The sequence below is a fragment of the Hordeum vulgare genome, chromosome 7H (assembly GCF_904849725.1).
Source record: "Hordeum vulgare subsp. vulgare chromosome 7H, MorexV3_pseudomolecules_assembly, whole genome shotgun sequence".
Lineage (NCBI taxonomy): Eukaryota > Viridiplantae > Streptophyta > Magnoliopsida > Poales > Poaceae > Hordeum > Hordeum vulgare.
In genome coordinates, this window is record NC_058524.1 from 572,609,724 (window position 1) to 572,681,812 (window position 72,089).

At 44.7% G+C, this 72,089-nt stretch overlaps 2 protein-coding genes across 3 annotated transcripts; both read right to left on the reverse strand.

The window, feature by feature from the left end:
- Positions 1 to 27,586: 27,586 nt before the first annotated feature.
- On the reverse strand, positions 27,587 to 28,406 carry LOC123410095. The gene is made up of 2 exons (XM_045102983.1): positions 28,079 to 28,406; positions 27,587 to 27,993 (listed from the first exon to the last, which is right to left on the reverse strand). The coding sequence occupies exons 1-2, from the start codon at positions 28,330 to 28,332 to the stop codon at positions 27,858 to 27,860; spliced, it is 390 nt and encodes a 129-aa protein (XP_044958918.1). The 5' UTR covers positions 28,333 to 28,406; the 3' UTR covers positions 27,587 to 27,857.
- A 21,300-nt stretch (positions 28,407 to 49,706) lies between these two features.
- LOC123412549 (inositol polyphosphate multikinase IPK2-like) lies at positions 49,707 to 57,299 on the reverse strand. Of its 2 annotated transcripts, XM_045105499.1 has the most exons (3): positions 57,235 to 57,299; positions 50,604 to 51,725; positions 49,707 to 49,967 (listed from the first exon to the last, which is right to left on the reverse strand). In XM_045105499.1, the coding sequence occupies exon 2, from the start codon at positions 51,506 to 51,508 to the stop codon at positions 50,645 to 50,647; it is 864 nt and encodes a 287-aa protein (XP_044961434.1). In that variant the 5' UTR covers positions 51,509 to 51,725; positions 57,235 to 57,299; the 3' UTR covers positions 49,707 to 49,967; positions 50,604 to 50,644. The 2 variants fall into 2 exon arrangements, with proteins under 2 accessions (XP_044961434.1, XP_044961435.1); XM_045105500.1 differs by lacking the exon at positions 57,235 to 57,299 and having other exon boundaries at positions 50,604 to 51,830.
- Between the last annotated feature and the right edge of the window lie 14,790 nt (positions 57,300 to 72,089).

The following is a 72,089-nucleotide window of genomic DNA, read 5'->3' on the forward strand; positions in this document are numbered from 1 at the left end:
AATCTAGAGCTCCCGCAGGACGATCCTGCGGGGATACTTCCCTCCCAGAGGGGGAAATCGTCGCCTTCGTCATCTCCAACACTCCTCTCGTCGGAGGGGAGGCATCTTCATCAACATCTTCATCTGCACCATCTCCTCTCCAATCCCTAGTTCATATCTTGTAACCAATCTCCGTCTCGCGACTCTGATTGGTACTTGTAAGGTTGCTTGTAGTGTTGATTACTATTTGTAGTTGATGCTAGTTGGATTACTTGGTGGAAGAGTTTATGTTCAGATCCTTGTTGCTAGTCATTACACCTCTGATCATGATTATGATTATGCTTTGTGAGTAGTTACTTTTGTTCCTGAGGACATGGGATAAGTCATGCTAATAATAGTCATGTGAGTTTGGTATTCGTTCGGTATTTTGATATGTTGTATGTTGTCTTTTCCTCTAGTGGTGTTATGTGTACGTCGAATACATAACACTTCACCATATTTGGGCCTAGAGGAAGGCATTGGGGAGTAGTAAGTAGATGATGGGTTGCTGGAGTGACAGAAGCTTAAACCCCAGTCTATGCGTTGCTTCGTAAGGGGCTGATTTGGATCCACTAGTTTAATGCTATGGTTAGACGTTGTCTTAATTCTTCTTTCGTAGTTGCGGATGCTTGAGAGAGGGGTTAATCATAAGTGGGATGCTTGTCCAAGTAAGGGCAGTACCCAAGCGCCGGTCCACCCACATATCAAACTATCAAAGTAACGAACGCGAATCATATGAACATGATGAAAATAGCATGACAGAAATTCCCGTGTGTCCTCGGGAGCGTCTTCCCTCTTATAAGACTTTGTTCAGGCTTGTCCCTTGCTACAAAAGGGATTGGGCCACTTGCTGCACCGTTGCTACTACTTGTTACTTGTTACTTTTCGCTTGCTACAATTCACCTCACTACACCATCACTTGTTACCGCTACTTTCAGTGCTTGCAGTTATTACCTTGCTGAAAACCGTTTATCAGAGCCTTCTCCACCTCGTTGGGTTCGACACTCTTACTTATCGAAAGGACTACGATTGATCCCCTATACATGTGGGTCATCAAGACTCTTTTTTGGCGCCGTTGCCGGGGAGGAAGCGCCTTTAGTAAGTGGAATTTGGTAAGGAAACATTTATATACTGTGCTGAAATTCATTGTCACTTGTCACTATGGAAAATGTTCCTTTGAGGAGTTTGTTCGGTGTATCTTCACCACGAATGGAAGCACGAGGAGTTGCTCCTCAACCTGATGTACCTGCTGAAAATATCTTTTATGAAATCCCTTCGGCTATGCTTGAGAAACTGCTGGCTAATCCTTTTACACGAGATGATTCTTCACATCCAGACTTGCATCTAATCTATGTAGATGAAGTTTGTGGTTTATTTAAGCTTGCATGTTTGCCCGAGGATGAGGTAAAGAAGAAAATCTTTCCTTTATCTTTGAAGGATAAGGCGTTGACATGGTATAGGCTATGTGATGATACTGGATCATGGGACTACAATCGGTTGAAATTGGAATTTCATCAAAAGTTCTATCCTATGCATTTAGTACATCGTGATCGGAATTATATTTATAACTTTTGGCCTCGTGACAGGGGAAGCATAGCTCAAGCTTGGGGGAGGCTTAAATCAATGCTATATTCATGCCCCAATCATGAGCTCTCGAGAGAAATTTGTTGGAATTATGCCCTAGAGGCAATAATAAATGTATAGTTATTATTATAATTCCTGTATCAAGATAATAGTTTATTATCCATGCTATAATTTTATTGAATGAAGACTCATTTACATGTGTGGATACATAGACAAAACACCGTCCCTAGCATGCCTCTAGTTGGCTAGCCAGTTGATCAATGATAGTCAGTGTCTTCTGATTATGAACAAGGTGTTGTTGCTTGATAACTGGATCACGTCATTGGGAGAATCACGTGATGGACTAGACCCAAACTAATAGACGTAGCATGTTGATCGTGTCATTTTGTTGCTACTGTTTTCTGCGTGTCAAGTATTTATTCCTATGACCATGAGATCATATAACTCACTAACACCGGAGGAATGCTTTGTGTGTATCAAACGTCGCAACGTAACTGGGTGACTATAAAGATGCTCTACAGGTATGTCCGAAGGTGTTAGTTGAGTTAGTATGGATCAAGACTGGGATTTGTCACTCCGTGTGACGGAGAGGTATCTCGGGGCCCACTCGGTAATACAACATCACACACAAGCCTTGCAAGCAATGTAACTTAGTGTAAGTTGCGGGATCTTGTATTACGGAACGAGTAAAGAGACTTGCCGGTAAACGAGATTGAAATAGGTATCCGGATACTGACGATCGAATCTCGGGCAAGTAACATACCGAAGGACAAAGGGAATGACATACGGGATTATACGAATCCTTGGCACTGAGGTTCAAACGATAAGATCTTCGTAGAATATGTAGGATCCAATATGGGCATCCAGGTCCCGCTATTGGATATTGACCGAGGAGTCTCTCGGGTCATGTCTACATAGTTCTCGAACCCGCAGGGTCTGCACACTTAAGGTTCGAAGCTGTTTTATGCGTATTTGAGTTATATGGTTGGTTACCGAATGTTGTTCGGAGTCCCGGATGAGATCACGGACGTCACGAGGGTTTCCGGAATGGTCCGGAAACGAAGATTGATATATAGGATGACCTCATTTGATTACCGGAAGGTTTTCGGAGTTACCGGGAATGTACCGGGAATGACGAATGGGTTCCGGGAGTTCACCGGGGGGGCAACCCACCCCGGGGAAGCCCATAGGCTTTGGGGAGACACACCAGCCCTTAGTGGGCTGGTGGGACAGCCCCAAAGGGGCCTATGCGCCAAGAGAAGGAAATCAAAAAAAAAGGGAGGAAGTGGGAAAGGAGGGGGACTCCTCCCACCAAACCAAGTCCAACTCGGTTTGGGGGGGGAGTCCTCCCCCCCTTGGCTCGGCCGACCCCTTGGGAGTCCCTTGGACCCCAAGGCAAGGTCCCCCTCCCTCCTCCTATATATATGGGGCTTTTAGGGCAGATTTGAGACGACTTTCTCACGGCTGCCCGACCACATACCTCCATAGTTTTTCCTCTAGATCGCGTTTCTGCGGAGCTCGGGCGGAGCCCTGCTAAGACGAGATCATCACCAACCTCCGGAGCGCCGTCACGCTGCCGGAGAACTCTTCTACCTCTCTGTCTCTCTTGCTGGATCAAGAAGGCCGAGATCATCGTCGAGCTGTACGTGTGCTGAACGCGGAGGTGCCGTCCGTTCGGTACTAGATCGTGGGACTGATCGCGGGATTGTTCGCGGGGCGGATTGAGGGACGTGAGGACGTTCCACTACATCAACCGCGTTCTCTAACGCTTCTGCTGTACGATCTGCAGGTGTACGTAGATCACTCATCCCCTCTCGTAGATGGACATCACCATGATAGGTCTTCGTGCGCGTAGGAAATTTTTTGTTTCCCATGCGACGTTCCCCAACAGTGGAATCATGAGCTTGGTTCATGCGTAGATGTCTTCTCGAGTAGAACACAAAAGTTTTTGTGGGCGGTGATGTGCATTTTGCTGCCCTCCTTAGTATTTTCTTGATTCCGCGGTATTGTTGGATTGAAGCGGCTTGGACCGACATTACTCGTACGCTTACGAGAGACTGGTTTCATCGTTACGAGTAACCCCCTTTGCTCAAAGATGACTGGCAAGTGACGGTTTCTTCAACTTTAGTTGAATCGGATTTGACCGAGGAGGTCCTTGGATGAGGTTAAATAGCAACTCATATATCTCCGTTGTGGTGTTTGCGTAAGTAAGATGCGATCCTACTAGATACCCTTGGTCACCACGTAAAACATGCAACAACAAAATTAGAGGACGTCTAACTTGTTTTTGCAGGGTATGGTTGTGATGTGATATGGCCAATGATGTGATTTGATATATTGGATGTATGAGATGATCATGTTGTAATAGAAATATCGACTTGCATGTCGATGGTACGACAACCGGCAGGAGCCATAGGGTTGTCTTTATACTAACGTTTGTGCTTGCAGATGCGTTTACTATTTTGCTAGGATGTAGCTTTAGTAGTAATAGCATAAGTAGCACGACAACCCCGATGGCAACACGTTGATGGATGATCATGGTGTGGCGCCGGTGACAAGAAGATCGTGCCGGTGCTTTGGTGATGGAGATCAAGAAGCACGTGATGATGGCCATATCATGTCACTTATGAATTGCATGTGATGTTAATCCTTTTATGCACCTTATTTTGCTTAGAACGACGGTAGCATTATGAGGTGATCTCTCACTAAAATTTCAAGACGAAATTGTGTTCTCCCCGACTGTGCACCGTTGCTACAGTTCGTCGTTTCGAGACACCACGTGATGATCGGGTGTGATAGACTCAACGTTCACATACAACGGGTGCAAAACAGTTGCGCACGCGGAACACTCGGGTTAAGCTTGACGAGCCTAGCATGTGCAGACATGGCCTCGGAACACATGAGACCGAAAGGTCGATCATGAATCATATAGTTGATATGATTAGCATAGGGATGCTTACCACTGAAACTACTCTCGACTCACGTGATGATCGGACTTGGGATAGTGTAAGTGGATCATGAACCACTCAAATGACTAGAGAGATGTACTTTTTGAGTGGGAGTTTAGCATATAATTTGATTAAGTTGAACTCTAATTATCTTGAACATAGTCTAAGTCCACTTTGAATATATTTGTGTTGTAGATCATGGCTCACGCAAGTGTCATCCTGAATTTTAATACGTTCCTAGAGAAAGCTAAGTTGAAAGATGATGGAAGCAACTTTGTAGACTGGGCTCGTAATCTTAAGCTAATCTTACAAGCTGGGAAGAAGGATTATGTCCTTAATGCTGCGCTAGGAGATGAACCACCCGCTACGGCTGATCAGGATGTTAAGAACGCTTGGTTAGCACGTAAGGAGGACTACTCAATAGTTCAATGTGCAGTCTTGTATGGCTTAGAACCGGGACTTCAACGTCGCTTTGAGCGTCATGGAGCATTTGAGATGTTCCAGGAGTTGAAGTTCATCTTTCAGAAGAACGCCCGGATCGAGAGGTATGAGACCTCCGATAAATTCTATGCTTGCAAGATGGAGGAAAACTCGTCTGTCAGTGAACATGTGCTCAAAATGTCTGGGTACTCAAACCGTCTAGCTGAACTGGGGATTGAACTTCCGCAAGAAGCTATCACTGACAGAATCCTTCAATCACTGCCGCCAAGCTATAAAGGCTTTGTGTTGAACTACAACATGCAAGGGATGAACAAGTCTCCCGGCGAGTTGTTTGCGCTGCTGAAAGTCGCAGAGTCTGAACTCCGTAAAGAGCATCAAGTGTTGATGGTGAGCAAGACCACTAGTTTCAAGAGAAACGGCAAAGGCAAGAAGGGAAATTCAAAGAAGAGCGGCAAGCCTGTTGCCAATTCGCCGAAGAAACCCAAAGCTGGACCTAAGCCTGAAACAGAGTGCTTCTATTGCAAGGGTATGGGTCACTGGAAGCGCAATTGCCCCAAGTATCTGGCAGATAAGAAGGCGGGCAAAGAAAAATCAGGTATATTTGATATACATGTTATTGATGTGTACTTAACCGGCTCTCGTAGTAGTGCCTGGGTATTTGATACCGGTTCTGTTGCTCACATTTGCAACTCGAAGCAGGAACTGCGGAATAGACGAAGGCTGGCGAAAGACGAAGTGACGATGCGCGTAGGAAACGGTTCCAAGGTTGATGCAATCGCCGTCGGCACAGTGTCACTTCAGCTACCATCGGGATTAGTGATGAACTTAAATCATTGTTATTTAGTGCCTGCGTTGAGCATGAACATTATATCTGGATCTTGTTTATTGCGAGACGGCTACTCTTTTAAGTCTGAGAATAATGGTTGTTCTATTTGTATGAGTAACATCTTTTATGGTCATGCACCGAATGTGAAAGGATTGTTCATATTGAATCTTGATAGTGATACGCATATACATAACATTGAGACCAAAAGAGTTAGAGTAAACAATGATAGCGCCATATTTTTGTGGCACTGCCGCTTGGGTCATATTGGTGTAAAGCGCATGAAGAAACTCCATGCTGATGGACTTTTGGAGTCACTTGACTTTGATTCACTTGACACGTGCGAACCATGCCTCATGGGCAAGATGACTAAGACTCCGTTCTCCGGAACGATGGAGCGTGCAAGTGACTTATTGGAAATCATACATACCGATGTGTGTGGTCCAATGAGCGTGGAGGCACGCAGCGGATATCGTTATTTCCTCACCTTCACTGACGATTTAAGTAGATATGGTAATGTCTACTTGATGAAGCACAAGTCTGAAACATTTGAAAAGTTCAAGCAATTTCAGAGTGAAATGGAAAATCATCGTAACAAGAAGATCAAGTTCCTACGGTCTGATCGTGGGGGTGAATATCTGAGTTTCGAGTTTGGTGCTCACTTAAGACAATGTGGAATTGTTTCACAGTTAACACCGCCTGGAACACCACAGCGTAATGGTGTGTTCGAACGTCGTAATCGTACTTTGTTAGAGATGGTGCGATCTATGATGTCTCTTACTGATTTGCCGTTATCATTTTGGGGTTATGCATTAGAAACAGCTGCATTCACTTTAAATAGGGCACCATCAAAATCCGTTGAGACGACACCATACGAACTGTGGTATGGCAAAAGGCCAAAGTTGTCGTTTCTTAAAGTTTGGGGATGTGATGCTTATGTCAAAAAGCTTTAGCCTGAAAAGCTGGAACCCAAAGCGGAAAAATGCGTCTTCATAGGTTACCCAAAAGAGACAGTTGGGTACACCTTCTATCTCAAATCCGAGGGCAAAGTGTTTGTTGCTAAGAACGGAACTTTTCTCGAGAAGGAGTTTCTCTCGAGAGAATTGAGTGGGAGGAAGATAGAACTTGACGAGGTTGTCGAACCTCTCATCCCTCTGGATGGTGGCGTAGGGCAAGGGGAAACCTCTGTCATTGCGACGCCGGTTGAGGAGGAAGTTAATGATGATGATCATGAAACTCCAGTTCAAGTTTTTGTTGAACCACGCAGGTCGACGAGATCACGCACTGCTCCAGAGTGGTACGGTAATCCCGTCTTATCAATCATGTTGTTAGACAACAATGAACCTGCAAATTATGAAGAAACAATGGTGGGCCCAGATTCCAACAAATGGCTAGAAGCCATGAAATCCGAGATAGGATCCATGTATGAGAACAAAGTGTGGACTTTGGAGATACTACCTGAGGGCCGCAAGGCTATTCAGAACAAATGGATCTTTAAGAAGAAGACGGACGCTGACGGTAATGTGACCGTTTATAAAGCTCGACTTGTGGCAAAGGGTTTTTCACAAGTTCCAGGAGTTGACTACGATGAGACCTTCTCACACGTAGCGATGCTTAAGTCCGTCAGAATCATGTTAGCAATAGCTGCATTTTTCGATTATGAAATCTGGCAGATGGATGTCAAAACGGCGTTCCTTAACGGTTTCCTTAAGGAAGAGTTGTATATGATGCAACCCGAAGGTTTTGTCGATCCTAAAAATGCTGACAAGGTGTGCAAGCTCCAGCAATCCATTTATGGACTGGTGCAAGCATCTCGGAGTTGGAACAAACGCTTTGATGAGGTGATCAAAGCATTTGGGTTTATACAAGTGGTTGGAGAATCTTGTATTTACAAGAAAGTGAGTGGGAGCTCTGTGGCGTTTCTAATATTATATGTGGATGACATATTACTGATTGGAAACAATGTAGAGCTTTTGGAGAGCATAAAAGGTTACTTGAATAAAAGTTTCTCTATGAAGGACCTAGGAGAAGCTGCTTACATTCTAGGCATTAAGATCTATAGGGATAGATCAAAACGCCTGATAGGACTTTCACAAAGCACATACCTTGATAAAGTTTTGAAGAGGTTCAAAATGGAACAGTCCAAGAAAGGGTTCTTGCCAGTGTTACAAGGTACGAGATTGAGTAAGACTCAGTGCCCAGCAACTAATGAAGATAGAGAGCATATGCGCTCCGTCCCCTATGCTTCAGCCATAGGTTCTGTCATGTATGCGATGCTGTGCACTAGACCGGATGTTAGCCTGGCCATAAGTATGGCAGGCAGGTTCCAGAGTAATCCAGGAGTGGATCACTGGACAGCGGTCAAGAATATCCTGAAGTACCTGAAAAGGACTAAGGAGATGTTTCTCGTGTATGGAGGTGACGAAGAGCTCGCCGTAAAAGGTTACGTTGATGCAAGCTTTGACACAGATCCGGACGACTCTAAGTCGCAAACCGGATACGTATTTATTCTTAATGGGGGTGCAGTAAGCTGGTGCAGTTCCAAGCAAAGCGTCGTAGCAGATTCTACATGTGAAGCAGAGTACATGGCTGCCTCGGAGGCGGCTAAGGAGGGTGTCTGGATGAAGCAGTTCATGACGGATCTTGGAGTGGTGCCAAGTGCACTGGATCCAATAACCTTGTTCTGTGACAACACTGGTGCCATTGCCCTGGCAAAGGAACCAAGGTTTCACAAGAAGACCAGACACATCAAACGACGCTTCAACCTCATCTGCGACTACGTCGAGGAGGAGGACGTAAATATATGCAAAGTGCACACGGATCTGAATGTAGCAGACCCGCTGACTAAACCTCTTCCACGGTCAAAACATGATCGACACCAGAACTGTATGGGTGTTAGATTTATTACAATGTAATTCAAATAGTGATGTGAGGGCTAGATTATTGACTCTAGTGCAAGTGGGAGACTGTTGGAATTATGCCCTAGAGGCAATAATAAATGTATAGTTATTATTATAATTCCTGTATCAAGATAATAGTTTATTATCCATGCTATAATTGTATTGAATGAAGACTCATTTACATGTGTGGATACATAGACAAAACACCGTCCCTAGCATGCCTCTAGTTGGCTAGCCAGTTGATCAATGATAGTCAGTGTCTTCTGATTATGAACAAGGTGTTGTTGCTTGATAACTGGATCACGTCATTGGGAGAATCACGTGATGGACTAGACCCAAACTAATAGACGTAGCATGTTGATCGTGTCATTTTGTTGCTACTGTTTTCTGCGTGTCAAGTATTTATTCCTATGACCATGAGATCATATAACTCACTGACACCGGAGGAATGCTTTGTGTGTATCAAACGTCGCAATGTAACTGGGTGACTATAAAGATGCTCTACAGGTATCTCCGAAGGTGTTAGTTGAGTTAGTATGGATCAAGACTGGGATTTGTCACTCCGTGTGACGGAGAGGTATCTCGGGGCCCACTCGGTAATACAACATCACACACAAGACTTGCAAGCAATGTAACTTAGTGTAAGTTGCGGGATCTTGTATTACAGAACGAGTAAAGAGACTTGCCGGTAAACGAGATTGAAATAGGTATGCGGATACTGACGATCGAATCTCGGGCAAGTAACATACCGAAGGACAAAGGGAATGACATACGGGATTATACGAATCCTTGGCACTGAGGTTCAAACGATAAGATCTTCGTAGAATATGTAGGATCCAATATGGGCATCCAGGTCCCGCTATTGGATATTGACCGAGGAGTCTCTCGGGTCATGTCTACATAGTTCTCGAACCCGCAGGGTCTGCACACTTAAGGTTCGACGCTGTTTTATGCGTATTTGAGTTATATGGTTGGTTACCGAATGTTGTTCGGAGTCCCGGATGAGATCACGGACGTCACGAGGGTTTCCGGAATGGTCCGGAAATGAAGATTGATATATAGGATGACCTCATTTGATTACCGGAAGGTTTTCGGAGTTACCGGGAATGTACCGGGAATGACGAATGGGTTCCGGGAGTTCACCGGGGGGGGGCAACCCACCCCGGGGAAGCCCATAGGCTTTGGGGAGACACACCAGCCCTTAGTGGGCTGGTGGGACAGCCCCAAAGGGGCCTATGCGCCAAGAGAAGGAAATCAAAGGAAAAGAAAAAAAAAGAGGGAGGAAGTGGGAAAGGAGGGGGACTCCTCCCACCAAACCAAGTCCAACTCGGTTTGGGGGGGGGGGAGTCCTCCCCCCCTTGGCTCGGCCGACCCCTTGGGAGTCCCTAGGACCCCAAGGCAAGGTCCCCCTCCCTCCTCCTATATATATGGGGCTTTTAGGGCAGATTTGAGACGACTTTCTCACGGCTGCCCGACCACATACCTCCATAGTTTTTCCTCTAGATCGCGTTTCTGCGGAGCTCGAGCGGAGCCCTGCTAAGACGAGATCATCACCAACCTCCGGAGCGCGGTCACGCTGCCGGAGAACTCTTCTACCTCTCTGTCTCTCTTGCTGGATCAAGAAGGCCGAGATCATCGTCGAGCTGTACGTGTGCTGAACGCGGAGGTGCCGTCCGTTCGGTACTAGATCGTGGGACTGATCGCTGGATTGTTCGCGGGGCGGATCGAGGGACGTGAGGACGTTCCACTACATCAACCGCATTCTCTAACGCTTCTGCTGTACGATCTACAAGGGTACGTAGATCACTCATCCCCTCTCGTAGATGGACATCACCATGATAGGTCTTCGTGCGCGTAGGAAAATTTTTGTTTCCCATGCGACGTTCCCCAACAAAATTATCACTCAAAACTTTTATGCTCGGCTTTCTCATGAAGATCGTACCATGCTTGACACTTCTTGTACCGGTTCTTTTATGAAGAAGGATATTGATCACAAGTGGAATTTATTGGAAAGAATCAAACGTAACTCTGAAGATTGGGAGTTGGAAGAAGGTAAGGAGTCAGGTATGAATTTCCAGTTTGATTGCGTTAAATCTTTTGTTGAGACAAACACTTCTAGAGATTTTAGCGCTAAGTATGGACTTGACTCTGAGATAGTAGCTTCTCTATGTGAATCTTTTGCTGCTCATGTTAATCTTCCCAAAGAGAAGTGGTTTAAATATCATCCTCCTGTAGAAAGCAACATAGCCAAAACCAATCTAGTTGAGGAGAAAGTCATTGCTTTTAATGATCCTGTTGTTCCTTGCGCCTACGCTGAGAAACCACCTTACCCTCCTAGGATAAAGGATTATTCTAAAGCTCCAACTGTGATACGTAGGGGTTACATTAGACCACTTGCACCCCCTGAGGAAATTAGAGTTGAACCTAGTGTTGCTATTATCAAAGATCTCTTAGCCGAAGACATAGACGAGCATGTTATCAAATTCTATGAGGACTCCGCTAGAATAGCTAAACCTCATGCGATAGGAGACGAATACGGACCTGTAGTTGGCCTTCCCGTAGTTTCTGTGAAGATAGGAGATCACTGTTACCATGGTTTATGTGATATGGGTGCTAGTGTTAGTGCGATAGCCCGTTCCCTATATGATGAAATCAAAGATGAGATTGCACCTTCTTAGTTAGAACCCATTGATGTCACTATTACGCTAGCTAATAGAGACACTATCTGCCCTCTAGGAATTGTGAGAGACGTAGAAGTCCTCTGTGGTAAGACGAAGTATCCTACTGATTTCCTCGTCCTTGCTACTGCACAAGATAGCTTTTGTCCCATCATATTTGGTAGACCCTTTCTCAACACTGTCAATGCTCACATTGATTGCATTAAACAGACTGTCAAGGTTAGTTTCGAGGGTGTGTCTCATGAATTTAACTTCTCCAAGTTTGGAAGACAACCCCATGAAAAAGAGTCGTCTGGTAGGGATGCAATCATTTCTCTTGCCTCTATTGTCGTACCTCCTACGGATCCTTTAGAGCAATATCTGCTTGAGCATGAAAATGATATGCATATGGAGGAAAGGGATGAGATAGATAAAATTGTCTTAGAACAATATCCTATTCTCAAGAATAATCTGCCTGTTGAAGTGCTTGGGGATCCTCCCCCACCAAAGGGAGATCGTGTGTTCGAGCTAAAACAGCTACCAGATACTCTTAAATATGCCTATCTTGATGAGAAGGAGATATATCCTGTTATTATTAGTGCTCACCTCTCGGATCACGAAGAGAAGAAGTTATTAAAAACCTTGAGGAAGCACCGTGCTGCTATTGGATATACTCTTGATGATCTTATGGGTATTAGTCCCACTCTATGTCAGCACAAGATTAAAACCAATCCTGATTCTAAGCCAGTTGCTGATCATCAACGGAGATTAAATCCGAGGATGAAAGAGGTTGTGAGAAAAGAAATATTAAAGCTTCTGGAAGCAGGAATCATCTATCCTGTTGCTCATAGTGATTGGCTAAGTCCAGTACATTACGTACCTAAGAAGGGAGGTATCACCGTCGTCCCTAATGATAAGGATGAACTAATCCCGCAGAGGATTATTAATGGCTATAGGATGGTGATAGACTTCCGGAAACTGAACAAGGCAACCAGGAAGGAGCATTATCCTTTGTCGTTCATTGACCAGATGCTAGAAAGGCTATCTAAACACACACACTTCTGCTTTCTAGACGGTTATTCAGGTTTCTTGCAAATACCTGTTGCACAATCTGATCAAGAGAAAACCACCTTCACATGCCCCTTCGGTACCTTCGCTTATAGACGTATGCCTTTTGGCTTGTGCAATGCACCTGCCACCTTTCAAAGATGTATGATGGCTATATTCTCTGACTTTTGTGGAAAGATTGTTGAGGTTTTCATGGATGATTTCTCCGTCTACGGTTCTTCCTTTGACGATTGCCTCAGCAACCTTGATCGAGTCTTACAGAGATGCAAAGATGCCAACCTCGTCTTGAACTAGGAGAAGTGCCACTTCATGGTTAATGAAGGCATCGTATTAGGACACAAAATCTCTGAGAGGGGCATTGAAGTTGATAAGGCTAAGGTTGATGCAATTGATAAAATGCCTTGCCCCACAGATATCAGAGGTATCGAAGTTTCCTAGGTCATGCTGGTTTCTATAGAAGGTTCATTAAAGACTTCTCTAAGATTTCTAGGCCTCTTACCAACCTCTTGCAGAAGGATGTTTCTTTTGTTTTTGATGAGGATTGTGAGGAAGCTTTCGAAATACTTAAGAAGGCCTTGATAACCGCACCTATTGTTCAACCACCTGATTGGAACTTGCCCTTTGAAATCATGTGCGATGCTAGTGATTATGCCGTTGGTGCTGTTCTAGGACAAAGAGTTCACAAGAAGTTGAATGTCATTCACTACACTAGTAAAACTCTAGACAGTGCCCAAAGAAACTATGCCACTACGGAGAAGGAGTTTTTAGCAGTCGTGTTTGCATGTGAAAAGTTCAGATCTTATATAGTTGACTCCAAAGTCACTATTCACTCTGATCATGCTGTTATTAAGTACCTTTTGGAAAAGAAGGACGCTAAGCCTAGGCTAATCAGATGGGTTCTCCTACTACAGGAATTTGATTTGCACGTCGTTGACCGAAAGGGTGCTGATAACCCTGTGGCAGATAACTTGTCTAGGTTGGAGAATGTCCTTGATGACCCACGACCTATTGATGACAGCTTTCCTGATGAGCAATTGAATGTCATCCGCACTTCACATAGTGCACCATCGTATGCTGATTATGCAAACTATATCATAGCCAAATACATACCACCCAGTTTCACCTACCAGCAAAAGAAGAAATTCTTCTTTGATTTGAGACACTAATTTTGGGATGATCCTCACCTCTATAAGGAAGGAGTAGATGGTGTTATTAGACGTTATGTGCGTGAACATGAACAGGGACAGATCCTGCAGAAGTGTCATTCCGAGGCTTACGGAGGACACCATGCTGGAGACAGAACTGCTCATAAGGTATTGTAATCAGGTTTCTATTGGCCCATGCTCTTCAAGGATGCCCGTAAGTTTGTCCTGTCTTGTGACGAATGCCAAAGAATAGGGAACATCAGTAAGCGTCAGGAAATGCCTATGAACTATTCACTGGTCATTGAACCATTTGATGTCTGGGGCTTTGATTATATGGGACCTTTCCCGAGTTCCAATGGGTACACTCACATCTTAGTTGTTGTGGATTATGTCACTAAGTGGGTAGAGGCTATCCCCACTAAGAATGCTGATCACCACACCTCTATCAAGATGCTTAAAGAAGTCATTTTCCCAAGATTTGGAGTCCCTAGATATCTGATGACTGATGGCGGTTCACACTTCATTCATGGTGTTTTTCGCAAGATGCTCGCTAAGTACGATGTCAATCATAGAGTTGCATCTCCTTTTCATCCTCAGTCTAGTGGTCAAGTGGAGTTGAGTAATACGGAGATCAAATTGATCTTACAAAAGACCATCAATAGATCTCGGAAGAATTGGTCTAGCAAACTTGACGATGCGCTATGGGCTTATAGGACTGCTTATAAGAATCCCATGGGCATGTCGTCGTATAAAATGGTTTACGGTAAGGCCTGTCATTTGCCTCTTGAGCTGGAACACAAAGCTTATTGGGAAATCAAAGAGCTCAACTTTGATTTTAAACTTGCCGGTGAGAAGCGGTTGTTTGATATCAGCTCATTAGATGAATGGAGGGGCCAGGCATATGAGAATGCCAAGTTGTTCAAGGAAAAGGTTCAGAGATGGCACGATAAAAGAATACAAAAACGAGAGTTCAATGTAGGTGACTATGTCCTACTATACAATTCTCGTTTGAGGGCCAAGTTGTTGACTTTACCCTTGAGGTAAATGGTTGGGAGGCAAAACTATAAGCCCCTATCTTTCTCTGTGTCCAACTGAAACTTTGATACCATGAGTACCACGTGAGTTGTAACAATTGTGGAAAACAAAAGAGATGATTGAGTATGTGGATTGGATTTGCCTTACAAGCTCTTATTTGACTCTTTGTGATATTATGATAAATTGCAATTGCTTCAATGACTTTGGACGATTGTTGGCCACTTCTCGGTAAGGTTTTTGTTTTATACTTTGCTTTGTGAAGGAATTGTTACTTTCCCATAAGAATCTCTATGTTGTATTGTTGTTCTATGTGTGATCATGATGCCCTCATGTCCGTATTTTGTTTTATCGACACCTTCATCCCTAAACATGTGGACATGTTTTGGGTCTTGGTTTTCGCTTGAGGACAAGCGAGGTCTAAGGTTGGGGGAGTTGATACGTCCATTTTGCATCATGCTTTCATGTTGATATTTATCACTTTATGGGCTGTTATTATACTTTGCGGAACCTTACTTATTCCTTTTCTCTCTAATTTTGCAAGGTTTATTTGAAGAGGGAGAGTACCAGCAACTGGAATTCTGGACTGGAAAAGGAGCAAGTCTGAGTGCCCTATTCTGCGCAACTCCAAATGCCCTGAAAATCAATGTGGATTTTTTTTGGATTTTATAAAAAATACTGGGTGAAAGAAGTGTCATGGGGGAGCAACCAGGGGCCCACAAGCCTGGTTGCCTCGGCCTACCCCCCTGGCCGCGGCAACAGGGCTTGTGGGCACCCTGGCGGCCCACTGGCCTCCCTCTTTTGCTATTTGAAGGGTTTCGTTCCAGAAAAAAAATCATTCGGGAGCTTTTTCGTGGTTTCGCCGCCGCCACGAGGCGGAACTTGAGCAGATCCAATCTAGAGCTCTGGCAGGATGATCCTGCCAGGGAAACTTCCCTCCCGGAGGGTGAAATCGTCGCCTTCGTCATCACCAACACTCCTCTCGTCGGAGGGGATACATCTTCATCAGCACCATCTCCTCTCCAATCCCTAGTTCATCTCTTGTAACCAATCTCCGTCTCGCGACTCCGATTGGTACTTGTAAGGTTGCTAGTAGTGTTGATTACTATTTGTAGTTGATGCTAGTTGGATTACTTGGTGGAAGAGTTTATGTTCAGATCCTTGATGCTATTCATTACACCTCTAATCATGATTATGATTATGCTTTGTGAGTAGTTACTTTTGTTCCTGAAGACATGGGATAAGTCATGCTAATAATAGTCATGTGAGTTTGGTATTCGTTCGGTATTTTGTTATGCTGTATGTTGTCTTTTCCTCTAGTGGTGTTATGTGTACGTCGACTACATAACACTTCACCATATTTGGGCCTAGAGGAAGGCATTGGGGAGTAGTAAGTAGATGATGGGTTGCTGGAGTGACAGAAGCTTAAACCCCAGTCTATGTGTTGCTTCGTAAGGGGCTGATTTGGATCCACTAGTTTAATGCTATGGTTAGACGTTGTCTTAATTCTTCTTTCGTAGTTGCGGATGCTTGCGAGAGGGGTTAATCATAAGTGGGATGCTTGTCCAAGTAAGGGCAGTACCCAAGCGCCGGTCCACCCACATATCAAACTATCAAAGTAACGAACGCGAATCATATGAACATGATGAAAATAGCATGACAGAAATTCCCGTGTGTCCTCGGGAGCGTTTTCCCTCTTATAAGACTTTGTTCAGGCTTGTCCCTTGCTACAAAAGGGACTGGGCAACTTGCTGCACCGTTGCTACTACTTGTTACTTGTTACTTTTCGCTTGCTACGATTGACCTCACTACACCATCACTTGTTACCGCTACTTTGAGTGCTTGCAGTTATTACCTTGCTGAAAACCGTTTATCAGAGCCTTCTCCTCCTCGTTGGGTTCGACACTCTTACTTATCAAAAGGACTACGATTGATCCCCTATACTTGTGGGTCATGAACCCTCTTGTCGAGAGGTTAAATTTACTTGAAAAATAAAACAATTATTTGAAAGAAAAATTGAAAAGAATTGAAGAAGAGAAGATGAAATTTGAGTTGCATGTTGTCGATGTCGTTGATCTACACAAGATCTAGATGGATGCAATGCGTTTGAAGATTAGAAAGATTAGAAAATATGCCATTGATATAGAGGCTTGGTATCATTATGTTGTTGGATCAGTTGTTACCTTAGTTGCGATTTTGATCGCATTTGTTGTTGCATTTAAATGTTTTACATAGTTGTATGTTAGTTTGAATGTATGTTTTAGATGTTATAGATAGTTGTATGTTGTTTTATGAGAACTATGTATGAACTTTATGTATTTATTTTTGCAGTAATAACATTTAATCACTACTGTACTTTGATTTTAATGTGATGAACTTGTATTAATTTGGTCATTTCTCTATGGATGATGTTCTGTAATGGCTTTTGATATACTTAATTATATAATTGTAGATGAGCCGTCAATGGATGTATGGTGACCGATGCACTACCGAGTACATTACGGGCCTAGGTAATTTTATAGGTGTGGCTAAGGCAAACAGTCTCAAGGGTTTTATGTGTTGTCATGTGTTATTTGTCAGAATAAGAAGGATTACACTTGCTCGAAAATTCTTCACACCCACCTGCTTCAGTCATGTTTCATGCCCAGCTATAATTGTTGGACCAAGCCCGAAAAACAGGGGGTATGATTGAAGACAATAAAGAAGAATAAGATGATGGCAACTATCCTATGTTCCCTAAATACAGTGATACTGCAACGGGGGAAACTAAAGATCAAGAGGCACCAGATGTGCCCACTGATGATCTTCCCCGGGTCATTGTTGATGCACACAGAGAATGCGAAAGTGAAAAGGAGAAGCTGAAGTTGCAGCGCATGTTAGAGGATCACAAAAAATGTTGTATTCAAATTGCGAACATCGCAACACAAAGCTCGGTACCACACTGGAATTGCTACAATGGAAGGCAGAGAATGGTGTATCTGACAAGAAATTTGAAAAGTTGCTAAAAATGATGAAGAAGAAGCTTCCAACGGATAACGAATTGCCTGACAGTATGTACGAAGCAAAGAAGGTTCTCTTCCCTCTAGGATTAGAGGTGCAGAAGATACATGCATGCCCTAATGACTTCATCCTCTACCGCAGTGAGGAGTATGAGAATTTGAATGCATGCCCGGTATGCGGTGCATTGCGCTATAAGATCAGACGAGATGACCCTGGTGATGTTGAGGGCGAACACCCCAGGAAGAGGGTTCATGCGAAGGTGATGTGGTATGCTCCTATAGTGCCAAGATTGAAACGTTTGTTCACAAACAGAGAGCATGCCAAGTTGTTGCGATGGCACAAAGAAGACTTTAAGAAAGACGGGATGTTGAAAGTACCCGTTGATGGGCCGCGGTGGAGAAAAATCAAGAGAGAGTTCCCGGACTTTGCAGTTGAAGCAAGGAACTTATGGTTTGCCTTAAGTACATATGGCATGAATCCTTTTGGGAGCAGAGGTGTAGTCATAGCACCTGGCCTATGACTCTATGTATCTATAACCTTCCTCCTTGGTTGTGCATGAAGCGGAAGTTCATTATGATGTCAGTTCTCATCCAAGGCCCTAATCAACCCGGCAACGACATTGATGTGTACCTAAGGCCATTATTTGAAGAAATTTTACAGTTGTGGGTTATAAAAGGTGTATGTGTGTGGGATGAGCACAAACAGGAGGAATTTGACATACGAGCGTTGCACACATTGTTTAGATGAGACCGGAATTATATATTTGGATAAATGTAAGAAGAATGTGTACCTGGGACATCGTCGATTTCTTCCGATTAGGCATCCCTTAAGATAGAAAGGCAATCATTTCAAAGGTGAGGCAGATCACCGAAGAAGCTTGTCCACCTAGGAGACTTAAAGAAATATGTTCAAAACCGTGCTAGTCCAGAAGGAAGAATCTCCAAGGGCTATGGAACAGAGGAGGTTATTGAGTTTTCTATCTGAAGGACATGTCTACCAAACTGAGAAAAATAAAAGATAAGGAAGTGAATACATCATACGATGAGCAAAAGCGCCACATAGTTCTTTCAGGGAAAAGAAACATCGTGGGAGTGGAGGACAAGACAAACATGTCAAAATATTATGAAAAGTTTGATGAAATTCCTCCCTTCATCGTGAAGACCGACCCAAGCATCTTGTTAAATGATGAAGATTCTCCATGGTTACGGCACAATCATAATAAATGGACACACGCGAAGAAAAAGTTTTATACCCCAAGATCCCACTCTGGGATGTGACCGGCTTCATCGTCATCACTTTCTCTCTAGTGAGTTTCTGGACTTATAGCTGGAAAGTCCCACTTCGGACAAACCGAGGGAAATCTTTGTAAGAGTTAGGATAAATATGTGTTTTGGGTGTTCCTAGGTGGACCCCGGAGCATCGAAATCCAACCAAAAAGCTAGGCCATTTTGGCATTTGAAACACGATTTTTGAATAATTATTTCTGAAGTTATGAATTTTCAATTATTCTTGTCTTTTTAGTATTTTTATTATATAGATGAGTTAATCAGTGCAATTATGTCCAAACAAAATATGAATGTCTTCTGAGCATTCCACATAAGTCACTTGAGGTTGACACGCAGAGGCCATACACCCTCACTAGTTGAGGATTGTTCAAGTACCTGTTCGGCATATACAAGATAACCGAATAATTTGCACCTTTGATTTTGGGATGAAAGCCATAGTTATGGGAGACAACTATTCTCATGATGGCTTTGATCTAGAATCACTGCAGTTACATGAAGGCGATGTATTGACTCACAAAATTAAGAATGTGAATAAAACTAGGTTCATAGTTTACCTAACATGCAAGCAGAGTGAAATGAAGAGATGGCCATTCTCGAGCATGATCCATACTATTCTGCACAAAATATGGTTCCGACCGAGGATGAAAGTCTATATAATCAAACATTGCATTCATATAAGCATTCACTCTAGCACGCATTCTAGCAATCAAAATACAATCAATGAATAAAACAATAAAGAAAACAATAAGAAAAAGCAAAACAAAACTTCGAGGAAATCCAAATAAAAACTCCTAAGGGAACTGTAGGACTTAACTACAAATAACAATAATTGTTTTTGTCCTAAATAAAACTTAGCAGCAAAAAAGATAAACTAATAACTTCAGAGAAAAGAAAATATAACATTATTAGGTTAACAAAAAGTATTTTATAATATTCTCAATAGCAAAAAGAATCAACTAAAAATCTTTTATAAAACTCTAGTTATGATCAAAATAATATTACCTTAGAACTAAATAAATAATATCAACTAATAATACAAACTGTTTCTCATCTAAAGAAAAGTTAATTGAAAGTAAAATGTATCCAACTAGAATATTCATAAAGTACTTTTTGTTAAAAAAATAATAGCAAAAAAATTAAATCAAAACTAGGCATGTATGCTACTCTTTTTGGATTTCTTTAAAATAAAACTAATATAATTTGGATGTTTAGTCCTGGTTGGTGGTTCCAACCGAGACTAAAGGCCGAATCTTTCGCGCCCTTTTGGCTGCACCCAAAAAATAAGTGTAGTCTCGGTTGGAGCCACCAACCGGGACTAAATATCCTTTCGTCCCGGTTCGTGGCTCCAACCGAGATTAAAGGCCTAGCAGTATTTAAAGTGCCCCCTCTCCCTCCTCCAATCTTCCTTGCATTTCCCTTGCCCGACAACTCGCTTGACGCTACTCCCGCCGCCGGCCTCCACGCGACGCCCTTAGGCCGCCTTTCCCCGACACCGAACAGCTCGTCGTCGTCGTGGTCGCCGTTCTTCATCTCTGACCTCCTTCTCGACGCCGTCCACCTTCTCTGTCCCGTTGAAGGTGAGGCCCTCGTCCCCTCCTCGCTGACCACCAAATTCGTTGCTGCTCTATGGCATCTGGGCATGGGAGGAAGCAACCTTCCCGTCCATGACGTCCCATTGCTCGAGCGACGTCGCTGTGCTGGGTCTGGCAGGGAGGGGAGATGATGTGAGGCAGAGATGAGGGGGGTAACAAGGAGGAGTGAGGGACCATGCAACCTGAGTCGTCAGGGCCACGCTGGCGAAGTGGTGGCCGAAACCCTAGCCACGGGAGATGGTCGCACGTGGAAGATGAAGGACACGACCGTCGGATCTAGAAGGAGTTAAGGAAGGAGCGGAACAGAGGAGTGCCGTAGGATTTAGGCCCCGTCGGTCGCCGCCGGAATAGGCCGCCGGTAGGTGGCGACTGCGAGGAGTTGTGCAGGGCAAACGGAGAGAGGAGTCGGAATGCTCGCAGATGCGTCTCTTTCTCATTTTTCAATTGCTTTTCGTTTCCGCATAAAAAAATAAAATAAAACCTTGTATGTATCATGATTTGTATATTCTTTAATAAGCCAACATATATCATGAAATTTTGATTTTCTCCTATATATGGTAATCTAGAAGTTCATGGGCCTACCATCTTACCTACTAAAATAGTGATTGCCATCATGTTCACTTACTGTAAAAGTCCACACCTCAATATGTTCTAATTTTTTAGTAAGTTTTCAATGCTAGAAATATTTCTTGTATAAAAATAGTATGTATATGTTTGCGATCATGATATATATAAAAATCATAAATATTTATCATCTAAAATTACATTCCATATCGCCGAAGGAGTCCCCGACGATCGCAAGTGAGGAGACCGTGACAATCACCAGAGGAGTCGCCGACAATCGCTGGAGGAGTCCCTGACGGTCGCCGGTGAAGAGTTCCCGACGACCGTAGATGATGAGTCCTCGACAATCGCCAGAGGAGTCCCCTACGATCGCCGGTGAAGAGTCCATGATGATCACCGAAGGAGTCCCCCACCATTGTCGGTGAAGAGTCCCGAACGATCGCCAGAGGAGTCCCCCACGATCGCCGGTGAAGATTCACCGATGAACGCTGGAGGAGTCCCCGATGATCGCCGGTGAGGAGTCCCTGATGATCACCGATGAGGAGTCCCCGACGATATTTGGGTGTTCACCGCCCGCGGCTCACGACAGAGATAGAAGAGAAGGAGGGAGGGACGTCTGAAATGCAATTAGGCTCTCGGGTCTAGACGAACCTCAAATTTGGACCAACCAGCTACATCGTGATTCGTGCTGACCCTTGTATTCCATTGCGTATTTAATCGACATAATTCCCGCGCACAACCCCACTTAGCTCATTTATTGTCTTAGTAATTACGCATCGTCTCACTGAGCACCACATACACCACCATATAAGCGTGAGGGTGTGTCCACCAACGTACACCATGAGATATGAGAGTTCTTCAACGAAGTCTCGACAAACCAAAAGTCAACCCATGCTGAATAGTTCCTAGTATAATTGCAGTCAATTTTTAATCTTAGAATTATGAACAGAGGAAATATCGTTGTCCAACGACGAGGGGACAATCCCTGAGTGTCATTTATGCTAGGATGACACGGGTATATGTGAATGTTATCCTTATCTAGACAACGATACGTACTTCACCATCAAGCTAAAGGATGAATTTGATATTATTATGGTATGTAAAGACGATATGCATTTTTTGTTAATGAAGTATGAAATGTGCCTTTTGCTTTAATTAACCTCTAATTTTCTTTTATACAATTCAATTAGTGTGTTCCCTTCCATGCAAGATTCATTGTCTTCGACAAGTTCCATTTCAAAGAGAAGGATATTACACAGCCTAAGATAGCTCACCTAAGAACAGAGCATTACACTTTTGTTGTTAAGTAAAAATGAAGAATAAAACAAATATTTTGGTTGTTCTAATTGGAGCGAATTTTGCAAGGTGTATGGGTTGGATGAGGACATGAACATTACCTTTGATCTTGGTAATGACGATGTTCATGATAATAATATAGAAATTTGGGTGCATGTGGATGACTTGATTCCAGTTTGACCTCGAGGTAACTTTGTCAACAAATTTGTTAGCTAATTTATATGGATTATTGAAAAGTATTTGGTACTCATTTCGACTAAATTTCTTTATTTTTAATTATCACCTTATTTCTCTACTACAAGAACTACACTGCAGATAATAGATTGGACCTACTACACTTATGACTCCGAGCTTACTTGGTTGGATAAAAATCATCTGATCTCATTTATTCATGATCTTCAACATCATGCTAAAAATTACATGACTCACAACATTTATCATGGATATGTGCCACTAGTGCACCAGTTGAAGCCTTATAACATCACTTCAGACAACTTTGTAAGATTTTTTTACCATTGTGTCACTAGTCCATCTTTTCATACATTGTTCTTAAGCAAAACTAGTTTGCTGACTATGTTATGTTCTTCAACAGGTACTCCTGCCAGAGACCGTGCCTAAATGGATGTTTACCAATGGTGATATGCATATGGTTAGCTTACGCCCAATTTGGATGAGTTACCCTGGTAAATACAAAATATCTCGAAGTGAAGAAACCCTGAAAATCAAAGGATGGAGTAAGGCAATAAAAGCATCCATGCAACCACTTGGAGGTGATAACTTGCATAGGCCACAAGTTGGAGATAGGTTGATCTGTATTTTTCAATGGGGATATGCAAGAGTTCACCTTTTTTATGCTATTTAACCTAGGAGAGAGCAGTAGTTGGTGTTTCTAACTTGTGATAAGTTGATCACTTGCTAGTATGATAACAACTAGAATGATGAGGAGTTCATCTTTTTTATGCTATTTACCTAAAACGATGAAGAGTTGTTTAACTAGCTAGTATGATAACAACTAGAATGACGAGGAGTTGATTAAGACGATACTGAGTTGTTATATGACATATACTAGTACAAATTAGATGAATGCAAGAGACCAAATTGAATTAGAGAAAAATACGAAGTTGCCAAAATTAGAAGAAATACGATGTTGCGAATCGCAACATCGTATTTTCTTCTAATTCAACTTGGTCTCTTGCATCCATCTAATTTGCACTGATGTTGGATGTTGTTCTTCCATAATTTGTACTGATGTTCGACAAAGCAGAGAGAAGGAAGTCACTTCTCTATATTCATGACAATGTTATGTAATGGTTCTTTCATTGCTATATGCAGTAGCGTCGAGTTGGATGGTAATTATAAAATATAAATGAAAACCCTAAATGAGAAAAATGAATGGTAAACACAAAAGAAAAGGAAAACACAAAACGAAACATGGCCCCTCCAAAACCCTAAACCCCCCTCTCAAACAATAAAAAAACCAGGGCTTGGCAGCGCGTGATGCGTGACGGCCTTTAGTTCTGGTTGGTATTAATTACCAAACTAGACTAAAGGTCGTCCTCACTAGTGCAGAATCAGGCAATAGTCCTGGTTCGTAAGGACCTTTAGTGTCGGTTCTACAACCGACACTAAAGGATGCGGACTAAAGGGCCCCTCCCTTTAGTGCCGATTCGCAAAAACCGGGACCAAATACCCACCACGTGGCACGAGCCCGCACCGGGGGGCTGAAGTCCTTTAGTCCTGGTTGTACCACCGTATTCAGGGAACCCATGGCCAAGATAGTTGTCATCGTCCTCTTCTTCTTCATTGTCTTCCATCATAACCCTTCTTTCTCCGTGCTTGGTCCAAACATTATAGTGGGGCATGAAACTGGACTCAAACAGGTGGACGTGGATGGTTGTCGACCTAGAGTAATTCTGATCATTCTTACAGACACCACATGGACAACACAAAGCCATCCGCCCGCTTGTTTGCCTCAGCCACAATTAGAAAAGTATTCACACATTTAGCAAACTGGGGAGAGAATCGGCCATCGTACATCCATTGTCGGCTCATCTTTATTACAAAGACCGAAAAGACCAAATTAATATAAGTTCATACATAAAGTTCATACACACTTATTCTCATAAAACAACATACAAACTCTCTAGCTAAAGCATTTAAATGCAACAACAAATGCGATCAAGATCGCAACTAAGGTAACAATTGATCCAACAACATAATGATACCAAGCCTCACTATAAATGACATATTTTCTAATCTTCAAGCGCATTTTCTTCATCTTGATCTTGTGATCATCAACGACATCGGCAACATACAACTCCAGTTTCATCTTCTCTTCTTCAATTCTTTTCAATTTTAATTTTAAATACTCGTTTTCTTTTTCAACTATATTTAACCTCTCGACAAGAGGGTCGGTTGGAATTTCCGGTACACATACCTCCTAGATAAAAATATCTATGTCAACTTGATGGGCATAATTTGTCATAAACACGAAAATCAACAAATAGTTATAAAAGAGAATATACCACATCTGAATCATAAATCGGATGAGGGCCGACGGGGATGGATATCAAAACCATGCCACCCGGTATAACAAACATCGTACGGGTAAGAAAATTATACAAGTAACTGTATATCTAAATCACACAAACATGATTTTTTTATAAAAAAGATAATAAAAACAAGAGGCTCACCAAGGTGGTGCCGGCGACGGACGGTGTGGGCGATCGACGGTGATTAGGACGGGGACGGGAAAGCACTAAGTAAACCACACCTACATATGCAAACTAAGAGTTAATTTGATCTCAAATTGCATATAAATCAAATAAACTACCACATATAATTACTCCCAAAGTAAAACCCACAAATCACTATACTTATAGAGCATTGCAAGAGCTAATCTAGCAATGAGAGATAAAAGGACAAAGTTGCTAACCTTTGTGATCACTTGGATGGATGGGGGGCCTTCAAATCTTGACAAATTTTGGGCAAAATGAAGAATGAGCTCAAGCTTTGGGGAAGAACAGAGAGGAGAGGAAAGGGGGAGAACAGAGAGCTCGAACGTGGGCTGGACGAAGGGCTTATATAGGAAAATCTTTAGTCCCGGTTCATGACACAAACCGGTTCTAAATGTGATCTTCTAGTACCGGTTAGTGCCATGAACCGGGACTAAAGGTGCTAGTGGGGCTCCAGCCTAACACCAGCCTGCCATCACCCCTTTAGTCCCGGTTCGTGTTACGAACCGGTACTAGAGGTTCAACACGAACCGGGACTAATGATGCCCGCCTCCCTAGCCGTTGGAACCGGCACTAATGTCCGTCTACAAACCGGGACTAAAGTATCTCACGTAAAGTAGTTTCTCAACTAGTGCTTGCATGAGCGTTCCACAACGGCCACGTGGATCTTCTTTAGTCCTGGTTCGTAACACAACCGGGACTAAAAAGAGGGCCTTTATTCCCGATTTCTTAGTCTCGGTTGCCCAACCGAGACTAAAGGCCCTTACCAACCGGGACTAATGTTCCGTTTTCTACTGATGTTTCTACCAATGAGTAGCCAATACTGACCAGAAAATGTGCCTAGTTCTGAAGTCAGAATAAATAGGCTCTGAATTTACTGTCTAACATGATGTATGGAGCGGGCATTTTATAGTAGTAGCTCTCAAAATTATTTGATTAGGTTATTAACTGGTTAACTCTTCACCACTAGGAATAGTCACCATCTCTTACTGTGATGCTTGTGTTATGTTGCTCCTTTTTTCCAGAAGAATCCATATGCCCGTTACCATGACTAAGATCGCAGCTCAGCATTTCATCAGAACCCAATCGTTTTCAACCTGCTAAACAGATTAACACTGTTGAAATGAACATGAATAATTCAAACTAATGGAGCAAACGAACTGAAACTAATAACTGGGAGGTAAGGATAATTAGTTGGTCATCGGTGATTGCATGGCCGAAGTGATAGCGGTGAACAAAGACCTGGAGGTCTTCTTATGTATGATCAGCCAATACACCATAACAGAAAGAAATCAGCATATTTACCGTCATCAACTCATCCTATGAAGGCTCTTTACAACATCTTAAATATTTGCAAATACTACCTAGACCACATGTGCATCAAACGTACAAGTACGTGAGTACCATTTTCGTTTTATCTGGCTGATTTGTCTGTAAAAGCGTGGCTTGACTTGTCTTACAACCATCGACAAAGAAAACATGTGGCCGACCTTCTTGTTTCCTCTTTTGTACTTGAACTATGCATGCATAAGCTGAACATGTATGTCCATACTTATAGCTCTGAAGACATCGGGGTTGTTTACAAGAAGTAAATAAGAGTTTGCATTTTGCTGTGATTAGGTTACCTTTCGTTCGCTTAAGCTCTTGTACAATTTTACAGTTCGGACCTGGCGGTAATATGGCCCTGTTTGAATCCTAGGGTTAGAGTTAGAGTTGGTTAGATTGAACTCATCTAACCTTCAAAAATCCAAACAGGGTGGGTTAAAGTGGGTTAGATGCATCTAACTCACCCAAAAAATCTAACCCACCCAAGAGGTGCTTTTTTGGGTTAGAGTTAGGTGGGGTCTAGAAAAAGTTACTTTTCTCTCTCCCTCCACCACACAAAATCCTAGATAAAGGAACCAAATGATTGAAAAAAGTGCATTTATTAGCAATCTAACCCTTCCATCCAAACACCTCTTTGGTTAGAGTTAGTTCAGGGTTAGTCTAGAGTTAGAATCTAACTCTAACCTCTAACCGAGTTAGAGTATCCAAACAGGGCCTATGTCTTAGTGTACCCCATTTCCTGGGTTTTGCCTTATAAATATTCCTGGATATGGCACTATTGATTGAGTGAGTCTCAAGGAGACATGATGAACGACATAGATACACATGTAAGACGACTTCTGAAAACAGTTTGTTCTGAATAGACCTAACTTCTGAAAACATTTGCGCTGTCATGCCATCATGGTTTTCCAAGGTTTCAAATGCTACCGACCACATACAGCAAGGTGTGGGTGGTCTCAAGAAGGCAAAGAAGCTGCAGAAGAACACGAGAAAGTGGATGAGCTGCAACATCATCCTTCTCCTGGTATCGGTTTGCATCTTGGTCGGGATTAAATGGCCATGGAAGAAGTAACTCCTGAGCACGACCTGAAACCCAAGATCTTGGCAGAATATATTTATATATAGACACTGTTTAACTTTTTTTTTGGAAAGGAGACACTGTTTAACTGTGTGTGCAATCCCGTGTAGTTCTAGTGTTTGGGGCACTCGATTTATAATCTTTTCCTGTAGTGTCTGATTCACAATCTTCTATTGCTGTACCTATGTTCAACCGGACAAAGTCCCTGGAGGCTGCTGCTAATTCGTTTGTGCTTCATGTGCTCAAACTATTTTATCGTTGAAACGGAAATGTGCATCCATGTTGCTGAATCCATTTATTGCAGTTTGTGCACCATACTAACATGTACTCAGAATGTTTTGCAGTATGTTGCTGGATCTGATGCTCATTCATCTCGGGGTTGATCGTCGTCGCCTTCGTCGTCGACGACCTCCAGGGGCTTGAAGTGCTTCCCGTCCAGCAGGTACGTGCCGACGGCAAGCCGCACGGCCCAGACGTCCTTTGGTTTCCGCGCAATTATCCTGCGCAACGCCGCGGGGGTGACAGGTGTCAGACAGAGGCATCGGATATGCATTCAAGTGCTTGTACACAGTATAGGAGCAGTACCTCCCGACGTCGCCGGGCTTGACGCGGCCGGCGTTCTGCCGGAGCGACGGCACCGACGCGGCGGTCTTGAGCATGGGCGGCTCCTCGGTGATGACGATCGGCGAGCCGACCTTCAGGTTCGCCTTCGAGGTGTCAGGCGTGTCGCGGTTCACGCACCGGACGGCTATGGCGGCGGAGCATCGTCGGGCTGGAAATGCCGGGAATCGCAGCGGCGGGGCGCAGTAGGAAACAGCGGCAGCCGCTAGCCGTAGCATCCTGCCCCTCTGAAACGGGATGAAGATAAGGTAAGGGCCTTTGTGCTTGGAGAAATGCCTCTATGAACTTGGCTGCAGCTGATCCGGGCAGATGCCCAACTCCACTTGGTCCACGTGGAGGTGAGGTCCACCACGGCAGGAACAATTGTCTTGATGTAGTGTGTAAAAGAGAAATCAGGACAAAAATCGCACGCGTAACTGGCAGGTGGGCCAAGTACAGTTTGATTCCAGATGCTGCCTACAACCTCAATCAATCACAGTACCTACAATCGCAACCCCCCCACCCCACAGACGCACGCCCGCGGGCGCCCAGACACATTTACTGACAGGGCCGTCGCCCCTTTATACGTTGCGCCACACATTCATATGTCTAAATGCGAATTCTTAAATCCATGCAATCCATTTACGTCGATCGTTCGATACAATTGTTCGAATTCAATAGTTCAAAACAAAGCAAATCAAATCACAGTTCAACAAATCGGACATTCCAAAATGAAATCAGTGTCCGAGCGACAAGGGGTGCTTGTCGAATCACTGGCCGTACGCGTCAATTCATAACTCCTGCTCGTCCAGCTTGCCCTGATCCGTCTGGGCTGCATGCTCCGCATGCATCCTCGCCGCATGATCTGGTGCCCCTACCGCCCTCGCCGCCTCCTGCGCCCTACGGTCGTTGATTTCATTCCTCTCCCAAGCCACTTCTCCGCATGCTCAACCAAGAGGGTTTCGTCCGTCAACATGATCTTCGCATCCTCCGCGTCCCGTGCGTTTTACAACCTCTCCTTCTCGAGCTCAATCTCTCCAAATGTCTAGGCCTTCTCGAATTTCCGTTTGATCGCCACCTCTTGCTTCTCCAACTTGATATTCTCCCCTCAATTTCAAGCCTCCTCTCCGCCCTCATCCAGTGCCACTCCATCCTTTCCTTTTGCGCATCCAAGATGAGCTTGTACCTCTCTTCCTTGTTCTCCCTTGTGGAAAAATGCCCGTCCATGTGGACGAATTCTTTGTAGCCACGGCATCACGGGAGATCCTTGTCTTCTCCCACGTGTTTCCCATCACTTGTCGGTTATCCATTGGCATGATAGCTCTTCAATTTGTGATAACAACCTCGTCGTCCTCATCGTCCAACCCAATGGATTGGTGGGAGCTTGAGCTATCATTCCTCTTCTTGTCGGCTTTGAGATCGGCCACAACTTGTATCCACTTTGGCTTGCCATTCGGTATGAGACAACAATGGCTAAAAGAAAATGGCTTCTTCCTAACCTCGTGATACAAAGTAGCCGCCACCGCCATCTAGCAAACAACATCGGTATGAGCACAAGAATGCAAACACAAGAAGCATATTCAAATGACAATAAGATGAGGCAATTGAGCTTACATGAGTTGCCACTCCCATCCCACTTTGAGGGCGTTTGGTCACTTGTGATTAGTAGCCGACATACTTGTTCACTTCTCCTTGAATGATCCCCCGTCGATGTTGGATGGATGCCACATTGCGGGTGGTCATGATAGGATGCGGCTCCGTATAATCCTTTCGTTCGTGATACTCCTTCCAAATCTTCTCCCAATAATGTGTTCCCATTTTGCTCGGTGCCGCATATTGGATCCATTGTTGCGTCCAACCAAGATTTGACCAACAAGATGTCCTCGAATCTTGAGAAAGTCGGACGTCTTCCTTAGCCAAATCTTGCTCTTCTTCTTCTTCTTTCTCAGATTGGGATCAGATGTTTTCCCAACTACAAATGTGGTGGTGGCCTCCAATTTAGAATGCATCTCGGTCACATCTTCATTGTCATTGATCGTGCTTGACAAGTATGCCTCCTAGATGATCATGGTTTGCAAGCATTCATCATGTGCGAACTAGTGGTCTAGGCAAAACATTGAACATCTCATCGGACGCGAGCAAACAAAACATACCCGGTCTTATTCTATCATTCTGTTGAACATATCGAGTGCATACCACGCGGTGGCTATGCTCATGCTCATCCGCTCCTAGACGAGCGGTGGCGACTCACATTCATCGACCGCCGGCTTCTGCGTGAGTGGACAGCTGTCTGGAATGGCCCAGATGGTCGTTGAATCCGCCTCCATCCCAAGGGTGCCACACAACATAATGCGCATCAGAGCTTGGATGGATGGGGTGCAGGGCGTCGAGCATGGCGGGGAAGACATCTCCGCCACCCACCTTCCTCTCTTGCTGCCGGCAACACCGCATCTTCTGGTTGATGTTCTCCGCCTTGCAAGACGCAGTGGAGGAAGGGATGCCAATGGGCGAGGTGGACTCTGTCTCCGATGCGACAGTCGAGGGCGGGTTGGAATACATCACATTGGCAAATCAAGACCGGAGGTGAGAATGTGGAGTAAGGGTGGCAAATGTCGTCCTAGTGGGAACCAGCATACCACGACCCGTGTGCCTCCGACCCACAAGGTGACAGTTGGGCCAGCCCATGAAAGACGGACCTGTACCAGCCACTCCGACGGAAGCCGCCTCACGAGGCCCCTCATCGCCAGACCAAGCCATGTCGATGCCGCCAGGCACCATATCGCCTTGCGAGGCTCCCATCGCAAGGTTATATCACGAAACAGATCGTACGACGCCAGCTGCAGGGCTATGCGCCCATCACATGGCTAACGTCCTGTTGTCACGACGAGGACGGAGGGGCGTAACCAAGCCCACTTTCCATTGTGGTGATAAGAGAGCAGTGACGTATGCCTCCCCCTAAGCAAGTCCCAAAGCATTTCCTCTTTGGTGCAAGGAGATCACGACGAATCGGAGTGCCAAGACGGAGGTACTCACCGAGCCCACAAGCGCGTCATGAAGACCACTTTATGAGGTGAACACTACCTTTTGTCACGATTAGTTTCTGTGTCTGTCCCTCTTTGAATTGCCTCCTTGTGGCCACCCTTTCCCGCTAATATTTTTGGGGAAGATGACCAAGGCACTACAAAAGAGGACGACCAACTTACATGTAAGGGGATCGAGCCATTCTCTCCCCCACACCCGGTGTACTTGAGCCAAGAGCTCTCCTTCACACAACAATTCAACATAGGGAGGAGTAGGGTTTTACACTACATGGTGACCCGAACCTGGGTAGCTTGCGCGTCCCTGCAATCCCAAGTGAGAAGGAGTGAGCTCGCCCCCGATCTTGTTGTGTTCACCATCGTGTTGTAGGTTTCCAAGCCAGGTTCCCTAGTGTTTGAACCCCGGTTCTTGGAGAAGTTCTTGACACATATCCAAGACTCCAACATTTGGCGCGCCATGTAAGGGGACTTGCTGTCTTCGCTCCTTCGATCTCGACGTCAACATCGACATGGGTGACGCCGCCGTGCGTCGAGCTGTCGCCAGGGTCCACGCGACCACCAAAGGTGTCCCGGGGCGGCGTCCATGCACCGCAACCATGCCCGTTAGGAACTGGTGGTCTCCTCCCCCACCCGTCTGTGGACATGCAAGCGTATGACCACTCCGTCACGGCCTCCTCGCCCTCAAACTGCGCGCTACCCATGGCTCAGGAACTGCCCCGCCGTCGCCCCGCCATGGACGACCATGCTACGAGGCTCGAGCGCATCATTGAGCTCGTCTCCGTTGCGAGCATTGGCAAGGCGCCCCTGCTCCTCGTGTGTTTCACCTTCGTGCGCCGGGCGACTTGGGCACACCACCTCTCCTCCTCCCACATTCTGTGGCGTAACCGGATGGCGCCGCACGGCATGCACCTCCGATCTAACCCACAATTCATCTGCGACAAGTAGCATCGGCTGCCGCATGGCTCCAGCCAGGGGTGTTTGCACCAATAGGGGCTACTAAGGGCCCCACTCAGGTAGTCCGGGAATCAGGGGTCCTTGGGCCGCTTACCTATTTCTATGGGCCGGACTCCTGGGTTGTCCTATTATAATTATTGGACTCCGGATAGATGAAGGTAATGTTGAAGTCAAGACAGACTCTTCCGAAGACTTGGCGTGCACTTCATGGCTACGCGTTGATCGACATGTTTCCTTCCTTATTGGTGCAGCCCCACGATGAACTCGTGCGTGATGTCAACCTTGGCCGCATGGACGTCTACCTCCGGAGAAGGGGCTCGTGCTCCCTTGCAACCCCCGCGGCCGTGAGCACCACACCGCCCGCGCCATCCTGCTGAGGGTGCGCCGCAGATGCTAGGGCTGGCCTTCGCTATGGAAGTCGTCGAGCGAGTTTGGACCATGGAAGGAACCCTCGCTGATGCGATCAAGGCGCAAACCTGACCTCTGCCCCTCGCTAACACCAACTTTGGCGGATCCGCCCTCTCTGTCGCTTACTTCCTCTTCTCGTCTGCAGAGAACTTCCTCCTGGGAGCCATGACTACGACGACGGTTGACGATTGTCGGGTAGTTGGTCGCAAGGGGGCTGGGGGTAGAGAGTGGGGGCAATGGTGTGACCGTGCCCCGCACGGGTCGTCTTCATAGCTAAGGTGGCGGTTATCGAGGCGTGCTAGGGAAACAAAAGACCTTTCCCGGCAACGGCGCCAGAAATCCTTCTGCTGCTGGCTACGCCTATAGAGATTTCCTTCGCAAATATGCAAAGGATTCCCTCGAGTCCTTGGAGCCTTGCGTTGGTGTTCCCTTGAAGAGGAAAGGGTGATGTAGCACAACGGCGGTAAGTATTTCCCTCAGTATGAGAACCAACGTATCAATCCAGTAGGAGAGTCGCGTCAAGTCACAAGTGCCTGCACAAACACAAAGAGCTTGCACCCGACGCTATGAAGGGGTTGTCAATCCCTTATAGATTGTTTGCAAAGTGAGAACTGAAAGCAAAAAGTAAACAGAGCAAAGTAAAAGTGAAAGCTGAGATGATAGTTGTGAATAGACCCGGGGGACGTAGTGTTCACTAGTGGCTTCTCTCGTGAAAGCAAGTAGACGGTGGGTGAACGAATTACTGTCGAGCAATTGATAGAACCGCGCAAAGTCATGACGTTATCTACGGCAATGATCATATCTATAGGCATCACGTCCAAAACAAGTAGACCGATACTTTCTGCATCTACTACTGTTACTCCACACGTCGACCGCTATCCAGCATGCATCTAGTGTATTGAGTTCATAAGAACAGAGTAACGCCTTAAGCAAGATGACATGATGTAGATGGACAATCTCAAATCTATGATGAAAGCCCATCTTGTTACCCTTGATGGCAACAACACGATGCGTGCCTTGCTTCCCCTTCTGTCCCTGGGAAAGGTCACCGCACGGTATGAACCCAAAACCAAGCACTTCTCCCATTGCAAGAATCATAGATCTAGTTGGCCAAACAGTACCCAAGACTCAGAGAGATTTACAAGGATATCAAATCATGCATATAAGAAATCAACAAAGACTCAAATATAATTCATAGATAATCTGATCACAAATCCACAATTCATCGGATCTCGACAAACACACCGCCAAAGAGGATTACATCGGATGGATCTCCATGAAGATCATGGAGAAATTTGTATTGAAGATCCAAGAGAGAGAAGAAGCCATCTAGCTACTAACTACGGACCCGTAGGTCTGAAGTGGACTACTCACGAGTCATTGGAGAGGCAATGATGTTGATGTAGAAGCCCTCCAGCTCCAAAGTCCCCTCCGGCAGGGCACCGAGAAGGGTCTCCAGATGAGATATCGCGGAAACGGAAGCTTGCGGCGGCGAAAAAGTGGTTTCGTGGATGCCCTGATTTTTTCTGGGATTTTACGGAATATATAGGCCAAACAGCTAGGGCAGGGGAGCGCCAGGGAGGCCACAAGCCTGGTGGCCGCGGGCCCCCCTGGCCGCGGCGACAGGGCTTGTGGGCTCCTTGTGGGCCTCCTGCCTTGGCCCTCAAGTCTCCCGATCTTCTTCCGTTCTGGAAAAATTCATTTCAGGGATTTTATCCCGTTTGGACTCCGTTCCAAAATTAGATCTGAAAAGAGTCAAAAACACAGAAAAACAGGAACTGGCACTTGGCACTTAATTAATAAGTTAGTTCCAAAAAAGATATAAAAGGTATATAAAACATCCAAAGTTGACAAGATAACAGCATGAAACCATCAAAAATTATAGATACATTTGAGACGTATCAAGCATCCCCAAGCTTAACTCCTGCTCGTCCTCGAGTAGGGAAGTGATAAAGAATGAATTTTTGATGCTTTCATGCTACCTAGCATAGATGTCCTTTGTAACTCCTCTTAGATGACATGAATGTTCAGATCCGTTAGATTCAAAACAATAGTTTGCTATTGACGTGGAGACAATAATACTTCAAGCAAACTAGAAAGGTAATCATGAACTTTCAAAATAACAAGGCCAAAAGAAAGTTATCCCTACAAAATCATATAGTCTGGCTATGCTCTATCATCCTTGCACAACGAATTTAAATCATGCACAACCTCGGTATTGGCCAAGTAATTTTTTTTCACACCTTTACTTTCTCAAACCTTTTCAACTCTCACGCAATACATGAGCGTGAGCCATGGTTTTAGCACTATAAGTGGAATGGAGTGTGATGGAGGTTGCAAGGCAAACAAGGAGAAGATGGTCACATTAACTAGGCATATCAATGAGCTATGGAGATGCTCATCAATAGATATCAATGTGAATGAGTAAGGATTGCCATACAAATGATGCACTAGAGCTAAGAGTATGTGAAAGCTCTTAAAGAAAACTAGTGGGTGTGCATCCAACTTTCTTGCTCACGAAGACCTAAGGAAATTTTGAGGAAGCCTATCATTGGAATATACAAGCCAAGTTATATAATGAAAATTTCCCACTAGCTATATGGTGGTGACAAAATGAGAGACTCTCAATCATGAAGATCATGGTGCTTAATAAGCACAAGTGTGGAAAGATAGTAGCATTGTCCCTTCTCTCTTTTTCTCTCATTTTTTTGGTGGGCTCTTTGGCCTCCTTTTTTTATTTTTTTTTATTTTGGTGGGCATCTTTGGCCTCTTTTTGTAAATGGGCTTCGCTGGCCTCTTTTATTTCCTCACATGGGACAATGCTCCATCAATGATGATCATCACACTTACAACTCAAACTTAGACCAATGATGACTCTATAAGGAATGCCTTCGGTAGTGTACCGTGACAATGATCTAGCATGGCATAGACATCAATGGAAACATCACGCTAGCTATCTTATGATCATGCAATGGCAATGTAGAAGTGGTGGCACATGTCATCGTGGTAGTTGCATGGCAATATATGCCGGAATAGCTTTGAAAGAGCCATAGTAGGTAGGTATGGTGGCTGTTTTGAGGGAGGCTAATGGTGGGTTTTATGCACCGGCGAAAGATGCACGGCACTAAAGAAGATAGTGATGGTGGGAGGTGAAAGTGAATCTAAACCATGGACTCAACATTAGTCATGAAGAACTCATATACTTGTTGCAAAAAATTTAGTGGTAATCGAAACAAACCATTCAACGCATATTCCTAGGGGAAGGGTTGGTAGGTATAAACCATCGCGCGATCCCGACCGCCACACAAAGGATGACAATCAATAGACTAATCATGCTCAGACTTCATCACATAGCGGTTCACCATACGTGCATGGTATGGAAATCACTAACTTCAACACAAGTATTTCTAGATCCACAACACCTTACTAGTATAACTTCTATATTACCACAACCACAACTCAAAACTAATTGAGATGAATCAAACTTCTCTAACTACTCAATGCACATGAAGGTGGAAGTTTTCGTATCCCTTTAGATACCTACCCCTTTTGAGACTACTTCATAGCATAGACCAACTACCAAGCCACGCACCGCTGTGATCTAAAAGATAGAAGTGAAACACACAGAGCAAAATCAACTAGCTCAAAAGATATAAGTGAAACACATGTGAGCTGAATTGCCTAATCAAAGGATATAAGTGAAGCTCGACAAAATCACGGTGAGTGCATGTCTCTCTCTCTAGGTGTGCAGCAAGGAAGATTGTGACACAACAAAAATAAAAGACTCCTACGATACAAGACGCTCCAAGCAAAACACATAACATGTGGTGAATAAAAATATAGCCTCAAGTAACGTTACCGATGGATTGAAGACGAAAGAGGGGATGCCTTCCCGGGGCATCCCCAAGCTTAGGCTTTTTTGGCATCTTTGAGTCAACTTGGGTGCCTTGGGCATCCCCAATCTTGAGCTCTTGCCACTCTTTATCTCTTTTTCCATAAGAACTTCACCCAAAACTTGAAAACTTCACAACACGAAACTTAAACAGAAACTCGTGATAACATTAGTATAAGAAGCAAACCACCACTTCCTTAGGTACTGTAGCAAACTTAAATTATACTTATGTTTATGTTGGGTTACTGTATTTTCAATCTTCCATGGCTAATACCCCCGATACTATCCATAATTTCATCAAAATAAGCAACCAACTCAACAAAAATAGAATCTGTTAACAGCAGACCAGTCTGTAGCAATTTGTATACTTCGTATACTTCTGGTACTTCAAAAATTCTTAAAAATTACGATGGTCTGAAGAATTTGCGTAGCAATCAGCAGCAAAAAGAATCAACTCAAAAGCACTTACAGAAAAAAACGAAAATAAGAAAGTTTCTGTCTTTTCCAGCATGATCAAACGATCATCCCCAATACTAATCATAACGGTTTCACTTGGCAGAAACGCAAAAGAAACACAAAAAACACAATCATAACAGAATTATGAAAGTGTGGAAAACACAAAACAGAAAGAAAAAGAATAGATTCGTTGGGTTGCCTCCCAACAAGCGCTATTGTTTAACGCCCTTAGCTAGGCATAAGGTGATGGAATCACGTATAGTCATCTTTGGTGCTCAAACCATAAGTAGTGTGATCATTTATCTTCTTAAGATCTTCATCTTTATTGGATGACTCACCACTAGATTTAGGAACAAAAACAGACTTGAGAATCTTTTTGAGAGTGAGATTTGGAGTATTTTGCACAGCGGCAAAAGCGGAACCCAAGTTGGTTATGACATCTTCTAGTTTGCCAATTCTAGAGGAATCATTAACTATAGGTTCCTTCTCCCTTAATTTTTCAAAACCATTCCCACTTTGGATCTGTACTGAGTAATTTGATTGTGGATCTTTCTATCCAAATCCTCAATAAGTTCAATTGTGGCAATTTTGTTTTCAATTGCGTCAAGCCTTTGCATCACGTGTTCCGAGGTCAAGGTAGTTCCATTGACCAAGAGCGGGGGTGAGCCTACCAAATTCATGATAGCTCCATAGGAGTCAACAGTATGGCTCCCCAAAAAATTCCCGCCTATGATGGTATCAAGAATATACCTATTCCAAGGATAGATTCCAACATAAAAACTGCGAAGAACGGTAGTGGATTGCTTACGAGTAGATCTACTTTGAGCATTGCAAATCCTGTACCAAGCGTCCTTTAAATTTTCTTCTTCATTCTGCTGGAAATTGAGAACTTCGTTCTCAGGGGTATCGTTTGGAGTGGTGGGTCTAGCCATTGATGGACTATCCCACACACAAACGAGCAGGAAGTAAGCGAGTGAAATGGGCAAAATAGAACGGCAAAAAGGCAAAAGGCAAATGAAAACAGCAAAGGAGAAAGAAAAATGTGAAGTGGGGGAGAGGAAAACGAGAGGTAACTGGAAAAAAAGGTAAATGCAAGATCTGAGTTTGTGACACTTACTTGGATAGATCTTGACTTGATCTCTCCCCGGGAACGGCGCCAGAAATACTTCTGCTACGGCAACAAAAGACCTTTCCCGACAACGGCGCCAGAAATCCTTCTGCTGCTAGCTACGCCTATAGGGATTTCCTTGGCAAATATGCAAAGGATTCCCCCGAGGCCTTGGAGCCTTGCGTTGGTGTTCCCTTGGAGAGGAAAGGGTGATGTAGCACAGCGGCGGTAAGTATTTCCCTCAGTTTGAGAACCAAGGTATCAATCCAGTAGGAGAGTCGGGTCAAGTCACAAGTGCCTGCACAAACACAAAGAGCTTGCACCCAACGCTATGAAGAGGTTGTCAATCCCTTATAGATTGTTTGCAAAGTGAGAACTGAAAGCAAAAAAGTAAACAGAGCAAAGTAAAAGTGAAAGCTGAGATGATAGTTGTGAATAGACCCGGGGGCCGTAGTGTTCACTAGTGGCTTCTCTCGTGAAAGCAAGTAGACGGTGGGTGAACGAATTACTGTCGAGCAATTGATAGAACCGCGCAAAGTCATGACGTTATCTACGGCAATGATCATATCTATAGGCATCACGTCCAAAACAAGTAGACCGATACTTTCTGCATCTACTACTATTACTCCACACGTCGACCGCTATCCAGCATGCATCTAGTGTATTGAGTTCATAAGAACAGAGTAACGCCTTAAGCAAGATGACATGATGTAGATGGACAATCTCAAATCTATGATGAAAGCCATCTTGTTACCCTTGATGGCAACAACACGATGCGTCCTTCCTGCCCCTTCTGTCACTGGGAAAGGTCACCGCACGGTATGAACCCAAAACCAAGCACTTCTCCCATTGCAAGAATCATAGATCTAGTTGGCCAAACAATACCCAAGACTCAGAGAGATTTACAAGGATATCAAATCATGCATATAAGAAATCAACAAAGACTCAAATATAATTCATAGATAATCTGATCACAAATCCACAATTCATCGGATCTCGACAAACACACCGCCAAAGAGGATTACATCGGATGGATCTTCATGAAGATCATGGAGAAATTTGTATTGAAGATCCAAGAGAGAGAAGAAGCCATCTAGCTACTAACTACGGACCCGTCGGTCTGAAGTAGACTACTCACGAGTCATTGGAGAGGCAATGATGTTGATGTAGAAGCCCTCCAGCTCCAAAGTCCCCTCCGGCAGGGCACCGAGAAGGGTCTCTAGATGAGATTTCGCGGGAACGGAAGCTTGCGGTGGCGGAAAAGTGGTTTCGTGGATGCCCTGATTTTTTCTGGGATTTTAGGGAATATATAGGCCAAAGAGCTAGGGTAGGGGAGCACCACGGAGGCCACAAGCCTGGTGGCCGCGGGCCCCCCTGGCCACGGCGACAGGGCTTGTGGGCTCCCTGTGGGCCTCCTGCCTTGGCCCTCAAGTCCCCCGATCTACTTCCGTTCTGGAAAAATTCATTTCGGGGATTTTATTCCGTTTGGACTCCGTTCCAAAATTAGATCTGAAAAGAGTCAAAAACACAGAAAAAACAGGAACTGGCACTTGGCACTTAATTAATAAGTTAGTCCCAAAAAAGATATAAAAGGTATATAAAACATCCAAAGTTGACAAGATAACAACATGAAACCATCAAAAATTATAGATACGTTTGAGACGTATGAAGCATCCCCAAGCTTAACTCATGCTCGTCCTCGAGTAGGGAAGTGATAAAGAATGAATTTTTGATGCTTTCATGCTACCTAGCATACATGTCCTTTGTAACTCCTCTTATGTGACATGAATGTTCAGATCTGTTAGATTCAAAACAATAGTTTGCTATTGATGTGGAGACAATAATACTTCAAGCAAACTAGAAAGGTAATCATGAACTTTCAAAATAACAAGGCCAAAAGAAAGTTATCCCTACAAAATCATATAGTCTGGCTATGCTCTATCATCCTTGCATAACGAATTTAAATCATGCACAACCTCGGTATTGGCCAAGTAGTTGTTTTCACACCTTTACTTTATCAAACCTTTTCAACTCTCACGCAATACATCCAAAGTTATATAAAACATCCAAAGTTGACAAGATAACAGCATGAAACCATAAAAAATTATAGATACGTTTGAGACGTATCAAGGCGTCGTGGGGAGTGGAGGCATCACGCCCACAGAAGCCGCTATGCATCGCCCCCAGGCTCGGTAGCTCGATGGGCCTCATGTTGTTTCGTCTTTAACACGCGAATCGTATGTGTCGTGGGCCAGGGGGCTACTGTTGGCCCAGTGGGAACCAAGGTACCATGGCCCTTCTGCTGTTAGCCATGAGGACAACGCTTGGGCTATCCCAAGGAAGATGGCCTTACCCAGGCCGCTCCAAAGGGGGCTGCCACAAGAAGGGCGGACCTCACGAGGTCTCTCTTGGGGAACGTTGCATGGGAAACAAAATTTTCCTACGCTCACCAAGATCAATCTATGGAGACTAACATCTGCGAGAGGGGTAGTGCACCTACATACCCTTGTAGATCGATAAGAAGAAGCATTGAGAAACGCGGTTGATGTAGTCGAACGTCTTCTTGACCCAATCATGATCCATCCCGTAATCCAATCACGAATGTCTCGATCAAGTGCTGAACGGACGTCACCTCCACGTTCAGCACACGTACAACCCGATGACGCCTTCACCACCTCGACCTAGCGAGCGTGGGTGAAGTAGTAGATGATTTATCCGGCAGCACAACGGTGTGGTGGCGGTGGTGGTGGTGCGATCTCAGCACGGCTTCACCAAGCGTTGCCGTAGATGCATTTCAGAGGAGAAATTGATCTAGGAAGAGAGGTAGGGCTGCACCTATACGTTGGGTGGTATTGCCCTCTCTCTCCCTCTCTATATATATGAGGAGGATTAGGTAGGGCACAACCTTGGCCCCTCCTCCAAGGAAGTGTTGGCCGGCCAAGTGGGGAGGAGTCCACCTCTAACAAGGAGGGTGGGCGCCCAAGGGGAGGAGTCCCTCCTCCTCAAGGCACCTCCCTACCAACCACTTGGGCGCATGGGCCTCTTTGGGGCCGGATGCCGAGCCTACCAGGGGATGGTGCGCTACCTCCTAGGCCCATGTGGACCCCCGGGGTGGGTGGGCCCCTCCCGGTGGACCCTCGGAACCCTTTCGACACTCCCGGTACAATACCGGAAAATCCAAAACTTTTTTGAAACCCGAATACCACTTTCCTATATATAAATATTTACCTCTACGATATTCCGGAGCTCCTCGTGATGACCAGGATCTCATCCGGGACTCCGAACAACCTTCGGTCACCAACACAATAACTCGACTACATTTATATCGTCATCGAACGTTAAGTGTGCAAACCGTTCGAGAACTATCTAGACATTACCGAGACACCTCTACGGTCAATAACCAATAGAGGGTCCTAAATGCCCATATTGATTCCCACATATTCTACAAATATCTTTATGAGTCGAACCAATGATGTCAAGGATACACCTAATCCCGTACGTTGTTCCCGTTGTCCATCGATATGTTACATGCCCAAGGTTTGATCGTCGGTATCTCCATACCTAGTTCAATCCCGTTACTGGCAAGTCTCTTTATTTATTCCGTAATACAAGAACATGTGACTAACTCCTTAGTCACATTGCTTGCAAGCTTGTTGTGATATTGTATTACCGAGTGGGCCCCGAGATACCTTTGTGTCACACCGAGTAACAAATCCCAGTCTTGATCCATCCCCACTCCAGGAACAGCCTCGAAGATACGTTTAGAGCATATTTATAGTCACCCAGTTACATTGTGACATTTGATACACACTAGGCATTCCTCTGGTGTCCGGGAGTTGCATGATCTAATGGTCATCGGAACAGATACATTGACATGCAGAAAGCAGTATCAGTAAACTGGATACGATCAAACGTTATGCTTAAGGTTTGGGTCTTGTCCATCACATCATTCTCCTAATGATGTGATCCCATTATCAAATGACAACTCATGTCTATGGCTAGGAAACCTTAGCCATCTTTGATCAACAAGCTAGTCTAGTAGAGGTTCACTAGGGACACGGTGTTGTCTATGTATACGCACATGAATTTGAGTTTTCAATGAGTATAATTATAACATGGATAATAAACAATTATCATGAACAAGGAAATATGATAATAACTAATTTATTATTGCCTCTAGGGCATATTTCCAACAATCCCTTACCACGAGGCCAACCCGCTGAGGTCGCCCTTCGCCAGGTCACCTCGCAAGGCCCCTCCCTCGAGGCTGCCTCACGACCCCTGTAGTATGGCACTAGTAGCGTGGTTCTATGACCATCCCGTGGGTGATGCACCCGCATGTAGAAGGAGGACAAAGACCGTGCCAGTCGACACGAATAGGGAGGATTTCCTATTCGGTCATGAAAGTACAACCCCCGTTCTCTCCCAAAAAGCGGGTTTCCAAAGCTTGCCATTCCGATGAAAGGAGATCGGGTGTATCAGCGCGCCAGGACGGAGTTCATCTTCGAGCCCACCTGCACGTCATGAAGACTACTTTAGTAGGCGGAGACCACCTTTTGGCAGGATTAGTCTGAGCTCCTGTCCCCCTCTGAATTTCCGGCCTATGGCCACCCTTTCCGCTCATGTTTTCGAGGAAGAGGACCAAGGCACTACAAGGGGGCATAGACCACTTCCATGTAAGGGGGTCGGGCCATTCTCTCTCCCACACCACGTGTACTTGAGCCACAAGCTCTCCTTCACAAAGCAATGCAACACAGGAAGGAGTAGGGTACATGGTGCCCCGAACATGGGTAGCTCGCGCGTCCCCATAGTCCCCGGTGAGAAAGGGTGAGCTCATCTCTAGTCTTGCTATGTTTGTCATCGGGTTGCAGGTTGCCAAGCCAAGCCCCCAGCATTTGAATCCTAGTTCTTGTAGAAGTTCTTCAACGCAGATCCGACACTCCAACATTTGGCACGCCAGGTAGGGGACGGTTTGGCCCCCGAATGTTTTCATGCCCCCACGGTGCAACATCTACTCTATTACAACAATGAGCCAATGATAATCTAGGCGCGCGAGGCGCCACTATCGTCTCTCTCGCCATCGATGTGAGGGAGCTTGCTACCGCCGCTGCCGACCTCAGCCTTGAAGGTGTACCCCCTGATGAAGCCGACCACGTGCTCCCTCGCAGCCTCCTCGAGGCCTTCGTGGAGCTCCGCCAGGACAGGGTCACCTCCCGCCCGAAATCGAAGCGACTATCGAGGAGGAGAAGGTTGCTGAAGAGGCGCGTTGTCGCCTCGGCCAACAGGTCACGGCATGCCTCCTCGACGATGATGTCCACATCTAGCACCTGCTTCTTGTGGTCGTTGACCTCGGCCTAGAACTTCCCTCGCTGGGCTGTGAGGCCTTTCTGCTCATCGAGAGTGACTTGGACGGCCGCTAGCTCATGCTCCTTCGCCAACAAGCGCTCCTGCTGTGCCTCCCGTGCGGATGGGGAAGACACAAACTCGCGCTTCTGGGTCTCAGCGTTCGCCTCGCGAGTGGCTACCACCCTCGGGCACCTGAGGACCTCCTCCTTGTGTTACGTGAGCTTGGCTTTGTGGGATGTGAGCCGGCTCTCGCGGGCCTCCGTGTCCTCCTCCCGTGTTTTCATTAGGCGCTCACGTGAAGCAACCTGCTCCTCGAACATTTTCTTGTAGGCATCGGGCTCCCTCCCGCTGCCTCTTAGCCTCCTAGGCATATCGAGGGCCTTCACGAGGGACTCGTGGGAATCTTTGCTGAGCTGATCGCGCTCCGCTTGGGCCTCCTTGCACCTCTAGCGGCCGGGATTCGTTGCCTCCCTACGTTGGCTCCACCCCTCTACCAGGCATCACCGATCCTCCGAGCAGAGCTTCGCCTCCGTGCGCCCCTCGCGGAGTGCCTCCCGACCGTCGGTGGCCTCACCCTCGCCCTTCTTGCTGTCTCCCACCGGATTCGCTGACAGGTACATCAGCACAGCAGGGGAGACGGCCTTGAGGGGAGGGAAGGTCCTTCAACCTCGGTCTTGTTCTTCTTGGCCTTCTCCTTCTCGGCGGCCAGCTCGGCATTCCTGCATGGGTGGAGACTCATGAGAGCCATGCGTCACCTTTGGGCCTGGCAACTTAATAGGCCATCTGTCATTTCGTCCCTAAAGGGCAGAACATGCATGCCACGGGCCCATGGGCTACTGTTGGCCTAGTACGAACCAGGGTACCACGACCCATCTGCCTCCGGCACCGGAGGTAACATTTGGGCCGGGCCATGAAAGACAACCCTGCCCCAGCAGCTCCAAAGGAAGCGCTGCCTCGCGAGGGGCAAGCCTCACGAGGCCCCTTGCCGCTAGACCAAGCCCTGCCAAGGCCGACAGGCACCAGATCACCTCGCGAGGCTCCCCTCGCGGGGCTTGATAACCCACAAGTATAGGGGATCGCAACTGTTTTCGAGGGTAGAGTATTTAACCGAAATTTATTTATTCGACACAAGGGGAGCCAAAGAATATTCTCGAGTATTAGCAGCTGGGTTTTCAATTCAACCACACCTGAAAGACTTAATATTTACAACAAAGTATTAAGTAGCAAAGTAGTATCGAAGTAACGGTAACAGTGGCAAATGTGACAGTAGCAGTTTTGTAGTGATCGTAACAATAGCAACGAAAAAGTAACTTAGCAAAGACCAATATGTGGAAAGCTTGTAGGCAATGGATCAGTGATGGATAATTATGTCGGATGGCATTCATCATGCAACAGTCATAACATAGGGTGATACATAACTAGCTCCAATTCATCAATGTAATGTAGGCATGTATTCCATATATAGTCATACGTGCTTATGGAAAAGAACTTGCATGACAGCTTTTGTCCTACCCTCCCATGGCATCGGGGTCTTAATGGAAACTAAGGGATATTAAGGCCTCCTTTTAATAGAGAACCGGACCAAAGCATTAGCACTTAGTGAATACATGAACTCCTCAAACTACGGTAATCACCGGAAAGAATCTCAGTTATTGTCACCCTAGGGGACAGATCATAACTCATAATGGGTGTCTATAACTTGCAAGATAGGATCAAGAACTCATATATATTCATGAAAACATAATAGGTTCAGATCTGAAATCATGGCACTCAGGCCCTAGTGACAGGCATTAAGCATCGCAAAGTCATAGCAACATCAATCTCAGAACATAATGGATACTAGGGATCAAGCCCTAACAAAACTAACTCGATTACATGATAGATCTCATCCAACCCATCACCGTCCAGCAAGCCTACGATGGAATTACTCATGAACGATGGAGAGCATCATGAAATTGGTGATGAAGGATGGTTGGTGATGACGACGATGTCGATTTCCCCTCTCCGGAGCCCAAATCAGACTCCAGATGTGCCCTCCCGAGGAAGAACATGAGGTGGCGGCGGCTCCGTATCATAAAACGTGATGAACTCTTCTCTCTGATTTTTTTTCTCTGTGGATGGGAATATATAGGAGTGGAAACGAGGTCCGTGGAGCCTTAGGGACCCCACAAGCCAGGGGGTGCGGCCTATGGGGGCCTCACCGTGCAGGCTTTTGCCCTGGGGGTGGCCCCTCTCCGGTAGATTCTTTCACGAGTGTTTTTTATTAAATCCAAAGATGATCTCCGTAAATTTTCAGGTCAGTCTGAGAACTTTTATTTCTGCATAAAAATAACACCAAGGCAATTCTGCTGAAAACATCGTCAGTCCGGGTTATTTCCATTCAAATCATGCAAATTAGAGTCCAAAACAAGGGCAAAATAGTTTGAAAAAGTAGATACATTGGAGATGTATCAGAGCTACCTCATGAAGCAGGTCATACGGCCTCAGCCGTGGGGCTCTACACCCATGATGTGGTTGACGTCCCTTTGTGAGGATGAGGACGACGGGGCATAACTAAGCCAGTTTCCATTGTAGTGATAAGGGGGCAGCGATGGCTGCCTCCCCCAAAGCAAGTCCCAAAGCATGTCCTCTTTCGTGCAAGGAGATTTGGACGGATCGGCGCGGCGGGGCGGAGATCATCACCAACGCGTCACGAAGACCACTTTATAAGGGAAATACCGCCTTTTATCAGGATTAGCATGTGCGCTTGTCCCCCTTCGAATTGCCTCCCTCTGTCCACCCTTTCCCGCTCATATTTTTGGGGAAGAGGACCAAGGCACCACAAGAGGGGACATGCCACTTCCATGTAAGGGGATCGACCCATTCTCTCCCCCACACAACGTGTACTTGAGCCAAAAGCTCTCCTTCATAGACCAATTCAACATAGGCAGGAGTAGGTTTTACACCGAAAGGTGGCCCGAACCTAGGTAGCTCGCATGTCCCCGTTGTCCTCGGTGAGAAGGAGTCAGCTCGCCGCCTATCTGGATGCGTTCACCGTCGTGTTGCGGGTTACCAAGCCAAGTTCCCAAATATTTGAACCCGGGTTCTTGGAGAAGTTTTTGGATGCAGATCTGAGACTCCGACTATGGACAGATAGGGCTTAAGTGCGGGAAATGTTGGAGGGCGATGGGAGGAGGAGGAAGGGCTTGAACGATTTGGTGCAATTTGTGGTAGGATCGGGCTGTCGGGTCCGACGTGGCAAGTGCGCCCGGGTGCCCCTATACAACATAATATTTGGTCTGGATATGAGGGGTGCCGGTCAACCCAGGCATTTGAGGCCCGTTTAAGAAGCCCATCTGGATCGAACTTTCGTGATCGGGCGTATGAGTCGGGTTTGGGGCGTTCGGTTGTAGATGCTCTTACGGAAATTTGGCCTCTAACTTTGCCCACATCGGCCGTGAACCAATCTGATCGTAAGGTTTCCTGCAAACCAAAGGGCTCTACAATAGTACGAACACCACCCACATAGGACTTTGACATCCTCGGCTCACCAAAAACACCATGGGGCCATCGTGTCTTCATCAGTTTCTCTTTCTCTACATTTGCTTTCTCTCGTACGTACGTCACCGATCTTTCACCCCGATCGCCACCAAGCCCTTCTCGGAACTGCATGCCCTTGAATGCCACACCCGGCCTCCACATCACTTATCTTTAGTCACCGGTCTAGACCTTTCGTTCGTCAGCCGTGCAGGTATCATGTGCCCCTACGTGGGTTACCATGCCCAGCAAGTGTTTGGTGAAACACCTTCTTTGAAGCAATGGATTCATACTTAGAGTATATATACGTGCACAACTAGTACATGGACTTAAAAAAGGAGGCGGAAGTTTTTGGGGACAGGGTTGGACAACTAAGCATCACTGTCAGCGGGTTGGTTCCCACCAGTCAACAAACGGATATAGTTTTCCATGAAGGGGTGAGTGTTGAAGATGCTCTTGCGGCACCTATGGCATTTTCAATAGCATACATCAAAGTGAACATCGTAACGTTTGTGGACACGTTTGGACGTGTCCATGGAAAGCGGCTAGGGGGAGATACCATCCAAGTCGGTGCACGAGGTGGACACCTCGTGGTGTCTAGTGAAGAGAGAAGATAGAAGTGAAGGAAAGGAAGTATTGGGTTTGTGGTGGAATCCAAGGCTTGTCCATAGTTTGTTCGGATTTTTCCGTCATTTTTATATTCGGTATGAGAAGGTGAGATTTCAAACATTTGTCTATATTCATAGACGTTTGATACTACATGTCCTGCTCCCCCGTTTTAACATGGAGTACATCCAATTTTAATGAGATGTCAAACTTTATAAATTATGATTAAGCTTACAGAGAAAAATATTTATATCAATAATACTAAATATAAAAAATATGAAACTACATCCTATGATAAATCTAAATATATATGTTTGGTATTCCAAATGTAAATGTTTTTCTCCACGGATTTGATCAAAGTTTGGGAGGTTTAACTTTTAACAAAATCTATATGTACTATATTACGTAATAGATGGAGTACATATTTGTGCATTCGAAGACCATATTGAAGCATTATTTTTTAAGTTACAGGATGGTTTTGGTAGAGGTCGGACCCCCCAAATCCCGGACGGCCCGATTAGTAATTGGTCGCGAAAATGTGACCCAATCGTCCCCCTCAAATTGGCCAGTTACGTCTAGGTTGTTATACACCCCTCAACCCTAACACATATCTGGGGAGGAAATGGACGCGTCCACCACATCGGACTAATGAGAAGGACATACACAGAAAGTCTCACATCCGCCAGACGCCTCCTTCGGTTTTGTGCACTTGCATTCATGGCTCCGTTCTGTCACGTTGCCGAAGGGGCTGAATCCAACTATATAATTCAGACAACGAGGAGAATCTTGTCACATTTTCATTCCCCTCCTCTTCCTCGTGTTTGCGGTCACCACTGCTCCCACCTTTCCCACTTCCAATTCGAGCTCACCGTTGTTCGCCATGGTCCGACAAAAGATCGCATAATATAGGATGCTCACGCGTGAATGTTGAGCGGAGATCCAAGTTGAGATAGGCGCCACAGAGGAGGGATGCCACACTATCGAGCTTGTGGCAATGAGGGGAGGAGAAGTTGGTGGAAGCACATGTGACGGAGGAGGAGGAGGAGGAGCCGGTCGCTGATGATGAGGACACAACCACGGAGGAGGACATGAAGGAGGCGCCACACATGGAGCCCCTTAGCTTTGCCATGACGGAGGCGGAGTTCTAAGACACCCAAGCCACGGAGGCAGCAACGACATTTGAGACAGAGCATACTGCCATCCTTAACTTGATTTAGTCCAAGCGGAAGGTGGTGGCCAACCGACGACGACAAGTAAGGGAAACCGAAGGTGCGGCCCACTGCTAATGACCATGAAGTTGGTCCGCCTAACACGAGGGTCATCAACATCACCGGCGTGTAGCTTTTTTTGTTTTTTTAACAGAGTACACACGCAAGCGTTCATACACACGTGCATACACTTATCCGTATGAACGCACACATGCACACTCTATCCCTATGAGCACAATCGAATGACTGAATCCGTATGAACGCACACATGCACATTCTACCCCTATGAGCACAACCGAGAGACTGAATCGGCATATCATCTTGAGATTTACGAAGTCGCTGTAGGCACCTCGTCGTCGACGAGAATGTCTCCTTTCACTGAAAGTGTATTGTTGAAAATCCTAAAATAAATTAAAAAATAATGCAAGCATGATGATTTGAAGACTCATGAGATGGGGCAACCGTAGGTTGGTCAGTTGTAGCTTCCTTTGCTAATGTATGATTTAGTATGTAGATGAATTTTAGGTTGCATGTCGTAGCGCCGGTCAAATAAGGGGTGACCTGCTGACATATGGCGTGTCAAATTTAACCAGTTTGGCTGTAGATGCTCTTACGCGCCAGCAAGTTGGAGAAACGAATGTGTGTTGCTTTCTCGAATGGAGGCGTACACTTGGGACATTTCACAATTCGAATTCGGTCCGGTACGGCAGGTCGGCAGCGCGCATATGGTCCCGAGCTGCAACTGTGGCAGTTGGTGGTAGTGCGCAGCGCAAGTGTGCAAAAGATATGTCCCGTTTTACATGGCCGACGGTGTGTGACAGGAATCATTTCTGTGGCTTTGTGGTGACGATCAAGTACAGCCAGCGTTGCTCTCTGTACATTCGTTTTGTTTACTACCACTACTCAATCATATTGCTCAACCAGGCTGAACCAGCATGTTGTCTTCCCACGGCTACCAGTAATCCAAATAGGATAAACTTCCCGTTTGCAATGGTTAGATTCAGAAAGGTGTTGTGATGCTTTTGTTGCCGTAAATCGCAGTGAGGTGGTATTTTAGAGTACCATAAGTTCACCTCAGTCAGGCGTCTAAATACAGTCGTTATATTACCGCAACATTTTCAACATTGAATGTAATCAAACAGGGGCCAAAAAATCACAAGGGCTCGCACAACCGGAAACAAATACGATACAGAAGAGACTCATGTTTCTACAATCTTATTACTGAACCCCATCCAAAATGGTTGAACATAGCCTAAGCGATCATCTCCCAAAGCCGTGCATTTCCGCGCCTCTGCAAGCTGAAGGAACATGGAAGAATCCAACTAGTGACTCGATATATTACCTGCAAACATTTTCAAACTTTCGTCAGATTAAAAACAGAATCATTTTAGTCATTTTCATATTCACATATTAAAGGTCATACTTCTATGCGGATTTGTGCTTTGAGGCTAGGATGAAGAACCCACCAACCAACCAATATTCGTGTGTGGTGGCAAAATAACACAGCATTGTAGCAAAAAGGGTAATTAACTTTTGAGCTCTTTGGTTTGAGGATCCAAAATGGTCGAGCATGCTGTTATTAATAGGAGGGCATCACAACTTATTGGGAGAAGAAGTGTTCATGCCCACCGCAAACTACCTCCAGCTTCTCTAGATGCAGAACCAATTCTTTTGTTGCAAAGTCTTCCTGGCATCCTTATATCCTAACTTTGTTCAAGTGACAATATTCTATTCGATTATCCTCTTCTGAGGTTTGTGCAATCCCACCGATTTCGTAGAGAATCAATTCTTTTTTTCTTTATTTTCTAGTAACATTAACCTCCATCGTCAGAGAAGACAATGTGCTAGAAACCATGAGCAATTTTGTCACTCTGCTTTACATCCTTCTTTTGATTGTATACTGGCTCGGTATCTAGTAGTACCAATGGCAGATCTGACGAAACGAAAAAGAACAATAAACAATGGCCTCAGATTTCACCTTTTGTACTGCATCAGCTCCCAAAGTACTCCAGGATCTGCTCAAGACTGAACCGGAGGCGCCTTGTCAGAGACAATGTCGTCTATGAACTTGATGAGGGAGCAGAGGCCGCCCAGGAAGTTGTGGTCGATGACCCCCTCGCTCTCCACCACATGCGCGAAGTCCACCAGCTTGACCCTCGGCGCGCCCCCGCCGCCGGGCGCGGTCACCGCATTGGCGTCGTAGCTGAGCAGGACGGACGCCGAGTAGAAGTGGAAGAGCGTCTGCACCTCGAACCACGCCTTGAGCTCGCGCAGCTGCGCCAGGACCCCGCCGTCGCCCCCGTACACGGCGGCGGCGAGCGCGCAGTCCTCGTCCCCGCCGCCACCGGCCGACGAGACGTAGCGGCGGAGCATGCGGCGCACGCCGGGGATGTCCGTGCCCTTGAGCTCGGACCTGTCGGGGCGCCAGACGGCGCCGGCGGCGTCGGAGACCATGACCCCCGAGACGCGGAAGCCGAGGAGGACGCTGGTGGAGCCGCGGTCCTTGGCGAGGCACTTGGTGACGTAGGGCTCCGGCGCGCGCGGGGGCCAGGTGCAGGCGCCGATCTTGATGTCGGTGACGGAGGGCGCGGGGAGGCCGTCGAGGAGGTCGTCGAGGACGAGGTGCGGGTGGGAGTCGCCGGGGGAGGCGGCGGTGGGGAGGAGGCGGGTGCCGTGGAAGCGCGGGAAGAAGGTGTCCCGGATGCGGGGCGGCACGTCGCGGTGGGTGGAGAAGGCCGTGTAGAAGGCCAGCTCCTGCTCCCCGCGGTCGAGGGCCTGCAGCGGCTTGTAGAAGAGGCCGGCGCCGTCGACGAGCGGCCCCAGCTTGTTGGGCGCCGCGCGGTGGCCGGCGACCTGGTGCTCCGGGGCGCGGAGATCGGACATGGTGGCGATGATGATGCGGCGGTGGGTTAGTTGGGGTTGGGGAGGGAGATATATGTAAAGGGCGTCGCCGCTGGAAAACCTTTTGCTCCTTGCTTGTTGTGCGATTTGTTTTGGGGTCTATTTTCCTCCGTCTCTACGCTGCGAGTTGACTTATTCCTCGCATCGGCGGCGTCGACATACAGAAACCCAATCCGGCATCGCCCGTCGACATGCCTCGCTGCCGATTCAAGTTGGGAAGAAAGGTGAATCATGGTGCGCGTGTACGTGTCGTTTGTATCACGATAGATCACAGTGTGGCCATGTGCACGTAAATCTCGATGGCAAGACATGCATGGCTGTGCATCTCGACGTAAGAGCATCTACACAGCCGGATGAGCTAATTTGGCTCTTTATACGCTTCGCTGACGCGACCGACCAGTGTCTGAATGTGTCAGCGTCTCAAGTAAAATGAAATACGGAAAGCCAAAAGATATTATGACAGTAAGAACAGGAACCGCTACCATGACATTGAGGATAGACACGATGACAACACAACAGATGCGGGTGACCAATCACGGAAGGGAGCGCGTCACCGATCATCGACCTAGGACGCATTTACCCAGCCTGGCCCATACGAGAAGAAAGTGGATTGTTTGGTTGCGTGCGTTTATTGTGCGGTCTGCATAATACGAACCTTAGAGCACATCTAGGCTAGGCCTAGGGAAAACTTCTGAATCAACGGTAGGTCACGAGCCAGGCTCGGGCGACGCGCTTGTCTCCTCGTGCGACAAGGGAGATGGCGTGAGCTCGCCCGCGTTGCCGAATAATCAGCGGGAGGATTTCGGCTCACCTCCCGCCGAGTCTGCCCCTATTTAGCCCCCTCCCTCATCGTCCCAACTCCCACCACCATTCTCCCCCTTTCTAGCTTTCCGCCGACGCGCGTCGGCATCGACGAGAAGGTAAGCGGTGCATCTTCATCGGTCGGCGGTCCACGACGTCGGCGGTCCTTCACCGGCAGGCAGTGATCTTCTACGACCGTTCCCCCTCCTCCTCGAGTTGCATCCATGGCCTCTGTGAGTTCAATCCCCCATTCTCTCTGTTCGTTCTAGCTATATCTAAGATGCAACTAGGGTTTGATGTAGATGCATGGTTGATTAGTGCTCTGATCTGTGAGCTCATATCGTTGATTGCTATGCTGCGGTTGCAATTTGTGGTAGGGTTAGATATTGAAGCATGTGGTAGGCTAGATTAGTAGTAGAGTTTGAAGTTTGACCTTGTGCTTGTGATGATTCGTGCTTAGATATGTGATTTGTAGCTATTGGTGGTTCATTTATAGCATGTTGTTTGTTGTAGATGTATGTTCCTGCTCATAGATTGTGCGGTATGTTCGTATGACAGCGATGAACCGTGTGCTTAGTATGATAGTGATGAACCATGTACATGTATGCTCCTACTTTCATAGATTGTCCGGTATGTTGTGTGCTATGCTTACTGTCGATGCGTGCTACGATTGTAGGACATGACCACGCAAACGCAAGATCTTAGTCAGGCCCTTGTTCTGTCGGACAACCACTTTCCTCCATCGTTTGTCCAGGACTCGTAGCCTATGTCCGAGATGGCACCTGATTCACATGTGTTCGCGTCTGATTCTGTCTTTCTACCAGTAGTGCTCGTTCAGCAAACTCCTGCTGCTATCGTCGCTGCAACATCAAAGGCAAAGAAGGATGGTAGGTCGAACAACATGAAGTGGCAGTCGTTCATGTCCACATTCGTGTTGAAGAAGATGTGTGAGCTTGTCTCTAGTGGAGTTAGGACTGACAAGGGCTTCAAAGAGGTGCACTTGAACACCGTTGCGAAGCAGGTGTTCGAATTCTGTGGGCAGGACGTGTCCGCCACCCAGGTATACAACAACCTGAGGAAGTGGAGAGGTCGATGGATCCAAGTGTACAAGCTGAGAAACCTTAGCGGCGCCTCATGGGATGAGAACACTTGCTGCATAATTCTGGAGGCAGAGCACTACGACGGCCATGTCAGTTAGCTCACAACCCTCTTCCTTTTCATACTGTCCACCATTGCCTACTCCTAATCGCAACTAACAACACTTGTGTTTCATTCTTAGGACCACCCAAGGGACGCTAAGTTCCTCAACACACCCATACAGAACTACAGCCAGATGCAGCACATCTTCTACTTCGGGCTAGCAGCTAGGAAGCATGCCATGGGCTCGGGGGAGCCTCTTGGTTCTCCCATGCCAGACTTCCCTGCGACCCCGGATGTCGAGGTCATTGATGGCCCTGACAAGCACATCGAGAAGCCCTTCGACAAGCCCTTTGACCCCGTCCATGATAGGAAGAGGAAGAGAGGAGGCCTGATGGAGGAGGAGATCAATGTCGTTTGCAGCATGACTTAGGCGGTGAAGGAGGTGGCAACAACCATCAGGGAGTGCAAGCCCCTCGACGTCCATCCTCACATGTATGGCGTTGTCATGACCCAGGGTGGCTTCAGCGACGATGCTCTCATGGCAGCTCTCAACCACCTGCTTGACAACAAGGCCCAGGGTGTTGGGTTCGTTGTCTTGTCACACGCTCACAGGGTGCTGTGTCTCAGGAGCTGGCTGGGCAAGCACTACTACTAGAGTAGTGCTGCCTGTGAGCGTGCATAATCCCCGACGGCGATGGCGATGGCGGTGGCGACGACGACGATGATGCGATGACGATGTGCATCTTGTGTAGCTAGGGTTGGAAAACTATTTGATGGTCTCTATATTTTGGTGAGGTGGTATATACTAACCCCTCATCATGATGGTGAACTTGCGGTGGTAGGACGACACCCTCTTTAGGATGTGGTGGTAGGATAACATCATGGTAGTGATAGGTAGAGCTTGTTATGCCGTATGATCATGCATGTTTTACTTCTTCTCTTCTACTTGTGTGCTCTATTGATTTGCTGCTTCAATTCTTGCTCTTGTGCATTGCTAGGGAAAGTGGTATGTCGTGTTCATCGGTAAGGCTTCAGGGGTTTACAGTTCATGGGAAGAAGCCATTGCACAAGTGGCATCGTATAGCAACAGCAGACATAGAGGGTTCAAGACTAGGCAGGCAGCAGAACAAGCTTACTCCGACTGGGTGTGAAAGTACGGAGGCAGTAGTGTTGATAGTGGCAAGGTTGGAGGTGTCAAAGTGGAAGGTGCTACGGCGGATCGTCGGTTGGGGCTGAAGCTGAAGAACTTCATCATCTTCGCCCAGTTCATCGCCATTGCTTTGTTGTGGCGTTGGTGTGCTAGGTGTGCTCATTATGAGTAAGCTCACCAAGTAGGGTACAAGGTAAGCACATGCAACCAAACAAAGTGTTCACTTGTCGTCGCTTGGGACAACGCAGGCAACCAAACAAAGTGCACTTGCGTATTACCTAATGTGGGACCCTAGATGCACGCAACCAAACAACTTGCACATGGTGCATTTGGGGATGTTTTTGCTCAACCACGCTGGTTTGAGATGTGTATGCAATGCAACTACTGTTCAGTAATGGAACCAAACACGCCCCTAGTGTGAGGACCGATTTCCAAATAGTATAATTATTAGAAATCAACCATGAATATCATCCAACATAGAAAATCATTCACACCGATGAACCAACTTGATATAAAAATTAGTAACACTTAGATATAACAGAGTAGAGTGGTGGCCATGAGAAGGCGTTTTGGAGGCCGAGCTCCATGGAGGCCTTTATTTTTGAAAAAATCAAATTCAAATTTTTATGGTTCAAAAAATTCTGAAAAAATATGCATGTATGTAAAGATGTAACCGACATGTGTGTAAAATTTCAGGTCAAAATAATTAAAAACGTGATCTGTACAAAAAAGACAAATTCATGGTCTGAAATGATGAATAGTAACATGTGTTAAACAGCATCAGATTTGTCTTTTTTGCACAACCCTCATTTCAACGTATTTTGTTCTGAAAATTTACACACTTGTGTTTATACCTTCATCTTTCTATGTATTTTTTCTCAGAATTTTTTGAAACATTAAAATATAAATTTTTACTGAATTTGAAGTTTGAATTTAAAGGCCTCGAGTGAGCTCGGGAGCCAAAAGCAATATTCGGGTGGCCACTCAATAGTTTATTACACACATGCAAATAATTGGCTCAAAGGCGGTTATCTCACAATTATCATGTTTATCACTCCTACTCGCATCTATAGATGGACATGTCACCTTGGGGTGAAGTGGCACGATGAAATACTACTACATGCCAAGCGTGAGAGTGAGACTTAACAATTATTCATGATGGAGGAAGCAGTGAAATAATACAACGACGGACTCCAAGATCACAAGACTCACTCGGACTCCTCTAGACGTCGGACTCACTATCGTACTCTTCATCCATGACATCTACTTTATCCATATGCGGCCAAATAAACAAGCCAGTGAGTACTTTAAAAGTACTCACAAGACAGTTTAAACGTAAGATAAGATGAATGCAGCAATTTCACATGCATAGGTTAATTTTTTTTATCACAATTAACTAGCTATTTAATTTAGCAGTAGGTAAAGTCAGGGTAGATAAGTCGAGCGGTAGTTCTCCCGAAATATCCGGAAAGTAAAAATGCACCAATCGGGAGTCTGAAACGATGCCTCGAAAGGTTAACATATAGAAATGAAATGCCACCCTCAGACGTCTAAGCGACATCGCATACATGACGTAAAAGAAATTAACGAGTCATAGTCGGGCGTCTCTGCGACACCACACAAAGGACATAACAAGTAAGCAACAGGCCACAAACGGGCGTCTCAGCGACACCACGAAAAGGGCATGATAAAGTAAATGCTCGTCACAGTCGAACGTCTTAGCGACACCACGAAAAGTGCATCATAAGGCAAGTGAACATTTGGGTGGTTCAACCAACCTTGGGGTAATTCAAGAGAGCCAAGTTTCATCAAGTTAGTTTGAACTTGAGAGTCACATGTCAAAAATGAGCACTTTCATACTTGTTCTAGAGAGACCGACACGAAGACTGACACCTGACCTGTCAACCAATCGTCCTTGACCGTGGAGACGACTACTCGAAAAGTTTTGACTCTGCACGGGGTATACTCTTTACCCACACCCAATGGGTTTCAATAGTCACTAGGACTAATCCCGTGTACGGTAAATTAGAAGTAAACACACAAAACCAGCACACACCCATTTTTTACCAAGCGAGGTCCGAAATCACCCGGACTACGCTTCCACGGAAAAACTATAAGACGGGGAGGCCAACATCCTCAAATAGCATGGGATCAAATTTATACCGCACGCTACAAGGGGGTGCCCCCCTCTCGGTCCCAGACTAGAAACACACATGCCCCTGACCGGATGACTGTCCTTATTCCAGGGCCATGGAACCTTCATCTGGCCCCTCCACTTGGTGTGTACCTAATATTAGGATTACGACCTACTATACCATATTCCCTTTCGGAAAGACGTGTGGCAACATGGAAAGTTAGGGGACGCACTGACAAGACTCAATCTATGCCGACACTAGAGTTGTTAAGTTCATTCACATGGTGTTATGCATCTGGCATGATCACGCCACAACCTATCACGTCCCACGTGACTAGGCTGGCGATAGCCTCTCACTATTTCATTGTTTACTATCTTTGCCATGCATGAAATCATACCACATGGTATGCAAGTTATCTTATGCAGCTATTTATCAAACAATCATATCAACAAACATCACATCAAGTGTTCAAACATGCTTACCTGGGTCGATGAAGTCGGAGTCTAGCTAGGTGAAGTTGACTGCATCGTCTCCTCCTTCTGTATCTATATCCCACACTTCAGATTTCTAACGTAAATATCAAGCGTCCATGAATAATGTCTCCAAATATTTTTGAATAAATAAATAAAAACTAGACAACACAAATTTTTTTAGAAAAAGAATCAACTCAAAAGCCCCCATAGTTTTAAAGTTATGAAGGAAAAAAGTTTAGGGGTCAATCTGTGATAAAGAGAAAGTTACCCACGGGGTTGATGAAAAAGAACAAAACACCCTGATAAAAATACGCAAGCCAGAGGAGAAGATACCTACTGGGGAAATACGCCTCTGGAAAACGATTCGGAAATAAACAGGATCCTGACAGTGGGCCACCACTATTAGTTTTGAATATCCTCGCCGGCGATAGGGGACTTGCGGTGTTTCCGACGACGTTCTGCTCAGAACCAGAGGGGGAAGAAGGAACAAGCGCACTCACCGGACTATTCCGCGACGGTGGGAGATGGAAGAGGTCGGCGGCGAGCACTACGTCGATGACAACTCCAACTCCGACAGGCGGCGCTTTCGGGAGTAGTTCGATCTCATCGGAGGAATCTGCAAATGTCGAATTGTCGCAGGGCTTAGACGGGCGGATGCTCAAGGAGTGCTCTAGCAAATTTAGGGCTGCGGAGGTACGCTCACCTGCACGAATTTTGTCGGAGCCCGAAGCTGATCTAGGCGGCCGAAGGTGGGGAAAATGACCCTCCCGAGGTCCTCCGAGGGACTTGGTGCGGCTCAGGTGAGGTGAGGTGGAGGTGGTGACTGCAGAAGGGCTCGAGGGTCCTCCATTTATAGGTGGGCGAGGGGGTGCTGTGATGGGATCTACTCCGGCGCCGATTACGGCGAGACAGAGGTCCAGGGTCCGCGGGTGCTTACGCCGGCTGGGATAGGTACATCGGACTTCGGGGGTTCCGTTTTACCACTGACCTGGAGCTATTACGCGGGGAGGTCGTCTCTCGATGGAACGTCATCTCTTAGGCGCGGCTACTGTAGAGAGCGCGCTCTGCACTACCCAACCCACGACAACGATGCAGCAGCGTGTGCAGGGTGGGGGACAGAGACGCGGGGTTCATGGTTGTTTGGGGGTGTCAAACGGCGCGCTTTGCAGCGGGGGTCACAGGCGACCAAAGCACGCGTCGCTTGCGCCACTGCCATGGTCGGCGGTGATAGGCCAGCTCATGCGCAACGACCACAACCGGCCAAGAGACGGTCCGTCGCCATGGATAAGAAGGAGGCACAATGTGCAAGCCGCCAGAGCAAGCATGGGCGATATTGACGCTGCAGCTCGACCTCCACAGAGCAGTGCATGCCACCTGGTCGATGAAATGCTTGAGGCACGAGGAAAATGAGTTTGAGGCTAAATATTTGGAGATGCTTCTCTTTGGCTCTCGAAACTGCATGCAATTTTTTAGAATTTTCGAAGATGGTTAGGGTGAGTTTTTAAGAAAAACAGAATATCTGGTCCAACTTTAGTCAAACAAAAATTGAAAATTTTGAAATGGCACCTGGAAGATTTTTGGTGTTCTAGGTTGAGGGTACCTAGGGATACCAAGTATAATCTACTAGAGGTCAGAAACCAAAGGAAACTATAGGTTCCTTTATGAATTTTTGGGCTTCAAAACTGATTTCAGAAATTACCTTGGGTCATTTAAAAATAGGAAAAATAGGTAAACCACCCCAAAACCTTAAGAAACTGGTTTTAAAAGATGATCCGAGGATAGAGGGGGATCATAGGCAAGAAATCATTTAAATAGGGAGAGGGGAAGAATTTTGGTGGAGATCTTAGTTAGAAAAATTTGAGCATAACCTACTTATTGTTTTTTTAAAAGAGGGAGAGAGGGATTCCACAAACAAAACATTTTTCAAGAAGGAAATATGCAAAGCTCTTGCCAAACCAGATATGCCGCCAAGGAAAACTCAAAAGAATTTTACTATAGATAGGATTTTCAAGAAGATTGCAAAAGATGTATTTATAATTTTTTTGGTAATTCTCTTTAAAAATAAATTAAATCAGAAAATCCCGAATTAAAAAATTAAGGGTGTTGCAACACCTACCCCCTTAAGAAAAATTTCGTCCCTGAGATTTTAGCCATTCCTCAAGCAAGTGCGGTTGTTCTTTTTGGAGGAACTCTTCTCTTTCCAAAGTGGCTTCATCCTCAAAGTGATTACTTCACTGTACGCTGAATAACCTGGTGACCTTCTAAAGTGTCCTCCTTTCTGACTCCTCCCATATCTTTGGTGGGCGTTTACGGTAAGTGAGATTTGGTTGAACATTTATGTTGTCGTGTGATACTCCCTTGTCGGGGTCGTTCACACATTTTCTTAATTGAGATATGTGAAAGACGTCGTGCACGTCTGAAAACTCAGCGGGTAGATCTACGTGGTAAGCAAGCTTGCCTCTCTGTGCAATTATTCAGAATGGTCCGATGAAGCGAGCTGCCAAGTTGCCCTTGACCTTGAATCTTTGCAAACTCCTCATTGGGGATACTCTGAGGTACACATAGTCGTTTGGCTCAAAACTGACGTCACGGTGTCTTCGATCGTAGTAGCTCTTCTGACGAATGTGAGCTGTCTTGAGTTCGTCTCTCATGAATTTCACTTTGCCCTCGGCTTCTTGGAGCATCTGTGGACCAAAGATACGATTATCCCCGGTCTCTGACGAATTCAGTGGTGTACGACATCTTCATCCGTACAATGCTTCAAAAGGCGACATTTGTACACTTGAGTGATAGTTGTTGTTGTAGGAAAACTTGGCATATGGCAAACTGTCTTCCCAACTGTTTCCATAAGTTAGCACACATGCCCTGAGCATGTCTTCCAAAATCTGATTCACACGATCAGTCTGTCCTCCTGTCTGGGGGTGATACGATGTAATGAACACTAACTGCCTTCCCAAGGTTTCGTGTAAGTAATCCCCAAACCTTGATGTAAACTGAGTGCCTCGGTCGGATACTATGGTCTTCAGATTCCATGCAGGTAGACAATACAAGCTGCCACTACAACAAAACATGTGAGTAGGTACGCTTTTTCTAAGATGCTTTTATATTCGTCCCTATATTGGGATGTACCTACTATATAGACGCGTTTTTTGAAACGATATGCATAGCGTCACAAATTTCATTTTTACAAGTCATCATATCCATTATTTTTTTCATGTGAAAATACATAGGGACGATTTTTCGGACGTTTTAGAATACGACAATATGGCTTAGAGGAGAGTTTAACAGTAATCTATAATCCTTTCTAAGAGTAATAACATATAATCTTGTAATCCTAAGTTGTAAATAAAATAAAGCTACTAAGTTCATTTCAGAAGACATCTTGGTCCATGTGTGAGCGGCCTATGCTAGATTACGACGAGATTGCTAAAAAAATATCACATGGAGATGTCGTGATAATGTCAGGGGTTCCTGCCCTCCTTAGTGCTATCTTCGACAACGACTATAATCTGTCTGCTATCCGTATTCATTAATATTAGCTCCTTTCATCCTTAAGAAACCTCAACCTAATAAAATGGATAAAACACGAGCTGAAAATTACATGCCCATCTATGCGCACAAATGAAACATAAATCTTTTGGCAAAACTTATTTCTTTTTTAATTAAACAAATAACAAAAATCTCACCACGTGGACCTCACGGACCTTATGTCATATAGGAGTGCGATGCACAGGGTCCACATGACCGGGCCAGACCACCGGGCGCGAAGCGAGTATTTTTAACATGCGACATAAAAGATCAAAAAGGAGTGATCTAGCAAACTTGAACTCGAGACCTAGCTTTGATGAACTCTCCCTCATAGACAACACAACAGGTGACTATTGATAATTGTTGGCAAGTGCAAAATATTTAATAATCCACTGCAGTGTTAAGATTCGGAAACATAATTGATTTTTTAAAATTACCAACAATTTTGAAAGCCAATTTTTTTTAAAACGCAAAACATTTAATATTCCAAACAGTTTTTGAAAATGTGAATATTTTTTGGAATGTTGATTTTTTTTTAAAAACATGAACAAGCACAAAATATTTTCGATAGAATACACAACTGTTGGTGAAATTTATTTACATTCATAGCATTAAGATTCATTAACGTTTTTAAATTTTTGGAAATAATTCTTGAAAATTGCCAACAATTTGAAATTTCAGTTTTCCAAACGCAAAAAACATTTAATATCCACACATTTTTTGGTAATTACGAACATTTTTGAAACATATAAACAACCACAAAATATTTTCAACAGAACAGGTGGCTCTCGCTGATTAATGGCAAGTGTAAAATATTTAATAACCCACTATAGCTTCGAGATTTGAAAAGATTTTTGACATTTTTGAAACACTTTATAAAATTGCCAAACAATTGAAATGCCAAATATTATCTGAAATGCAAACAAAATTTCAAATTTCAAATAATTTTTGGAAATGTGAACATATTATAAAAATGTGAACATTTTTGAAAAAACAAATAAAATATGAAATCGTAAAACATGTATTGAAGTGCGAATACCTTTTCAAAATTACGAACCTTTATTGAATAACCTGAAGATGTTTTTTAAAACGGAGAACATAATAATACGCAAAAAAATTTGAAAGATGAAAAGATAAATTCAAAGGGATTTTTTTTGAAACATGAACAACATTTTCAAATCCAAATCATCTTTTCTATTTCCAAACTTTTTTAAAATTTTGTTAAAATATATAAATTCCGAACTTTGTTTTGTAAATGTAAACACTTTCTTGAAAAATGATGAAATTTTGGAAAATTTATTTTCCTGAAATTATGAACAAATTTTAAAAGTTAGAACGAAATGAAAATTCTGAACATTTTATTGAAGTGATGAAAAATATAAAATAGTAAAAATAAACCAAAAATAAGAAACAAAATATAAAAACACAAGAAGAAGAAACAAAAATGTATTATGTATAGCCTCTCATCTCGTGTTTATGACGGCGTTCACATGGGTTGACACCAATTTTAATGAGCTCTTTTTTGCTAGATTATTTTGATATATTTATCTTCAATTATGGCACTACAATGAATGCCAAAATATGCATTCTAATGCGTAGACCATCTAGCGACGATTACAAGCACTCAAGTGAGTCGAAGGCGTGCCGTTGTTATCACCCCTCACTCGCCAAAGCCGAACAAAGCTTATTGTAGTAGACAATCAGTGAAGTCGTCGTGCTAGGACCTCATAGGACCAGCAAACCAAAACAGCAGAAGGATTCAACCTAAATACACACAAACGTAAACAAACAAAGACCGGATCGGAATAGATCCACAAAATAGAACCGCCGACTGAATCATGTGAGATCAGCGAGAGATACACTTTCAGATGCCTCCGGCGATGCTAGATGGACCACCCAAACAGGTTTAGGCAAAAAGAACCTTATTTTATCTTCACGGAGTTATCGTCGTCTCGACTTGGTGAGCAAGATACTAAAAAAGGAGCCCTTCCGTCGCAAGGGTCGGGATCTACCATGCCTCCATGGCCTTAGACCCACATGAGAGGAGGCGTGACGAGCGACAGCGTCGGTAGGAGGCAGAGGTACCCTATGTTTTTTAAGAAAGGCGTCATCGACTGGGTGTCATTTCACGGAGCTCTTTATGCCACCATGCTCGTCCCCCTTAGGTTGAAATTATACATGGGACATTGTAACTATATTTTCGATATAACATTTTTTTCTATGAAATAATCTCTTTATAATATATGTGCAAGAAATAATATTTTTCTCTAAACGACATGATTCGTGCATTCATTAACAACAAAAACAATTGCTTAGTTAATTGGGGAAATCAAGCTAAAACCAAATTGTCCAGTTAAATATGAAGAATCAGGCAAAAACCAACACAATCGCGGACGAACTCACATAATACAGCTCGCTGCACACTATTCCAAAAATGATCCTGTTAAGACAACAAACATGCGTCACCGTTATCACTCTTTCCCTGGAGGTGTCCCCGCTATGCCTAAACCTGAGCAAACGACTCTGACTTCACCGTTGATGTTCGTCTCCCACACTATCGAGTTCGTGTGGAGACGTATGAAGATCCACACCAGAACTCAGTTGCCTGCGACGAGACAACACATTTGTGACTGTGACCAATAATTACGAAGGTTAACCATTAGAAGATCATTGAACGAGCCACCTGATGTCGTAATTATATGACATCGGGACCGCACAAAACATCCCCACGACACCAGGGCCTCCGCCACCGGCAAACCGCCGCCCGCACACCGGATCCGGGCATGAGGCCTGCCGAATCCACCACTCTGCCTAAGGAGCGGAACTCCAGCCCGTCGGTGCAAAGCACATGACGAACACACGTTAGGACGGCACAAGTAAGCCCACCATTGCCGCAGCCACACGGGCTTTGCTCAAGGGGCGCACCATGGCAGAGGTGGCGATTGTCGGTGGTGACTCGGTTTATACCGTGTGTCACTTGTGGGGAGCAACGCGGGGCCTTGATGTGAGGTTTTGAATGTCATATGTGCAAACAATAATACTTCTTTCGTTTTTATTCACTTCGTGTGGTAGCTTTGGTCAAAGTCAAGCTTTATAAACTTTGACAAAGTTTATAGACAGAAATATTAACATATACAATAACAAATCAATACCATTAGATTCATTATTGAATGAACTTTCACATCATAGAGATTTATTACGATAAATGTTTATATTCTTTACTATAAACTTGGTCAAACTTTGCGATGTTTGACTTTAGTCAACTCTAATATGTAAAGTAAAAAAACCCAGAAGGACTAATAAAGCAAGTGCATGACCACTGGCCCTTTTTCTAGTTGTTTTATCTATGACAGATATAATTTTTTATTTTCCTAAATGATAAAATTAAATTTTCCTAAATTTCATTTGGAGGAAATCATTTTGGCTCTTGGTGCTCCTATTTTTGTGTTGCCGCCAGAAATATCTCCCTGCATATATTATCTCTCACCCACGCCACCATCTCCCCACTTATCTCCTTCTGCAACCTCCTAATCCATCTAATGGGATTCCTCCCTGGCCGGTGATGTGCAACGTCTCCACACAGGAGCGTCGGTTCATTTGTTGACGGACTGAGGAGACTCGGCAGGCGGCGAACTACTGGATGCGGCGGAGGTTGGGGGACAGAGATCTGCCGGCGTGAGCCTCGGGGGCAGTGGCGGTGATTGGCCGGGCAGATCGGAGCAAGCATCTGCTACGACGAACTACTTCGTCTTCAACTTACAGGTGGAATGTGCAGAGCAAAGACGGAAGTACAGCCGTGCTGCCTTGGGTAGCCGCCCTAGATTCGTTGTGCCCCCGCCTATTGTGATCTACTCGCTCAGGCTGTGGTACAGAAAATCCTCAAATTCTTCTTGTGTCTCAAACTCATGTAGTAAATCTATTTCTTGCTTAATTGCTGCAAAGTTTGTCGTTCGACTCTGCAAACTGTAGGTGCTCTGCTCCGTGGTAGCAGTAAAGTAGATATTCACATCAACAGAAAAAACTTCTAAACATTGGGCGTACATACAATTTGAATGTCCTCTCAGTTTGATTACTGCTCGGGTTGGTTGTGTGTTGTTTACAGATCATGGGAAGAGGTGAAAAATTGTTGGCTGGACAACGCTCGTCGTGTGTGGTGTACAACCTGTCGGGTTGCAATGTTGGCTTTGCAGGATGACAGTGTTGGGATCGGCGAGCACCTTCGGCTTCCTCCTTGTCGCCGGTTTGCCATCTGTCCTTGCATAGTGCGCTCGCGGCAAAACTCTAGATGTTGCGCCGGCATCGGTGCCCATCAGCGTTGTTGCCTTGGAGATGCCAGCACGCGACTCGACCGCTGGCGTGTCATGCCCGAGTGCTATTTATAGGACTCACTCCAATTGATCCCAACCAATCCCAAGTGATGGGATCATACACGACCAAAAAGTTTCTCTAAAGGTGTGTATAGCCGCCTTCCTTGTCTCCTTGTAGTTGCTGCTTTCTGGCAAATAGAACAAATTGGTCTAGCCACACACTCACTTGTCCACCTGCGTTGTCAAACAAATGGAATTAAGATTTGAAGTTAGTTGAAAATTGATAATGTGTTGATAATTTTTACATCACACAACCAAGTAGAATCTGATACACAGGGGACACGAAAATGTCCCATCCATGTTTTGATTGCATCCGTGTATTCAACATTCACATAGCATGTTATGTTTCACCAGGAAAATAAATTAATAAAAGATCATGGAACATATTTTACTCAAAATTTCTTCATCACCTTAGTGAATTAGAGAATAGAATAATAACGTATCTTTTATTATGAGCATGAGTGGTACATCTTTTTCAGCAAAAAAAAGTGGATTGGGAGAAAAATATGATAGTTTGAAACCAATTGTTTTAGTGATAATATTCAAATATGCAAATTATTTGCTTAATGAAATGCTGACTATATATATTCAGAAGTATAACAGAGTTATATAGGTGTTACTCTGCCGACATGGCTCTGCCTCTTGCTTGCGAAGATGATTTTCTTTTTATGCTATCTGGCAGTTCTCATCTCATAATGGCTATCGTTTGTTGTTGATGCTATTATCTCTTAGTTTAATTCTGCCTATAGCGCAAGATTTGATTTCATTCACGGTCCATTATTTAGCTACTTCAGCAGCCTGCTAGCCTTGCTATCTCTAAGGAGAAAGATAAATGTCTTAACGATATTGCCATTCCTGACATTGAAAACGGTCATGCTCTTCATGCCCAACAAGTGTTACCTTTGATTAGGCATGCAAATTCTTTACAATCTCTTTGTCCATTTCAGGGGAGAGCATTTCAACGGAAGCATGGACTAGATGTGTACGGTAGATGGCAAGCTATTTTACTCATGCAATTAGATGAAAAAAAATTCATAATGTCCACTTTAATGTTTATTTGGCTCATGATTAATGGTTATTTTTTTAACTTCCAAATGTTGGCTAGCAATTGATATAATATGATTTAAAATGTCATGATCCGTTGATTTACGGTCATTGTTACATTTGATAATTTATAGTCAAATAAATGAACTTCAATTGTTTCGGGCCTGGCATGTCATGTTAGCATTGGTTTACATTATAGTACAATGAATGTATGATGAAAACAACATCGCAAGATCACTCAGCACTATAGGCCGGCAGAGCAAAGCACACATACACTACTAGTTTACTTGACGAATACTTCATTTGTTTGCATCATGCATGCATGTTTAGCTTTCAAAATGATTTTTTTATCTTTTAACAAAACCTTATTCTAAGCAGACAGAAAGTATGTCTAGGGCAAGGCTACTTAGTGCATTCGAGTACATGATGTTAGTACTCTTGGAAATTATCGTTCTTGAGCTGATTATGTGTCTCCAATCATATCCCTTTCTATTTAATTGCAGAATGCTCATACTGAAAATAGCAATGCAGGCAAGCTAGGTGGTCTTCACCAAATTACTGAGCAGGTACATATATGCTAGGTATCCAAATGGTTGTACAACAATACCTAGTCTAATTATCTATGAAATTGTCCTTGTTTGAGTAATGTGAAATCTTCCCAAGTTCATGAATAACAAATGTTTCATTTTTTTGCAAAAAATGGGATAAAACTGAACTCTTGTTCTTTTCGATCAATTCGAGAAACAAAACCAAACTTGTGGCCAATGGAATTTTAGGGAGTAAAGATAGAACATATGTGGTTGAAGGAAACATGCTAGGAGAGCAATATCTTGCAGTCTCTGTTTGTGGCTCTACAAATCTAGGAGATGATAGTTGGTTAGACCAGATGGAACATTCAAAACAGTAGGAGGTGTTGGTTATGTTATTGCTTGGCCTCGCTCACATGTAAGCATGTTTCTATACAAGCATCGAGTATGCTCCATTATCTACTTTTAAGATATTTTATTTTATGAAATATATTTGTGTTTTTTAGGGAAAAAACTAAGCCAGCCACTCCAACGAAACATTTGTATGATATATTTCTTATATTTTATCGAAGAACATCGTATCTTGCACTTGTCTAACAACATTGTTCATTTTATTTTTCAGGGTGGTTAGGGATTTGAAAAGCGAGTGCGTTAAGGGAGTCAAGAGTAGTCGGGTGGTTGAGGATTTAACATAGGAGTACACTGAGGGAGACATATTAGTTGACGAACCATTCTGTGAATGAAAAAGTATTGTGGCTTTTGTTATATTTTAGCTTAACTGAGAGGCATAGTTCTATACTATATGATATTTCCTTTTAAATTAAAAGATGTTATGTATGAATGGTTGTTATTATTCAGTTGTGATCTTTGGTGCAAGTATCTGTTCGGGCTAATTATTCCACTCAGCTTGCCAATTTTGCTAATACGATATTTCCCAACGCAATCTATGATGTGGAATGGTGTCATCATATAATGATATTATTTGATTAATCTGCATGTCTCGCCATGTCATGGTAAAATGATCGGATTTGAAATAATGAAATACAAATTAACAATAAATCAAACCATATTTAAACTAAAATATTCAATTTGTATTGAGTTGTTATGTATATTTAGAGATAAATATAATGTCTCTACAAGATCTATATAAGTGTCGGGTCCATGATGAACTTATTTGGCCCATGATGAACATATTTAGAGAAGGGTCGCCTCAATGGTCTTGAGACGCAAATGGAACATGTCTATGTGTGTAGAGACGTTATATGAACGTGTCTAACATGACGTCTTTACCTGTGTAAACACGACATTACACGTCCCTATATAGCGTCCCATCTCATGTAAACACACTCATCAAGCGTGTCTACCTGGTTTGAGACGGTCCGTGAGAAGACGCTCCAAAGACGCTTTACTAAAACGACTCTATAGTTGCCTAGAGGTGAAATAACACGTCCCTAGGTATGACATCCGACGTCTCTACTGACATTTTTTGTTGTACGTACAACCTGGCCAGCTTCTGTGTGGATTAGGTGGTCTTCAGTGGTACGAAATGGGCCACTTTGGTAGGTAAATCAGTGATAACACATATGGCGTCGTGATCATGTCGGGACCGGGGTAGTTCGACAATGAAGTCCATGCTGATCTAGTCCCACTTCCACTCAGGTACTTTCATAGGTTGTAGTAAGCCTGCTGGTTTCTGGTGCTTGGCCTTGATTCGCTCACATGAATCACAACATGCAATAAAAGAGGGGATATCTCTCTTCATTCCATGCCACCAATATTTTGTCTAAATGTTCTTGTACATTTTTGTGCCGCGTGGATGGATTGAGTATGGCGTATTGTGGGGTTCTTCTAAACTATTTGCCTTGAGGTCCTCTTGGTCACGTACGCATAGTCGGTCGCCATACCATACTATCCCTTGCTCATCCACATTGAACACTGGGGCCTTGCCGAGATTCATTTTCCTTTTTATCCCCTTAATACTAGGATGCCCGTCTTGAGTTTGCTGGATTTTTTCATCCAATGTGGTCTGTATCTCTAGGTGTGCAACGGTGCCTTCTGGGACGAGGAACACATTGAGTTTTGTAAATTCTTGGATAAACTTTGGTCTCAAATACAGTGTAGCGCTGTTGTCGGGGGTTGGATGTTGAGAGCATGAGCTACCATGTTTGCCTTGCCAGGATGGTAATGAATTCCCACATCATAGTCTTTGATTAATTCTAACCAACGACGCTACCGTACGTCAATTTATGGCTGCGTGAAAATATACTTGAGACTCTTATGGTCCGTGTATATCTCACAACGATTTCCAAGCAAGAAATGTGTCCATTCCTTGAGAGCGTGTATTACTGCGGCTAGTTCCAAGTCATGAGTGGGATAGTTTTCTTCATGCCGCCGTAGTTTCCTTGAGGCGTAAGCCACGATTTTCCCCTCTTGCATGAGTACACACCCGAGGCCTTTTCTTGAAGCATCACAATATACTTCAAAGTCTTTGTGTAAAACAGGAATGATCAATACCGGTGCGGTGGTCAGTCTCTTCTTCAATTCTTGGAAACTATTCTCGCATGCTTTAGTCCATTCGAACTTCTAGTTCTTTTTGAGCAATCGAGTCACTAGTTTGGCTATTGTGGAGAAACCCTCAATAAATCTTCGGTAATATCCCACCATTCCAAGGAAACTCCGTACGTCTGTCACGTTTTCTGGTTGTAGCCATCCATTTACGGCCTTGATCTTCTCCGAGTCCACGGGAATGCCTTCTTGAGTTAGTGTGTGACCCAAGAATCTGACTTCTTTTAGCCAAAATTCACACTTGCTGAATTTGGCATACCACTAATGTTTACACAACTTACCTAATACAATTCTTAGGTCTTGTGCGTGCTCTTCGGGTGTCTTGGAGTAGACTAGTATATCGTCGATGAAAACCATGACAAACTTGTCCATGTACTTCATGAAGACCTTGTTCATTAGGTGCACAAAATATGATGGGCGTTCGATAGTCCAAACGACATCACTATAAAATTGTAGAATCCGTATCGAGAAGTAAAGGTTGTCTTGGGAATATCCTCTAGGCGTATCTTTAGCAGATGATACCCCCACCGTAAATCAATCTTCAAAAACACTTTTGCTTGGGCGAGTTGGTTGAATAAGTCATTTATCTGAGGCACTGGATATTTTTTCTTGATAGTGGCCATGTTGAGAGCTCTACAATCCACACATAGCCTCAGTGTTCCATCTTTCTTTTTGGAAACAAGTACTCGCAATCCGGATGGCTAGGAGCTGGGCCTGATGTATCCTTTGTCTAGTAATTCATTTATCTACTTCTTCAACTCAACCAATTTGGTCGGTGCCATTTGATATCTACTACGCAACCTTCTCCTTGTAGACGTTGTTGGGCCTCCAAGTGTAGAGGTTTGTAGGACAGTAGCAATTTTCCCTCAAGTGGGTGACCTAAGGTTTATCAATCCGCGGGAGGCGTAGGATGAAGATGGTCTCTCTCAAACAACCCTGCAACCAAATAACAAAGAGTCTCTTGTGTCCCCTACACACCCAATACAATGGTAAATTGTATAGGTGCACTAGTTCAGCGAAGAGATGGTGATACAAATGCAATATGGATGGTAGATATAGGTTTTTGTAATCTGAAACTACAAAAACAGCAAGGTAACTAAAAGTAAAAGTGAGCACGAACGGTATTGCAATGCGTGGAAACAAGGCCTAGGGTTCATACTTTCACTAGTGAAGTTCTCTCAAAAATGATAACATAATTGGATCATATAACTAGCCCTCAACATGCAACAAAGAGTCACTTCAAAGTCACTAATAGCGGAGAACAAACAAAAAGATTATTGTCGGGTACGAAACCACCACAAAGTTATTCTTTCTGATCGATCTATTCAAGAGTCCGTAGTAAAATAACACGAAGCTATTCTTTCCGTTCGATCCATCATAGAGTTCGTACTAGAATAACACCTTAAGATACATATCAACCAAGACCCTAATGTCACCTAGGTACTCCATTGTCACCTCAAGTATCCATGGGCAAGATTATATAATATGCATCACACAATCTCAGAATCATCTAGTCAACCAACACATAGAACTTCAAAGAGTGCCCCGAAGTTTCTACCGGAGAGTCAAAACGTGTGCCAACCCAGATGCATAGGTTCCCAATGTCACGAAACCCGCAAGTTGATCACCAAAACATACATCGAGTACTCACATGAATATCCAAACGTGTGCCAACCCATATACAAAGGTTCCCAATGTCACAAACCCGTAAGTTGATCACCACAGATAGACACGTGCAATACATACATCAAGTGTTCTCAAAGACTCAATCCTATAAGATAACTCCAAAGGGAAAACTCAATTCATTACAAGAATGGAGAGGGGGAAGAACATCATAAGATCCAACTATAGTATCAAAGCTCACGGTGCATCGAGATCAAGACATCTCAAGAACACGAGAGAGAGATATCAAACACATAGCTACTGGTACATACCCTCAACCCCGAGGGAGAACTACTCCCTCCTCGTCATGGAGATCGCCGGGATGATGAAGATAGCCACCGGAGATGGATTCCCCCTCAGGCAGGGTGACGGAACGGGCTCCAGTTTGGTTTTTGGTGGCTACATAGGCTTGCGGCAGCGGAACTCCTGATCTAGGTTTCTTTTTGGGGGTTTCTGTATTTATAGGAATTTATGACGGTGGAATTACGTCGGTTGGGTCCATGGGGAGGTCACAAGCCTGGTAGGTGCGGCCTAGGGGGGTCGCGCCTCCCGGGCTTGTGACTCCCTCGTGGCTCTTCCGACGTACTTCCAAACCTTCGGGGTCTCTTTTGGTCAAAAAAATCATCTTAAAGTTTTATTCCATTTGGACTCCGTGTGAAACAGGGTCAAAAACACGGAAAAAACAGAAACTCGCACTTGGCACTGAGTTAATAGGTTAGTCCCAAAAAATATATAAAGTAGCATATTCATGCATATAAAACATCCAAAGTTGACAAGATAATAGCATGGAACCACAAAAAATTATAGATACGTTGGAGACGTATCAAGCATCCCCAAGCTTAACTCCTGCTCGTCCTCGAGTAGGGAAGTGATAAAGACCGAATTTTTGATGTGGAATGCTACCTAACATGTTTGTCCTTCGTAACTTCTTTTTTGTGGCATGAATGTTCAGATCCGTAATATTCAAAACAATAGTTTACTATTGACATGAAAACAATAATACTTCAAGCATACTAGCAAAGTGATCATGAACTTTTGAAATAACAAGGCCAAAGAAAGTTATCCCTACAAAATCATATAGTCTGGCTATGCTCCATCATCCCCCGAACAACTAATTTAAATCATGCACAACCCCGGTATTGGCCAAGCAATCGTTTTCGCACTCTTACTT

What these genes read in the sequence shown, in the direction of transcription:
- LOC123410095 (XM_045102983.1), bottom strand. Translation starts at nt 28,332, where the DNA reads ATGCTACGGCTAGCGGCTGCCGCTGTTTCCTACTGCGCCCCGCCGCTG. An exon ending in AAGCCCGGCGACGTCGGGAG is followed by an intron (nt 27,994 to 28,078) that starts GTACTGCTCCTA and finishes GGCGTTGCGCAG; the next exon opens with GATAATTGCGCGGAAACCAA.
- LOC123412549 (XM_045105499.1), bottom strand. Translation starts at nt 51,508, where the DNA reads ATGTCCGATCTCCGCGCCCCGGAGCACCAGGTCGCCGGCCACCGCGCG.